The sequence below is a fragment of the Lepisma saccharinum genome, chromosome 2, assembly GCF_977018435.1.
Source record: "Lepisma saccharinum chromosome 2, izLepSacc3.1, whole genome shotgun sequence".
Lineage (NCBI taxonomy): Eukaryota > Metazoa > Arthropoda > Insecta > Zygentoma > Lepismatidae > Lepisma > Lepisma saccharinum.
Genome location: NC_139230.1, coordinates 155,617,785 through 155,689,873, shown reverse-complemented (window position 1 = coordinate 155,689,873; position 72,089 = coordinate 155,617,785).

Here is a 72,089-nt window from a genome sequence, read left to right as displayed (position 1 = left end):
TCTTATTGTCAAGATTTCAGTTTAGTAAATGTTAAACATGCCTGGACGCTCAATCAGTTCAGGTGACGAACTGGTATTATGTAGAGAACAGCTTCACTCTGAATCGAAATTAAACTGAAACTCCCATGCTCATTTACGCAAGCGAGAGAGAAATTACTTCAGAATCAGTTTTCCATTTCGGTTCAGTTTCAATCTGTGGCTTCAGCTTCAATCCCTGTCAACAGAACAAGGGAAAAACACGATTGTAGTGTTTTATCCTGGTTATCAAGCAACCCAATTTGTACAACTGAAATGTGTGTTGCAGGGTAATAGGCGATTGAACACGATTCAAACAGTAAAACCACGGACCTAGTCTGTTGCAACACTGTGCTTTAAGCACATATAAACGTATTATAAGTTTATCTGTGCTGTCACCTACCATATTACAACATTAGTGCATTGATTGTACAGTGTCTCTCAAAAGTTTTAGGACAACGACATTTTAAACTAGGCAACCCAATTTACACGAGGCGTTGGTGGGTTGCGTGTAGAGTTAGGCTCAAATTCAGGGTTGCCAAATGCACAATAGATATTTATAAAATACGCGAAAGAAATAAAAGCAAGTATTATTGTATAAAATTATTAAAAATATCACTATTATACCGCATGTTACAAAATTCTTTCTCAAAGAAAGAAAATAGGTTTTCTATACGGCGTACGCTTCTAGAAGAAACATGAATTCGGCCAATACCCAGCCAGTGCTACTGCGCTGTTGCCAAACTAACTGCTAGCGTAAGGGAAGGACAGAAGATTCGCGATGTGTCCATTATTTTGATAATGCATGCACAGTATATATGAGTACAGTGAAATAATATAGTGAATATTTCTACACAGGATTAAAATATCATATCACTGTAGCATATACGAGAAACCCATACTTGAAAGAAGCTTGAAGGTATTTATTGTAGAGGAACTGACAGGTCATTATCACCGCTCTCGTCGTCTTCCTCGGTCCCCGTGTCACTGATTTCACTCATTTCCGAGTCACTCTCCTGGAGGTTAATGATTAGATTTTGCACCCTTGGTGCCTGTAATACTGGTGCTAGGTTTCGAGAGTGAGATTTTTTAAAATAAAAAGAACACACGGAACACACACTATTGCACGAAAGGGCTGTATTTAATGTTTTCACAAACTGTTCTTCGTGGCGCATGAGTGAACGATAAGCGAATAATTTTAAACCAGCCTTGCTAGGAAAACGTTGAACTCAAACTGACCCAGACTTTCATTGTTCGAGAACGCCCAGAACAATGAAGGGTCATTGTTTATATCGAGACGAATTTAACACTCACAGTTTCCCCTAGACAAAACAACTCAGCTACGTCATCACGGTGGCAACGAAAAAAACAGGCGGAAGGAAATGAAAGGTCATGTTTCCCTTGTTTCTTCAAGTAACGATAACTCCGGCTGTAGGCGACGGAAATTCATGGGACTTGGACAGTCAGGTTCAAAATGTCTTGCCCCATCTTATGATGAACCTTAAAGTGGAGAGTTTTATGAATATTTCTTGCTCGCAAGAAAAATACAGAACACGGCTTTTAACTTCCGCGCCGCAGTCTCCTAACTATACAACGTTGCACTCCTGCCATTCGCTGATGCACACCCTCTGCGTGGCCCCACTCGATATCGCTTCTAAAAGCGTGCGTCGTATAGTATTTCATCGCTGATGAGTCTACAGAAAGGAAAAGATGTGAGAGAAAACGAGAGGAGACAAAGGGCAGGAGAAAGAGAAAGCGAAAGGAGAAGACGAAAAGTAGAGGAAAGAAGAAAGAGAGGATAGACGAGGAGAGGAGATGTAGTGAGGAGAATGGAAAAAGATTCTAGGAGAGATGAGGAAAATGGAGCAAAGAGAAAAGAAAAGGAAAACGAGATGAGAGAAGAGGAGACGAGAAGAGGGGAGTGGAGAGTAGAGTAAATGAGAGAAAAAGAGAAGAACGAAAAGAAGAGGAGAAAATGCAGTGGAGTCGGAAATCTAAGACAGGATAGGAGATACGAGGAGTGGAGATGAGTGGGATGGAGACAAGAGGTGAGAAATGGAGGGAGGGCGATATGAGATAAAGCAGAGGAGAAGGAGGGGAGAGAAGACGGAGAAGGAGAAGAGAAGAACAGAAAAGACTGGAGACGAGAGGAGGGAAGATGTAGTTGCAGAAAATATCGTCTCGGCGTCAAGAATTGATGCATTGATCAAATTATCGACATGAAACAATCAATAACATTTTAAAATGTATTGGAGAATGTATTAGATCGGTGCGAAATGCCTTTTGGCTTAGTTCAGAGCAAGAGAAAATCTTCCATGTAAGATCTTTGATTTTTACCTGCGATTATATCACTAAAAGCATGAATGTAATTTTAATATTTATAAGAATTATCCAATTTTTGTCCACTTCTCGGTTCGTTGAATTGGAGATTTTGTAATTTAATATTTCCCCTCCCCCCTCGTTAATTCCAAACTTAATTATTCCGTTTCACATGGCGTGGACAATGAACACAATGGGATAGCTCTAAAACTTACGAAAACTTTCTGCCACCGGAAGGGTTTGAAACTACGACCATCAGATTGACAGTCCTGAACGGTAAACACTACCCTACAAGCTTTCGCTCCTGAAAGTAAGTAGAAGGAGCTGACCAATGTGAAATGTAGATGAAACTCTCCTCCTACATGTAATGTGCAAACAATACTTGTTTGTAACAAAGAAAACGAAGGTAGTACGACTCGGCGAAAACATTTAATGGAGAATTGCACATGATGAGAACTTTTCATTCTATATTTGCGGATGTATCCTTGCATTGAACTCGAGTGGGAAAAGGGGTAAAATTCGTGTCTTGAATTGCACAAATATAAATAGTTATTTCATTAATATTTTTCAATGTCTCTGAAGCAGATCACAATTATCGTTAGAGTATCATAATTCACGATCTTATACATGAAAATATCCCTTTGAACGTGTGTCAATTCATTTATTTTTTTATAAATTCCATTGTGTAAATTGGGTTGTCTAGTTTAAAATGTCGTTGTCTTAAAACTTTTGAGAGACACTGTACAAACACACACACACACACAAAAGATATATATATATATATATATATATATATATATATATATATATATATATATATATATATATATATATACATACAGGGTGATTGAAAAGTCCTAGGACACCATTTTTTCTCTGAAACAGATGCCGTAATGGCATATCCAACTTCACCGGGGTAAATCAGGGTAAAGGGTCCATGCGAGAGGGTGCTTCCGGGACATGGTCGATCGAGGTCAAATTTTTCAAGTGGCAAGGGGGCCGGTCATGTGTGGTATCAAAACACATTAGAATTGTTTAAGAAATGCAATGCTGTAATTAGTTTTGTGATAACTGTAACGGTAGAAACGTTATTTCACCAAGATGAAGTTAGATCTGCCATTACCGCATCCGTTTCAGAGAAAATAGGGTGTCCTGGGACTTTTGAACCACCCTGTATATATATGTTTGAAAATAATTTTAAAAATGTTACGAAACAATCAAATAGACGTTCAATGCTTTACACACTTACGCTGCTTTTATTTCAACACCGCTCCACTCTTTCAACCTAATTGCATCTGTAATATTAAACATTTTACGTGTTTAAATATGAGAGGCACATAAAATCAGTCGATATAAATCATAACAGTGAAATGAGAAATTAGAAACTGACGTTTACCAACGAGTTTGCCCTTCAGATGCATGCAATGCTCTATTTTTAATTACGTTTATTCATTGAGCCCTAGCTCTTCTCCGTGGCGGAGTGGTCAGGGTAATAAATTACGAAGCCAGAGGTCTCAGAGTCGAACCTTGGGTAAGGAACGGGTTTATCATTCTGTGCCAATCGATGTTTCATCTGTTCACCATTCATCTTAGTCATTACAATTATCCTAAAAGGTAGGGTAAAGACCCCGAATATGAGGATAGGCACCTAAAATGAGACCCCCATGTATCTCGTAAACAAAGAACTGCACCCTAGTGGAAAGAAGCTGAAACACAAGGAGGAATCGCGCCATAGCACTGGAAGTCACGTGAGCTCCTTGTGTGTAGAGTTGGTTTCGCAGCGAATGTGAAAAAGAATGCGTGCTCGTGGAAATTTTGCTGCAGTTTGGAAATTAGCTGCTGAAAATGGATAAGGTAATTTCTTACTGATCCCCTTTTTACTGTGTTTCGTAGTGGTGAGTGTGTGTTGTACCATGTAATTAGTTGCTAGTTTTCGTCCACTTGTAAGAGAGATAGCGTTGTTCATTTGTTTACCCTGCGAAGGTCCTATTATGAGACCTGGAAGAGGTTCAATATATGAGACCGGTCTCATAATTGGACTACCATAATAATGAAGGGTCTCATATTAGGAGTCACAAAATATATATAATATTTTACGCTGATTTTCATCATTGCTTTTCCTAATTTGGGAGTTACGTTGCAATTATGTTACCAAGAACCTGTGCTTCTGGTTTTAGACGGTCAGGTCACTACTCCCACGTAAGAAATATAGCAGTGATTGACAAAGCGAAAGAACACAATGTTTCTATTATCTGTTTACCGCCACACTCGACGCATAAAATGCAACCTCTAGACGTAGGTTTCATGTTTCCCTTCAAAACATTTTTTCGCGCAAGAAGTTGAAACATGGTTCCGTCAGAATCCAGGAAAACCACTAAAAATAACTAAAATGGCCAGAATATTGTCAGGTGCATACAACAGAGCTGCTACTATGGAAACATCCGTTAATGCATTTCGAAAGACTGGTTTATTCCCTTGTAATAGATACATTTTTCGTGATGAAGATTTTGCAATACACTCTGTCAGCTCTAAAAAGAAAAGAGGAATGTGACAGGTCAGTCAGTTGAACTACCCAAAAGTTAGTTGGATCTCCAACCAAGCTGCAGCAGGTTAGGCCAACTTGAACAGGAACAGGAGCCTGAAAGCAGTACTATTCAGGCTACGCAGTCTTCAACAGTACCACCCTCTGATGACGATGCCATTGTAATGCCAGAATACATTGAGCCACTACCCACACTACACAGCCCATCTCTTACCAACTCCGAGAAATCTCGCGTAGTGAATCAACCAGTAGTTATAACAACAAGATCATACAAAAAAAAAGACTTGCAGATAATTGGAAGAAATGTAAGAAGGAAGTGAAGAAGAACCTGTTTGGTAGGGGTGTTACAGGCACTCACAGTAGGAAGCCTACTGAGGTAAAAAGAAAGCAGCAATCAGATTACTCGCGTTCTACTTCACGTAAGAAGAGGAAGGTTGTATCAAAGAAATGTGAAGAATCCACAGATGAGTCGGAAGAATATTTCTCATTAGCAGAATCGTCTGACAGTTTAGAATTAGATGAAGATGATACAGAATGTGTATTTTGTGGTTCATCGTATTCCAAAGATCAATGTGGTGAATGGTGGGTAAAGTGCACACGTTGTTACAAGTGGGATCATGCTCATTGTGGTGCAGATGACACATTTGTGTGTCCGATGTGCAAAAATCAAAAGTAAACGCATTATGAACTTCGTTTCTACCAGGTAGCTACTTCATGTGTAACACAATGAAAGTCTTTTCACAGTTTCATTTGAAGTGAACCATGGTAAAAATAGTCAGTTTCTTTTTTTAGAATAGCCTAATCTTTTTAAACATGGTGTAAAAATAATTTCGTTTCACTTATAGTTGGGTAAGAAAATAATTTTGTTCATTTATTTAAAAAATAATTTAGTTCAAAGATTCAAATGATTTATATAACCGAAACAAGGTCGGGGTCTCTTATTCGGTACCCCCTATAAAAATTGCTCAGTAGCACTTGTGTTCATTTTTTTGTTTATAATTTTTGATTGTTACTTTTTTTTATATTCCAATACCTTGTATCATGAAATAGACTCCCTACAAAATATATTTAAAAAAACATAAATCGTTTATGTTTTAATTAACAAGTAAATCGAATTCTACCAAAAGGGTCTCATATTCGGGGTCTTTACCCTACATATGTGAACTAAAATAACCAAAATTATGAGAAAGACACTGAACCTTAACATTGTGCTCCACTATATTATAATATTAATATTTGGCTTCATTTGCCAATTACAAGGAAGGGAACGTTTATACTTGATACTGATCGACTTAGTTTCATGACATAAATTTTAAATATTTACTACTATTATCAATATATAACACAGTACCTGCAGGATCAGGTAAATAAGAGCTCAATAGTAAAATACGACATTGATTTTTTAAAATAAAATCTAATTATTTCAAGGTTATCTTTGCATCAAGTACATATGAAGTACTTGTTGAGATTTGAACGTAACTGCAGTGTAATGGCGTTTAATGCAAGCTTTCAATGCTTGTTTTATGAACAGATTAAGCTTCAATGTATTAGCTAATTGGATTGAAATCAGATATTTTTTGCAACGATGGGTTCGTATTCTAGAAGCAACTAGCATGTTTTCGCGCTTCAAGTGATTCGTATTCCTTCCGGGACCAGCAAAGACGCATTTTCTCCACAGCTTGCATGGAAAGTAAGTGTTTCGACACAGCTAGAGGTTTTCTTATCCGAAGTTAATGAGGTTCAGTTGGATGGGGAAGGCAAAATGCATTTCATTTTCTTCTCACATCAAAAGCCATTCAGCACTCGCTCTTCCGCAGAATATCTATAGTGTTATCAACAAGCTGGAGCACGAGAACGAGACGCTTCTTATCTGATTACATTTTAATGGAGTTTCCTTCTCCGAACTTATGTGAGAAATGAAAGGCAGCAGCAATTTGTGTTTAATGTGTGCGGTGGTAACAGAAGGAAATGGTATTCAGTAACTCAGTTTTTAAAAAAGGTACAAAATGTATTTTCTGGAATACTGATTAAAATTTAAGTTCGTTCGGAGTCGTTTTAGCTTCATGATCTCTCCACAACCAGTTTGATGTTTCTTCCATAATGTTGGAAAAAAATGTGTGTCACACGTCTTACTTTACTGAGGTTTTGTTTCTTTGACACATTCGGGTTTTTTTATTCATTAATATAACTAGTATGTATGAGTCCATGTTTACTGAATTTCCTAAGAAGCTTTACTACCTAGCTCATTTACGTGAAGCTTATTAAGACAAACTTACCTGCACTGCCTTTTTTCACATAGAAGTTGTAATGAATAAGCTTGTTACTTTCAACTACTTTGCTGCACCTCGCAGTATGCTTTATCTATATACATAAAAATGTATGTGTGTATGTATGTAAGTTTGTTCCGGCATAACTGTCGAACGCCTGGACCGATTACAACCAAACTTGGTACACGTATCACTTGCAATCTTGAAAGAAATACTGTAGGAGTAAGACACCCCTGGCACCCCTAGGGGTGGTGTGAGAAGGGGGTGACATGTAAAAATAATCGAAAACGACCGATATTAAATTCCACACAAACAAATATCCGTGACTCTATGCAATCCCGCACAACGATAGTGTTTCTCTGGTTGTCTAACATTCAGGCTGATATGAGTTTGTGTTGCGAAAACGACTGATATTAGAGTGGAATCCATAGTTTACGGTGTCGCTAACGTGAATAGTGACACTCCCAATGCCGTTCAACTCCAAGACACTCCTGGCATTCCTAAGGGGTGGGTGGGAAGGGGTGGCATGTAAAACGACCGATATTAGTGTGGAATCCATAGTTTACGGGGTCGCTAAGATGAATAGTGACACTCTCAATGCCTTTCAACTCCAAGACACCCCTGGCATTCCTAGGGGTGGAGGTGGGAAGGGGTGGCATGTAAAACGACCGATATTAGAGTGGAATCCATGGTTTACGGGGTCGCTAAGATGAATAGTGAGACTCCCAATGCCGTTCAACACCAAGTTCATTTTAGACTATAGTTAGAATTCATTATCTTCCTGTCTAATAGAAGATTGGGATAAATAAATACCCGGGCAACGCCGGGTAATCAGCTGGTATAGCATAAAAAAAAATCTTGCAATACGTTTCACAAAATGGATTTCTGCTCATTATTTTTACATTGCATGCAAATTAGTTTGTGTTTTGATATAAAAGTGCACAATTTAATAAAATGGAAGTGCTCTATGAAAAATATTACTCTTCATGATAAAAGTAGTGGGGAAAATATCCGCAGTTCAATTCCGATGATTACATTTTTGGAATGAATTTCACATACATATTTGACTTTGCTTGAAAGTATGTGTGTACGAATTAGAAAGCAAGAGCAGTGTCCATGTCGAACGAATAAATTTGGATTAGTCTCCTGTGGATCTATATTAGTATGTAGAAGTGGAATACGAGTGGTTTAATTTAATATCATGAAGTTGGTTTATAATCAATGGCAATAAGCATAGAATTCATTCACAGTTGTAGAATTATTGTAGCTTTTGGTTTGGACAAATTAAATATGCAGTAATCTCTCCTGCAATAATTACCGGTACAATTACTAAAATAAACGAAATAGACAAGAAAAACACGTTCCAATGGAACAGTTACGTGAACTCAATCCACCTTCCCCCCAGTGATTTCACTTCATTCGACCAACCTGCGTGTTATCAACAATGTTATGTCAACTTTAAATGCACCTGTATTATCTCGAACAAGAAATTAAAAAATTAAAGAGAAAAGGAAAAAAGATGTTTCTGTTTGGAAAAACCGATCGTAAGAGACACGCAAGAAAATCAATATGAGAGTTCAAAAATGGTCAAGATTCGATAGGTCCTTCCTAGAATTAGGGCAAATGGAAATTATACGTTAATTTGCCAATAAACCTTCGGGGGTAGTAATGCCACATACGCTGTAAAAGAATGGTGTTAAAGTTCCACAGACGGTGATCCCAGAAGGTTCACACCACATTTTAGTCAACGTTTAGCTTCAGTGGTGTTAAAGTACCACAGATCAGCGGTTTATGTTGACCAGAATGCGGGTTTGGCCTCATGGGATGTTTGTGTCGCCCTGATGCCAGGTTTTCGTTCAGTGTAGTTGTTGTTTTTATGGATCACACGAAATATATAATGCAGTATAATATACTGTATACTTGTACTATGCCTTACGATTTATCAAAGAAACAAATTTAGTATCACTGTCACCAACTATTAGATACATATCCAAATTTTAGCATATCTATTTGACTGAATTATAATCTTGCAATACATATACCGAGTGGTTCACATCGCACTTAAAACTGTAAGTCCAATCCCAATTAGCCTATCTATACGTAAAAGTATACTTTAAACAAAATTCAAACAAACAAAACTCAAGAATAAATATAGTGTTTCCAAGTTTATTTTCAATAATCTTCACAGTTTCTCGTCACCATCCGAATAACAATGTTCCCTAAGTACTCAGCATTAATATTCATCTACCACCAATCAAAGGAACCAGAATATTTCTTTTTTATGTAGAATGAGAAGCAAAGAGGTTTGCAGAAAGCCTCTTACCTACAGAAATATTTCGGATTTTCGGTTCTGTGACAATGAAACGCCTGAGCTCTTTCATCTGCCGAAGGTAAAGGAAAAACTAGCTGCGTTAGAGGATTCATATGCATTTGAATTAATTTGCAAGGTAAAATGTTTAAACCAGAAAAAGGAGTTCCCTTAATTACGACGTCGCTTAGAACCTTTGTAAGCCTTAACAAGATTTCCAAAAGATTGCAAAATCAATACAACGACAAGCCTTAGCGGTTTTTCAGAAACGTTGCCGATAATTTTGCAGAAACCTGTCCGTTGATGGATGCCCGCCCAGCTCAGAGCTTGCCGACATCGATAAGCTCTGATGGAAGCCCTCCTAGATCCAGCCAATATCTCGTGCACGATCATTACTTAAAAGCATGGGAAGGTAGATGACGTAATTACAAGGCACTAACGCTACACTTATACGTAACCAAACATTTTTCCTCCCTTGAAAAGCCTTCTACAAACGCTGAGGAACATGTCAAGGGCTGGAATGTCATTAACAGAAACCGAAGGCTTCCTTCCTCTGACTACAGGTATCTTGGGTGCGTCAAGTATCTGAGCGCTCACCGAGCAACGTGATCGCTCAGCTACTTGACGGCCAAATAGGCGTTGCTCGGCGAGCGATGCTCACTTGATCGCTGAGCAAACTTGAACCTTGCTCACCACAGGTTTGACCCACAGAATATATGGTTTTTTGTGTTTCGATCCCGGAGACAAAGGGAAGAAGAGGAAAACTGTATGAGGATGGCGGGTTGGCGACCAATGAAGAAAGGAAATATCTATGACGATTCGTATGATTAACGACTTGTGTTGCGATATAGCGTAATTACAGAATAAAATCAAGAAAAAGAAGGTAATGTAATATTCCAGTTTTGTAATTGTATTCAATGAAAGTGTTGTTTTTTCCAAGGAATAATAAATATTTAAATAAACACCGTAGTTTTGAAAAGTTTTTCAAGGGTGTGAAAATGAAAATTTCCACAGTTTTGTTCACATCAACTATTCTATTTCCATAATTAACAGCTTTTCAAACACTGAAATCTTGTCCACTCGACGCAGTTATATTGATCACAGATTATTCAAAGGCACTGATATTTTGATCAATGAGCACACACCGTCAAGTAAATGATCTGTCTGCTCAGCGAGCGTCGCTCAGATACTTGACGGGCCCCTGATATCCAGTCATATCATTGAGCTTTAATTCCCACCCAACCGTAGGCTCAACAAAGTATACATAGCACTGAACAACAGTGAAAATGATTTCGTGAACGTTTTTTCAAAAAATTTATTTTATATTTGTTAATTGTAGTGTGGTTACATTAAAAGTCATGATTTTAAAGTTTACACCTCTACATAATATCAGTGGCATAGGTTTGCCGCCCCACATCAGATTTCTATAATATTCCCGCAATTGATTACGATATAAAAGTACAAGTAACAAATAATATTCAGTTTAACATTCTTTATGCAAATAACCAAAATACATGTATCAAGATAAACAATACTGAGGAGGGAGAGAACTGGAAATTAGAGAGACTTGACAAGAATTGGGGAAAGTAAACAACAGACACAAATAAGCAAACAATAATATAAATGGGAGAATGTAAGAAAAGGAAAAGTTCACAATTGATTAATATTTGGAAGACGTGAGCACGCAGAAGTCGGGAAATCGGTTACATGTTTTAATATTAGCAAATGTGTAACATTCTACTCTTTGGGAGACCAGAGGAGAGGGCGTTGCCTACCTTAGAGAGATGATACTACTTTGAAGGACCAGCGTTAATCATTAAAACGTATCAAAACTTTAATTTTTCTATTAGGAGAGCATGGTTCACTACGTCCAACTCAGGCCTCGCCGATGGCGCAGTGGTAGCGTCGTCGCCTTGTAATGAAGGGGTCCCGGGTTTGATACCCGGTGGAGGCACATAGTAGTTCGGATCCCACTTTAGACTACAGATCCAGTCCCGATTAGCCTTATGCATAAAGTGGACTTAAAACTCCAAGTCAATCAACTACGTCCCAATATTTTATTATGTTAAGGGAGATTAAGCCGATCATTTTTTTAGCCTTGCAGTCAACTGTTTCCCGTTGCTGGTTAACTAGAACCGCCAAATTATTTAAGAAGAAATTGCATAGGGATTTACTAATTTTCCATTGCATATTGTAAGAAGCAGAAAAAAATATCAATACATATTCCTAGGCAGGTATTAGATGTTCCAGCATTAATCAGGCTACCCAGTGCCATTTTAGCCTTTCTGATAAATTTATCATGTGACTTAGGCAATTCACCTCGTCTATAAGGGTTCTTTGAAGTTCCAGGATCCGCAGATCAGAAAAGCGGTTCCACTGGCATTGCTGATTCGAAAGGTTTTCGCATTTATAACTTGCGACCGTCCGCCTTCTAGGCACAGCTTCGTTCAGAAAAAAATACACGAACCTCTAAGAGGGCAATAAAAAGGCCTTTTCCGTCTCTTAGAGAGATAATTCTGTCTGTCACTTTTGTGAATGTGTTCATGTTCAATGCATCCGATTTTTGTTTGTTTGTACTGCACATGAGTATTTGTAAATAATGCGTGATTGTGTTCTCAGTTTGTTTGCGACTTGAAGTTCTAAAACAAAAATTTATTTTATTTCCTAAGATGTGCTTTATAAAAAGTTACCGAAAATTTATAAATATAATTTTGTGAGCCAATCTATTACTGAATAAACAACATAAAAAATATTGCGATTGTATGCTAAATGCTTTAAGCAATGCGCATTTTTGATTGCATTGGATTGATTTGTTGTGTTAAGTCCACTTTATGCACAGTAAGGCTAATCGGGACTGGACCTACGGTTTAAAGTGGGATCCGAACCACTATGTGCCTCCACCGGGAATCGAACCCGGGACCCCTTGATTACAAGGCGACGACGCTACCACTGCACCATCGGGGAGGCCTGCACATTTTTGAGATAGTTAACCGAATGAAAATTCACAATCTTACGTTTAATATAAAGAAACTTCTCCAACCTCATCTCAGAAAACACTTTCACTTAAATTCAAATCAAGGGTTATAAGGGTCGCCTGGGTTCCTTTGATTAAGTATATTTACACCATAAATGGTCAAAGAGCCAGAAGTCCCTGGTACGCAAGATAAGCATATGATACAAAATCCAACAATGTTAACCTCCAGTTTGCATACATTACCCGGCATAATTTAAACCAGCTAGTCACACGAACCGTTTTGCTTGGATTTTCAAAAAACCTTAGTTACATTTTAGCCTTTATAATATCATGGATGAAGCTCTTTAGATTCGCAGCCTACATGACCAAAAACAGGGAAAATTGGCTTTACAATAGTAAAAAGCATTGTATGATACCCAACTTCCCACACCCCATCTCTTACACGTTCTCAGTATCGGCCACAGTAAAGTGATGTGATCATCACCGCGCTCTGCACGCTTTTACCACCATCGGTTTTGTAAAGGTATCCCTTGATTAAAACCAGGTTAGCCCCAGAGGAGCTTGATGCATCTGAGATTACCCACCTCGAAGATCGAACTCGTGACAGTCAGACGCCCTACCGGTTGGACCACTGTATCTCCTGGAATCTCCATTGAGATTTCATCTTACAACCAGTTTCAGTTTTCAATATTTTCTAGGTGTTCTCAGTGATATTTGCAGTTTTGGATTCATGAGACAGGAGTCGTCGATTTGAAACACGGATAAGGTATGACTGTTTTATTTTCTTATCTCGTTCCAAGACTTCCTCTATGGTGTAGTGGTGACGTCGTCGCCTTGTATTCAAGGGGTCCCATGTTCAATACCCGGTGGAGGTCCATAGTGGTTTGGATCTCACATTAAACTGTAGGTCCAGTCCCGACTAGCCTTCTGTGCATAAATGTGGACTTAATAAAAGTCAAATCAAACCAAATCTTATCTCGTTCCCTGAAATATGTATACTACACCTGTTCGTTCGATAGAGTTAAAAAGTTTCTAATTTTAATATTCATATTCTTCTTATCATGTAAATATGAATATTTTGCAAGTATTGGAAATGTGTTCAGTACATATTCGAACGTCGCAAAACTGATTACGAAGATATCTTTTAGTTTATAAATAGATGTAAGGAATTTTGTCTTGGTTATTTAGACACCGGAAGTTGAATTTTACTATAATATCGCAAATTAAGTGTGGAGATAGATGATAAATATTGATCTAGGGTCACTACAACAAGAATTCGTATTAGCTTATGTAACAAATGTAATTTTTTTCGATATCTATTTCCTCAAAATATACATTTTTTATAATGATGTTTAATACATCTAGGTTATTGATATACCATTTGAAAATACAATTATTTTTTTTATTTAATATTTTTTTCCTGTCGACACTAATCTTCACGATAGAACTAAATGTTAAGGTGTCGAAATATACAAGAGGGACAATTATTGTTATTTAGCGTCTCTTTCTTTGCCACTTTTGTTAATCGCGACGATGAGCATGAGTGATGATGTGATGGAATTGATGAAGCCCAGGCCGGAATTTTTACCCAGAACCCCAGGTGTAGTAGCGGATTGTGCTAACCACTCCGCCACGGAGGTCGGCGAAAAAGATTTGAAGTAAAGGCTCTTGGTATCGCACGTTGGACTAGAAGTTCCCGTCTTGGCTGATATGCAACAAACCCTCAAATATCTGCACTTGTTGAAAACAATATTTCTTCCATGTACGACGTACGTCTGCTGATTATATTGCTGTATTCTGGTCGTCTGTCTCACATCGATGTCATTCCTGTAATTAAAGGTATCTCCTTTGATATGACATTGCTTAGTTGTGTACGAGGTTTGCCAGTAAAGATCGGAATTGCTCTGGCCCTTGTCGAGTTTCTATTTGGACGATTTGATATCCTAGCAGAGTATGTTTTCCAGTTGAGTGGGATACTTAATGGAGAGGAAGATCTCTGAGAACTCACATCGCAATTCCCCTTTCAATTGACTACTTCTGTCACCGAGAGACCAATAAAAGTGAAAATTAACTCCTTCGACAGAGCACAGGCGTCCTGCCACTACTTCACGATGATTGAAGCGACGGTTGCAGCTTACGTTCTTATTGGTCAGAAGTTGGAGTTCGTTACGACCATTGGATGGGAAGATTCCATTTTTATTTTTCCTAATGGTATTGGTTGTCTGAGCCAGCGATTGTGATGATCAATTCATGTCAAGACAATGGAGCAATTATAGTGGATGCATACGGTATAAAAAACGCAATTTAAAACTTCTTAATGGCGATTAAAATAATTGATTGATTTTTGTTGTTTAGCGTCATTTTTCTGCTACTTTTGGCTAATCGCGACGATGAAGATGAGTGATGATGTGATTAAATTGGTGAAGGGACACCCACTAAGAACACTCATGCATGTATGATTGATTGATTTGCTTTATTTCACTTCGCTTTTTGCGCCACTTTTGGCTAATTCGCGAGGACAGGGATGAGTGATGAAATGATGAAATTGATGAATAGACACTCACAAACATCCATGCCCAGTCCGGGATTCGAACCCGGTGCCCCCTGGCGTCGTAGCGCGATGTGCTAACCACTTCGCCACGAGGGGCGGCCCCATGCATGTATGAGAACAATGACAACTACTAGTAATGAACTGTAGATTCTTTTAAATTTGATTTCATTTATCTTTGTCCCTCCGCAGAAGAGTTTTTGGAACAGGGAACTTCCTTCCTTTGCCCCATTTTTGCAACTTCCATTTTACAACATTGAAATGTTCGAATTGAAAAGTTTGAACAACCCATTCTTCTTTCTCTTTTTTTTTTTGAATACCTTGAGTTCCAACTGATGCACATTGTGATGGCAAAGTTTGCTCAAACGTATTCCTCATGTTATTGCAGGAACAGTTGTTTCAACATTGTCGGCGATTTCGTCACTATCCAACTTTCTATCTCTCACAGTTAATCATTGTCATTCAAATTAATAATTGAGGTTGTATCTCTAGAGTTATTTGCAAGTACCATTAGAATATAACTGATGCAACTTTACCAAATCAAGGACTCGGGTGTAAAACATGGTAAGTTATTAGAAGCTATACTTGTTTTCGTGTTGTGTTTACCAATTTTAGAAGGCTTCACTGAGTCCAATGCAAATTGTTTGATATGGCAATGTCACTCGAAAATTGAAGGATGGCACAATTTACTTTGTAAATGTCACTTACCATGTTTTACACCCGATCCCTTCAAATAGTCATTGTCTATTTCTGTTTAGCTGTCTGTGACAAAATACACAAAAGCGAAAGTAATAATTTTCCATGTTCACGATGAGGTAATCTGGTTTGGGAATATAACGTGTAATGGTCGCTGTCTGCTACAATGTCACAAGATCGTGGCGAAGAGATCGATCCGCGGAAGATTCTAGATCACGTGCTTTAAGATCTTGCTACCATCCATTCTCGTAAAGCAACAATCAATACGACATTAAACTTTTTTTCATAAGACATCAATAGCTGCAAATGAAATTCCGCTATCGTATTGCTCTGCGATCATATTGAAGAATCAAACGTTGATTCCTGACTCATATCTGAGATAATCTTCTATTAACTATCACCAAGTTATAAAAACCCAATTTAGAGAATATCCGATAGCTATATCTCAAGAGAAAGAATGTGTACGAATGTATAGAGAAGCTGAAACTAAACTCAGTGTCGTGAGGTTTAAGAAATGCCAAGGAATTTTTCATTGGGTGTTGACTAGTTTAATATGGAGATCTATATCCGCAGTTATATAATCCTTTTTAGAGAGGAGCTTGCCGCTTCATCTTTTCAAGCAGTCCTACAATTGTCCTAAGAATGCTCTGTCATCACCGACATTCGTCACAGGACTCTGGAAAACGAAACCGATTCAAAGTCAAGAGCCCTCACTATATGGGTAAGCGGGAGCTGAGCATATGAGCAAGAACATCAAAATTTTTGCATGAATTTATTAAATATGAAATATTTTAATAACCTTAAAATCACGTGCTATTTTCCTTATCTTTCCTGCATCATTCAGTCCCTCGTTCCTGAATATAATTAACTGTTTCATACATTAGAAGAGCCTCGCCGATGGCGCAGTGGTAGCGCCATCGCCTTGTAATAGATACCCGGTGGAGGCACATAGTGGCTCGGATTCCACTTTGGACTGTAGGTCCAGTCCCAAATAGCCTTACAATGCACAAAGTGGAATTAAAATACCAAGTCAATCACTCATACATTCGAAAAAAATTTAATATAAACTGACGAATAGAAATACTACCCACACAGCAAATGGTATGCTAGAATTTCAGTGAGTAACACTGAAGTGGCAAGCAGTAAGTGACAAGACAGTAACACTGCTTGACATTTGGAAACGAACCTACAGACGTAAATAGAACGTTTCGTCCAGAAGTCACACGAAAAGCTGCGTGTGTCGCTTGTCACTTGCGTGTACACGGACTGGGCCGTTATCTCAATAGTGTTCCCTCGGTCTGTTGGACACCCGTGCGCAGTGGATACTTTTGTCCATGTCGCTTCTTGTTATCGCTTCGACGTGGAACTTTCGTGCGCGTGTGTCGCGTCACTTGTCGCTTGTCACTTCGGTCTGAAAGATCCATAACAGCTATAAGGCTTACATGGAAGTAAAGGACATTGCAGAACCTTCATTATTAATAATACCAGGAGCCTCCCCGATGGCGCAGTGGTAGCGTGGTCAAGGGGTCCCGGGTTCGATGCCGGTGGAGGCACATAGCGGTTCGGTTCTTTCTTTAAACAGTAGTCCAGTCCCAATTAGCCTTACTGTGCATACGTGGACTTAAAACACCAACTCAATCAATCAATCAGTTAATAATACCAATAGTGTTCTTTCATTCGTTTAAAAAACATGTATTTTCTCAATCATTTCGAATTTTATGAAGGTCCTTTTTGGGAGCAATGAATTAAAACTTGATGTATAGTGCAGGAGGCCTTAGAAAGATCGCTTCGCGGGCTTACAGCAGACGACAATATGGGGGTGTGTCTGCGAGAACCAATCAGGTCAAAGAATGAGCGAGACCGGTTGCCACAGCTAGCTCGCTGCACCGTTCTGGAAGGGTGAGTGACCTCTGCCTCTTGCTACCTCACCTGTTTGTTCGGCTGAGGAGCAGACGACACGAGAGTATCGGCAATAGTGTGCGAGCGACGTCTGCTGTTAGCCCGCGAAACGCTCTTTCTAAGGCCTCCTGCACTATAACAAATAATAATAATAAGCCAACGAAGAACATTAGCTCATTGAATGATCAACACACGCTCTCGCCACCGAAAGTTCTGGTATTCGAATCCTGGCCTGGATACGAGTGTCATTGTGATTCTCCCTTCATCACATTGCATCTAATCAAAATTCATCGTCGCGATTAGCCAACAGGGCAATTTCATATATCCCACACATTACAACCCACTAAAAGGCACCATGAAATAATTTTAATGTCATTATAGCTGTCTACGTCACTCTTTCTCGGTAATCTGTAAAGCAAGGCCGCGTATAACGGTAAAGAAAGGGCGAAAGCTAGTGGGAGGAGCAAAGCAATGCACACTGCTGTAAACGGCTGCTAGCAGCAGCCGTGTTTCCCCTTCTCACGCGTCCATTGGGCGTCTGAAGTCCTACTTGCGAGTAAGACTGTTTTTGTTCGCTTGTTCGCGAGTTTCCCGGGACAGAGTGTAAGTGCAAAGAGATACCCGCACAATCATACCAGTGTAAAAAAATGAACAATACTTCATTCACGTCGTATTTTACCCCTGCAACTGTGATAATTGCCCAAGAACAAGTGATCGAGGAGATCCAATGTCTCAACCAAGAGATTCCTAATTTGAAAGCAACCTATCAGAAAGTAGCTTCACCTACGTCATAGAAGAATACCAAATTTGTATCAAGTTTTCTACCCTAACAAGTACCTTATGCAATATAATTCAATGCTGTTCATAACGAAATGTCAGTTAATGTGCGAAATAAGTATTAAAAGTGAAGACCATTTGTAAACAATAGTGAGTTCGTCACGCTTGGACGGAAAAGTGCGGTCTTCAGTTCAGATTTTCATAATTAATAAGAGAGGTGCACCTTGAAGCCCTTGTGAAACCCTTAGGAAGGGTTAAGCATTTTTAATTAGGTTTTCTCAGAAACTTGTTTGCCGCTCAAGTATCCTTAATACTTTGACGAAACTCGTAACTCTCTTGTTATTCTTGGGACGTGTTGCGAAAGCGACAAATCACCTCCTTCAGAAATTCTAGTCCTGATTGAAATTGATGAGACGGATTTTACATACAGCTTCTAGAAAGCCCATCCATTTATTCCCATCACCGCAACTGCTAAGCAACAATATTACCTAAGGTGATAAATTTCCAATGAAGCAAGACAACGGATTACTCAGGGTCGCAGTGATTACGTGTTACATCCTGTGTTTAGCTGTCAAGATGTTGATGTTAAAATATTAAATTAATATGTAAGAAGAATATTCTCGTAGGTGTCTAATATTATGAAAATATGTTATTTGAAGCTCTACGTTGACGACATATTCCTTGTTATAGCTCCGTATCCAAATATCTTCTGTGTTACTTGCTTTAACTGTGCTGTACTCCATTATACTCTGTATGAAATTTGAGATGAAAGGGTAATTTCAGTATGAGCCTTTGCGGCTGTAGGCACATTTCCATACATAAATGAAGTTTTTTTCTATTTTTTTCCATATCCCCTCTTCTTATATCCTCACATGTTCAACTTTACCTTTCATATTAATTGTGGGTTCTTCCCTCACTACAATCTATCAACTTAGTTTTTTTTTTGTTTTTTTCATAATTTTATACTGATAGCAATAGTAATTATATTGTCGGCAAGAAGCTTTCTGCACACCGCTCTCGGGCACTTTTACTTACGTCCCTCATCTTATTCGCCCTATTTGTCCAGACGAAATGTAGGAAGGTTCACAGGTCCCTTATTTGAGTTTATCCCTTTCCAGCAATTTCCCTCCCCGTAATGGCCCTCATTAGCCCCTCAATTTTAGATTTGTTCTTATCCATTATGAATTTGCGTCTAGCCTCTGCTGTTTCTTTGCACTGGAGGAGAATGTGTAATATCGTCTCGTTTTCCTCACCCATTGGACATTTTGCACTCCAGTCCTCTCTCACGCACTTGAATTGGGTCTACCCCCTAGCCTGAAGCATGCCAAATCCGTCCCGTCACTCGCTCCGCACACGTCTACGTATTTCCATCTTCCTCATTGCCTATCCCCATCCACGATTTGTGCCGAAGTTAAATATATTTTCCCCGCACATTCTGCAAAATGTTTTGTTTGCTGATGTCCTCCCTGCATGCCCGCCCTCCCCTCGACTCCATCTTCCCAAATCCACCCCAGTCCTATGGTGTATCGTTCCATCTCTATCATTGTTACTCATTGGCGTTTGGGATATTGTTCTGGGCTTGTATAGCAAGTGTTTTTTTAGATTTTCATCCCCCATATTTAGCAGTCTTGTCCAATATTTGAAACCTCTCATTTTTACTTCTACTTCCTCCCTATACTTTCCCATTTTCCTAAGAACCCCTCACGTTGCCGTCCCCCTTCCCAGCCCTATAACTTGTTTTAAAAAGTTTGCTTGTACGTAGTTTACAGCTTCTCTTGCCCCCAGACCCACAGTTCGATACATATAATAATATGGCCTTGACTGTAGCCTCGTATACTCCCTCCAGTGTTCTGGTTGGTATACTTTGTACTTTAATTTTTTCGTTTTGCCCAGAGCGTATTTAGCTTTCCCTTTGCTTCTTTGAGCCTGTCTTGTCCACTTACCAGACATTGTCATGACCGTACCCAAGTAATCATACTGTTTTACCCTATCTAGTTGTGTCCCCCCATATTCCCATTGTTCGTCCCTACCGAATACGTACCCATTTTTAAACACCATGACTTTAGTTTTCTTAATATTAACTCGGAGAGCCCATTTCTCGCATTACATATGCAGCCCACCTAACCCTTCCTGTAGCCCTCTTATTGTGCTAGAAATTACCACCAGCTCGTCCCCATATAGTAATAGTGTTATTTTTGTGTCCGCGATCGACGGAGGTTGTGTGTCCTTCTTTGACAGTTCATCTACAATATCATTAATAAACGGAATCAATAGAAGTGGGGAGAGAGTAGGCAGCCTTTTTTCTACCGCAGTACCGATTCATTTCATCCCGTCACTTCCCCATTCCTACATTTAACGCAAAACCCTACCTCTTCAGAGACGGCCTGGAACGCCTTTAGCATTTTGACAGACACCCCCACCCCCACCCATAACTTGGTCCACAACATTTTCCTGTTCACTGTGCCAAACGTCTTTTCAAAATCTACGTAACAACAACATAATTTCCCTCTATTTTCCCCAGATTTTGCTGTATGAATATTTGTATAGTATCAATGGTTTGATAATTTTTCCTAAGTCCTGCTTGCATTGGTGAAAGAACATTTTTTCAGGAGATCATAATTTTGCGGTATGTACGTATGGGTAGTGGACAAAATAATATGAACACCCATATGAAAACAGGTCGCAGTACAACCACGCCACCTGGTACAAAAATCTCCTACCTAGTGATCATGAAGTGATCATCAGATTATCAGCAGCATTCGTATCGGTTGTATATGAACATTCTGCTACCCGCCAAACGCCATTATGTTCGACCTCTCAAACTTTCAGAGTGGCATGATCATTGGAGTTCACCTTGCTGGAGCCTCAGTGACGAAAACAGTGAACCTTTTGGGGGTTGCAAAGAGCACGGTGTCAACTGTGATGACAGCCTACAGTAAAGAAGGTAAGGCATAATTTTCTTAACAGAACGGCTGTTGAAATTTGAAGCTCGCCGACGGAGATAGGCGGGTGTTGAAGTGGATAGTGGCCAAAAGCACAAAACAACGGTGTCTCAGATAACCTTCTAGATGAACACCCATCTCCAGGGCCGTGAACAACCAAAACTCTCCAACGTGATCTGCATGCTGGGAACATTCATGGCAGAGTGGCTATTCCAAAACCATAGGTGTCACCGCGTAATGCTGTTCTAGCGTCGAAAATATTACCGAGGGCACAGAGGCTGGACACAACATCAGTGGGGACAGGTCGTATGGTCTGACGAATCTGCATTCACATTATTCTTGATCACCTGGCGTGTTTGATGTGCAGAACTCCTGAAGAAGCCTTTCATGTTGACTGCCTCCTTCATACTGTTAAGTATGAAGGAAGTTCGGTGATAGTGTGGGGAGCGATATTTTGGTGTGGGCTTCGACTACTTGTAGTCCTCCATTGGGAGATCGCAGCAGATGAATATCGCAGCATTCTGGACGAACATCTCCACCCTATGATCCAGACAGTTTTCCCTGGCGAACGACCTGTTCTTCAAGACGACAATGCCCCTATTCACACTCCTCGGTGCACCAAAGCATTGCTCCATGAGCACGACGATGAAGTGGAACATCTCATCTAGGCTCCTTAGTTGCCTGATCTCAACATAATTGAACATTTGTGAAGTATTTTGAAGTATTTTAGGTTTCCACCTCCAGCCACACTTTCTGAACTAGACAGTTTTGAGCGTATTCTCTTCAACATGGTGCACGATCTGCATTTGTGCACCCCCCGTCGGATACGTGCTGTAATTTCAACCAAGGGTGGGTCAACTTCCTACGAATAAAGATGTGTGTGTCATATCAGGGTGTTCATTTTTTATTTCCACCACCTATATTTGTTATTGTACCTGCTGCATGCTTTGGTGTTCGCCAGTTATCTATTTCATGGTTCATTTTTTAATTATTCATGTGCACTTCTCATTAGTAAGGAGTTAACAAAACTCACTCTCATGCCAATGCAGAGCAGGTGCTTAAAAAAAAGTATATAAGAGAAAGAATATAAAAGATGCTGCCAGACGGTGCAAGTGTCGAGTGTTAACAGCGGTGCACCTAGACTTTTCTTGATGCACATTCTGTATGTAGTCAACTGACTGAACCTATTACCATCATAACAAATTATTATGGACATGAAAGTTTTGTCAGTGACCGGTTTTTCAATGCTGTTCTACAAGTTTGTTTGTTTATTTCTCAAAATTGCATTTTTCAACCAGGCTGTGTGCCCCTGGGATGCGGTTCATCTTGTTCGTAAAATTGAAACGGTATTTCTATATTGAACATTCCCCTTAATTAATATTGCATTAAGCTGTTGCCCATATCAGATAAGCAGTTGTTTAAAAACACTTTGAAAGAAATAAGTGTTTCTCAGTTTACGTTCCCTTTTCTCTTTATGGTTACGTACCATGTGTACTTTCATTTATGCCACTGTCTATTGAATTTTATTTGAATTTTGTTTTTAAGTCCACTTTATGCACAGATCGGGACTGAACGTACAGTTTAAAGTGGGATCCGAACCACTATGTGCCTCCACCAGGTATCGAACCCGGGCCCCTCTTGATTGAAAGGCGACGACGTTATCACTACGCCATCGGGGAAACGGTGTCGCTGTTTGTTTTTTGGTATTTATTACCTTCTATTATCTTAATTTTGTTCGTATTCCAAGTCAGTGCAAAATGTGATGTAAAATGGCGTTTTGTATAAAAGCATGAAGTTCTTACGCGTCCCCTGCATATATGTGGAAAATATTTCTGAAGAGAGTACAACGCCATATTGGAATTATCAAGACGCTCACACTGAAATTTTCTCAACAAGCCATAGACAAAACTGGACCGATCTTTATTTCAACCATCGACAAGTTTCACATTACCGTCTAATAGAAGTACAGAGTGTTCCGTTCAAACCTCCCGCATTTCAATTCATCATTGCTAAAAGTTTATGAAACATAATGGAATGCGAGTGGTACTAGACGAAAGAGAAACTCAAAGAATTTTATTGCATGACCTCGAAGTTCACCGTTCTCTCACTATGCAGCGCCACAATCGCATAAAGCACAATGGCGACCCCGCAGCAGCGCGCACAATCTGTATTCTGGTATGCAGAGACCAAATAAATCATTACAGTGAAAATAAATTACCGGAGAGAATATGGAGGTGAAACACCTGATGGGGAATCCATTAAGGCATGGTGTGCGAAGTATATGGCGACTGAAAGTGTTAATAAACAATCCGGAGGTTCTTAGATTGGATATTATTCGTGCTACAAACGGTGCACACATAGAGGTGTATTAGAGTTCAGTGTAGAGGTGTATTGGTGTGTTCGTGTTTAGTGCTTCATGCAATAAAATTATATGAGCTTCTTTTTCGTCTAGTATCACTCGCATTCCATTATGTTTCATAACCTTTTAGCAATGATGAATTGAAATGTGGGAGGTTTGAACGGAACACCCTGTATATTCTTTGGAAAATGTAGCAACTGAAATAATTGTACACATTTTTAAAATGGAATTCTTAAATAAAATTAAGTTTTGCTTTAAAAAATTTCGAAGAAAATATAGCGCTAAAGAGTCACATTATTTGACTGTACAGTAATTAGGATATAACTTTAAACTATAAGTCCAGTCCTGATTGGCCTATCTTAGCATAAAATATACTAAACACGAACAAATATAATTTTGTGGATAAAATGTACCTTTATAGCCCACTCCTTGTTCTTACATATATAAAACAAACCATATATAATTTCGGTGCATCAGACAGCACAATCAAATACGTACTACTTGAAAAAATGTAAACTGAACAGAGACTGTACAATGTGCCTGCATCGGGCATCGAACCCGGGGCTCCTTGATTACAACATTAAATCTAAGGCTTCGTAGCGAGTTACGCTGACAACGTCGCCACAAAAATCAGTGGGTGTACTGCGTGAGAGATTGACCTTTCAGTGCGTTTTCAGACGGCCACATCTTTCATCCCACCTCCGTTGTGGTCAAATCCCCCTTTAGAGAGTACCGGGCACGAGACTTCCTGTACTGGTTCCTAATATCCCCATTTAAAGGTCAAAGGATTATGAAAATCTTTAATTTAAAAAAAATATGTATAATGGTCAAAATTTAGTTAGAAATGTTGTCTAATGTTATCAGCACTATTATAAGGAACCCCATTCTGCATATGAAATTGTAAATATTCTACAGGTATTCTCAAGAAATGCAATGAGTATTTAATGAAATGGGGTAAGGACTTGTCAGGAAATCGCTATTTGAGGGGAAAAGTAGGTGTGTATAGGACTAAAATAGGAAAATAGGTCACCTTTCATAACGATGGGCTGGTATATACAGGGTGTACCATAAGTGATTGTCATAAATGAAACCAGAGATACATCGCGTCAAACCCAGACGAGAGTTCCTCTTCAATTTTTCCGAGAGATGCTCAGTGTCGGAACTAGACACCACCGAAAGTGTGGGAAAGTACAGTTCACACCTCTGTAGGACGAGGACTATGGCAGTTAGAAAGGCGGTTCCAAAGAAATCATAAAGGAATATTATGCGCTCTACCATAAACGCACCATGGGAGATCTGTGGAACCTATGCGGAAGGGACTCCCCATAGGAAATGGGGTTCCCCGTAGAAAGAATACCTACGTGAAATTGGTATCTGAGGAAGCAGGTGGAAGTCAATTACATGACATCCAGATACGATTTACAATTGCGTAAATACGATAGACGAAACCGGGATAATTTTAGCATGGTTGAGTTTTCGGAGAAGCAATTGGCATAGCAACACTGACAGTAAATGCAAGCAAAATGCTCGTTGGCTGACGAATGTCATGGGAAAACAGTGTTTAGCTGTGGTTGGTAGTTTGTAAGAGATGGAAAGAGTATGATGTATGAAGGGAGTCGACGAGGGCCAACGAAAAAACTCCATCCCACCTTTGTGACGGAAGAAATACCTGTACAAAAAAGAGAATACGTAAGATTAAAGAAACAATACCGTGTCATTCTACAGAATGAAGGGATCTGAACCAGTTAATTGATGGGGTGATGTAAACTACTCATCATTCATCCTCTTGATGAGACCACTCGTCATTGACATGACGAGTTATTGCTTGGCATGCGAAAGGTACAAATAACACAAAGGAATTAAACTACTGAAAAGACAATGGCAACTCGTTGGATTTTGTGAACCGTTGAACCTGTATCATGGCTGGGTGTAGGATAATTACCTGTCTAACTGAAGTCTCTGAGCTGAATCAAAATTAGCGAAGTCCTCTGTGAGCTTCTCTCTAAGTGTTGACCAAAGCGAGCTTCCACTATCGACCTCCTGTCTTGCTGACCTCCTCTCTCTACCAACTCAATTCCCAAAGTCCAGTCACTTCCCAGCTTGTCTCACCTCTATATTCCCTGGCCATCGAGCTCTTCCTCGATGCCGAATCGCCGAATCGTGTTTATTATCATAATTGCTACCATGCAAACCGCTGACACCAAACCCAGAAGTGTTACCTATTTCCTGAATGCTCAGGAGGTTTGCATGGCACAACACAATGCATTGTAAACATGCCTAAGAGGCTTGAGACAGCTGAGAGAAAAACAAGTGAATGCCCTGGTCAACATGAAGCGTTCAGAGAGACTTAATAAAATAAACATACAATCCTATGGATTGATACGATACCAAATGTGGTAAAGTGATTTTTTTCTGATGGTCACGGGAGTTGAACCCTCAACCTACTAAATGTAAGCCGAACACTTTACCACTTTTTTTATTTTTTTATTTGAAACAATTACATATTATTGTGCATGTTATACATTTTAGGTCATTTTAAATTGAACATTACATTTAGGAAATTTGTATATAACATATCTCTTTTACAACGAGGGATCATTTGGTATTCCTGGTGCAGGTGATTGATAAATTGGGTGTGAAAATCTTGTTGCCTATATATGGATACAAAAAGGGCATATTGGCCTAAGAGCCATTTGTTCTTGGATAATATGCAAAGGAAGGATACAAAAGTATATCTACTGAAATGTTACGTTCTGATGTACGACAAATTGTATTCACAAGTTTTTTGATATATAACCATGATTTTTGGATTATTTGACATTCACTAAGCTTATGCACTAAATTATCTTGTACATTACATGTAGCACATATTGGAGTATTTAGTAATTTTATATCATAAAGTTTAACTCCAGTAATGAATGTTTGGTGTACAATTAGCTATATACCACGCTGATCTGACTCTTAACGTAAGGTGGCGGGCCTGTATATTATTCCATACTTCCCGCCAATTGACTCTTGGATTCCGATCTACAATTTTACACTGTTTTTGTGATAGTGAACACATTCTTCTATATATTTTTGACGTCTCTTGCATTGGACGGATAGGAGATTGTATTAAAGCGTAACTGATATCCACTATTGTATTCTTAAAATACCATAATCTGTCTGGAAGTCTTGTAACATCAATGGGGGCCTCCAATTGAATGTTGTCCAAGGCGTGTCTCAGAACTTTACTAGTGAGGCTGTTTGGGTGTTGAATCAGTGTCGTTACATGAGCTTGAATACGTAGAGCCTGACTTTTATATTCCACGTTTACAAGGTTCATTCCCCCTTCTTCATAGGGTAAACAAAGTGTTGTTTGATTTACACGCAAGATTTGACCGTTCCAGACAAACCAGTTCACAGCACTCTTGAGCTTAAAAATATCCAGTTGCCGCAACGGGAAAATTTTTGCTACATACCACACCTTGGAGAGAGCGTACACCTGTACAAACGTCACTCTTGACTGTATACTGAGTATTCGAAATTTATTCAGTTGTAGAACTGCTTTAACACCATTTATCACTCTGTCATAGTTTAACTGGATCATTCGTTGAAGGGAGCGCGCGAAAATTATTCCAAGTAATTTCATCGATTGAACAACATGAAATTCTCCGCTCTGAGGGTAAGTTATATCCGGGTTTAAATGCATAAGAGTTGATTTTTTCTGATTTACTGTGAGCCCTGAAAGGGGACCAAATTCCTGTAATACTTTAGACGTCGCAGCAATATCAGACTGCGTATTTATTAATACATTGACATCATCAGCATAGGCCAACACCTTTGTGTTTATAGATTGTATGGTGATGCCTTGTACTTGCTTTTCTAATGCAGAAAGGAGGGGTCTCAATGAGATACAGAAAGCTATCATCGATAATGGGTCACCTTGTCTTACTCCCTTGTGAATAGGAAGTTCTCTTGTCATAAATCCATTTATTTGTATTTTGGATGTTGCGTTACTATAAAGGCTTTTAAATGCTGACAAAAAATGTCCACGTATACCGTACTTTTGAAGCACATTAAATATGTAATCATGGTGTACCGAGTCAAATGCTCGTTCAAAATCCTATTGCTAATATAGCATTATCATGGTTATTGCTATTGACTCTATAACAGGTAAGCACTTCACGAAGCGTTTGTAAGACATTTGTAATTTTCTTGTTCATACCAAAAACATATTGTGTATCTCCAACTAGTTTTTCTACATAGGGCATCAGTCTGCCTAGCATGCAGCGAGAGAATATTTTATAATCAGTACATAATAGGGTAATGGGTCTATATTGACCAACTTCAGTGGGTTTCACAAATTTTGGTATTAAAACTATAATCCCAGTATTTCAGGATTGTCCCACTTTATACCTTCGGAACACTGCATTTATCCATTCAGTTAGTGTTTTTCCCATCAACGTCCAAAATGTTTGGTAGAGTTTGTTTGGTATCCCATCCAGACCAGGTGCAGAAAACGGCTTCCCCGACTTAACCGCACGGAATACTTCTTCGCTTGTGTAGTCGTTATTTAATTGCTCACGTTCCTCAAGGACCTCGGACAAGGATTCCAAGTTATACGTCAAATCTACATTATGTGTTATTGGTTTGGAAAATTGATTCTCAAAATAGTTGTAAAATGTGTTACGTATTTCCGGGGCTGTTTTTATTTTAATTTCAGAATTATCGTTTATTTCGCTAATAAATTGTCTTTTCGCATTGTGTCTTTCTTGCAGCACATGGCTTATAGATGCAACCTCTTCTTTATCAAAGTAGAGGAGTCTGCTGCGAATTTTTACACCTTGTCGTCTATCAGCTGTCATCCTCAGCAGTACAGCTTGTACACGTTTTACCTCTGTTTGCACTTGTTTCCCTTCAGTGGCTTCATGAATACGTTCACGCAGCACACGGTAATAAAAATTATATTTATTATTCCAGTCACTAGAACGTTCCTTACAATAACTAAGACAAAACCATTCAATGCCTGGTTTAAGAATTTCATCCCACCAGCGAATTATATCACTTTGTCTGGTACGGTATGCTTCCCATACATTCCATTGGTCCTGAAAGGCTCGTTGGAAATTTGCATCTGTAAGGATAGAAGCATTTAATTTCCAGTAGCCATACCCTCTAGGTACTATTGGTATATCCACATTTATCGCCATGATTACGGCACTATGGTCTGAAAAACAGGTGGGTGTTATACTAAGTGACTTGATTTGTTGGCGTAAATGTGGTGTTACATAAAATCGATCTAAACGGGAATCACAATTATTACGAATGTACGTGTACCCTTTCTGTCCAAAATATTTGTCATTCCATACATCTGTAAAATTAAACCCATTTACTAATTTTTGCAAAGAATTGGAGGTATTAAAGCCAGGTCTTTGGTCCTGCGGATGCAGGACACAATTGAAATCGCCCGCGCAAATTACCCTGCATTTCAGTAGCAACATCCGTTGCAAAAAACGCATCCCTCTGTTTCCTAAATTGTGTCCCTGAAGGTGCATATAAATTATATACCCAAACATTAGCTATTTTTGCTGAGATAATTCTACCATTGGGATGCCACATCACATTTGTAATCGGTACGGTGTTACGTACTAACAGGGCTGTTCCTGTCGCTTGAAAGGTCGCATTATTATAGACTAATATGTTTGGGGGAAGGTTAAATGCTGTTATTCCACATTCTTGAAGAAGTGCTATATCTAAAGATGATCTACATCTCGTTTACAAATTCCTGGGCACTCCCCTGCAAATGAACCAAGGATGACGTCATACTGCTGAGAGAACATTCGCGTTGACCATGTGAATTGTGGTTTCAGGCAGAGTGTGCGATGCTTGCAAATCGTTGAACTGCGCATGCTCAGCTTGCAGGCTTCTGTAAGTAAGACTGTTGAATCATACACGACATGGGCTATCCTGTCTGTGGTCGAATTCTAAATTCCCTCCTATTCAATATTTAGAGTTAAGAAGAAAACATAATGTTTCGTAGTTTCGAAAAACACCAGTTTAATTGTAATATTCTGTTTGAAATATTTTCTTGAATATCAGAAAAAATAGTACAATATAGTTTGAAGACATGAGTACGAGCATATAAGCTAGAAAGCAAGAATAAATCCAGTCATTACGATACCTGCCCACCACACGAAGGGTCCCCGGTTCGATTCTCCCCGTACGGCTCTATTTTTTAAAACGATAGAATGCGAATTAATGTAAGTCTGTGAAATATTTATTGCGTATTTGAGGACAAATGTTTTTAATTTTTAATACAAATTGCAAATTGTTTTGAAACTGCTCAATACAAAACTACTTTAATAAATTTGAAACCATAAAATGAGACGAATAAAATAAATGTAATAACAAAAACAATAAACAGTGTATAATTTAATACTAGTGTTTGCATGGACTTGATGGAACTATATTTTATGCTTAGTGCATCATTAGTTTACTGTGCTATTAAATATTGCCTCTAAATCCAAGCACAGACGCAAGCGTTAATGCTGGATTTGTTAGTAACCCAGTGTCAAGCTGTCATTTCAAAAAGTGACGTTTCTTTCAGTTTGCCATTTATATTCCTTCAGTTTCTATTAAAATAATAAATGATTTATATTGATTCATACATTGGAAGATTGTGTAGTTTCAGGCGTTGTATGCATGCAGTGAGCGAAGAAGATATCGACTTTGTATCACTGCACTCATCATTCCCTATCCACATACAAGTAACCCTATAGCACTAGAGCCCAATATTGGGCCCTGGCTTACCTACCGACTGCTGGCCTCCCTCCCACGCGGGCCACCAGGGGGGCGTGCAGATCTGCAGCCAGACTAGGGGGACGGGTGGTCGGCCCGACCAACCCCCAGCCGTTGTAGGACTTCGCGACCGGATTACGCTCACTCACTCGGAGCTCCCCAATTTCCTCACGATGGTGGGTTGCCACCGGCCCTATACCCAGGCCGAAAATTCTAATACTAATTTTACCCATTTTTCCACTCGAGTTCAATGCAAAAATATCTCCACAAATATCGACTGAAAAGTTTTCATCATGTGCAATTCTCCATTAAATGTTTTCGCCGATTCGTACTACGCGTACCTTCGTTTTATTTGTTACAAACAAGCATTCCTTGCACATTACATGTAGGAGGAGAGTTGCATCTACATTTCACATTGGGTACATCCTTCTACCTGTTTTCAGAAGCGAGAGCTTGTAGAGTAGTGGTTGCCGTTAAGTATTTACAAGCTGATGGTCGTAGGTTCAAACCCCTTCGGTGGCAGAAAATTTCGTAAGTGTTAGACATATTCCACTGTGTTCATTGTCCACGCCGTGTGAAACGGAATGATTCAGTTTGGAATTAACGATGGGTGGAGGGGAAATATTAAATTACAAAATCAGCATTTCAACGAACCGAGAAGTGGAGAAAAATTGGACAGCTCTTATAAATATTAAAATAACATTTATGCTTTTAGTGATATAATCGCAGGTAAAATCAAAGATCTTACGTGGGAGATGTTTTCTTGATCTGTACTCAGCCAAAAGGCATTTCGCACCGATCTAATACATTCTCCAAAACATTTCAAAATGTTAGTGAATGTTTCATGACGATAATTTGATCAGGACATCAATTCTTGACACCGAGACGATATTTTCTACAACTTCTCTCCTCTCGTCTCCAGTCCCTTCTGTTCTTATCTTCTCCTTCTCTTTCTTCTTTCTCCTCCTTCTCCTCTAATTTTATCTCATATCGTCTTCCCTACTTCTCTCGCATCTTGTCTCCATCCCACTCTTCTCCACTCCTCTTATCTTCTCTCCTGTCTTCGATTTCCTACTCCACTGCACTCTTCTCCTTTTCTCTCTTTTACTCTACTCTCCACTCCCCTCTTCTCGTCTCCTCCTCTCCTCTCCTCTTCAAACTCCTCTCATATTTTTCTCATCTCTCCCCGAATCTTTTTTCTTTCTCCTCATTACTTCTCCTATCCACTTCTGTCCTTAATTTCCTTCCCTCCTTTACTTTCCTCTTCCCTTTTCTCTCTTCTCCTTTCTTTTGTCCCTTTCCGTTTCCTCTCTCCTCTTTTCTTTGTTCAGACTCATCAGCAATGAAGTACTAGAAAATCGATTTTCTTTCTTTCAGAAAGTATTTCTCATTTGCAGAAAATGTAATACTTTTATTTTTTTCTAGTTTTATAGAATAATACTTAGATTTATTTATTTCGCGTATTTCATAAATGTCTATTGTGCATATGGCAATCCTGAAATTGAATCTAACTCACACGCAACCCACCAAAGCCTTGTGTAAATTGGGTTGCCTAGTTTAAAATGTCGTTGTCCTAAAACTTTGAGAGACACTGTACTACAGTGTCAGTCAGTGAAGTGCATGTACTTCGCAGTTCAAATGGAACGTGTGTACACTAACGAGGAATATGCGGACATGCATTTCTTCTACGGGAAAGCAGACGGCAATGCAGTGGAGGTTGCACGCCTGTACCAGGGAGCTTTTCCTCGCCGACGACACCCTGATCGCCGCTTGTTCATAAGATTACACCAACGCCTCCGAGTTCACGGGAGTTTTGAATATGGAGAGAGAAGCGGTAAGCCAACACGTATCACAGTGGAAGAAGAGGAAAGCATTTTACAACGCGTTGAAGAAGCACCAGGGACGTCAACTAGGAGGATCGCGCCACAGGAGCGAGGTGTTTCTCACAGCAGTGTGTGGCGCATTTTACCCCGCCAGTTTCTCTACCCGTACCATCTCCAACGCGCAGAAGGTCTCCAAGCAACGGATTGCGAGGCCAGGGTTAGGTTTTGTGAGTGGATGCTGCAAAAACTTGCATTACACCCACGCTTTTTAGGTGACATTTTGTTCCCAGACGAAGCTGGATTCACTCGTGACGGAATTGTGAACTTTCATAATACTAACGTGTGGTGTGACGAAAATCCCCATGAAATGTTTGAGTCACGACCTCAGCAACGTTTCACCTTGAATGTTTGGATCGGTATACTAGGTGATTTTATATTGGGACCTCACAGCCTGCCACCCAAACTCAATGGTCGTGGGTACCTTTAGTTCCTACGTAATCATCTTCCACGCCTCCTGGAAGATGTTTCCCCCAGGGAACATGTGGTGTATATGGTTCATGCACGATGAGGCACCAGCACATTTTGCTTTGCCTGTGCGGCGGCACCTTACGCGACGCTATGGTTGGCACTTGTGACATTCTGCTTAGGCGTCATTAATAGGGACCAGAAGCTACCGTGGATGTTAAATAAGTAAATCGCAGAACGCACAAAAATTTTGGTGCGCTTCAGGGTTTGTTGAGAACCTCCCTGTGTAAACGTATCCAATGAGTCACGTTACAACAATTTGTTAGCAAACAAACATATTGTACGGTCTCGCCGTTTTAAGTTTCATCAATGCAAAAATAATCAGAATAATCAAAATTGTAAGTTTCCTCCAAAAATTAGCTCTAAGCAAGAATAATCTCATGTGCTACTCAACAATCAAAACACAACCATCATAATAAGTTTATTTAGTGATCAACAAACTAGAACTATTACCATTTTTTAACGTATCAAAAGTGCATTACACCTATGCAACTGCAGATATCATCTTATACCATTCTCTGGAAAGCAATCTCGGGTGGAATGACGTATGTCAAGAATATGTAACTTCTTATGGCTTTATTATAGCTCAAAATTAGTAACAACAAACGATTTATAACAATCGAGCATTTTATTATCAAAGTACTCATTCATATCGTGTCAAACATGGGACGATAGAAAAAATTGCATACCATTTAATATTTACAAGTTAATAAGAAGTGATTGTATCTTACGCATCCTTTATAAAGATTATGGTTACGTACTTAGTCACAATTAAGTTTATTTTAACAGTCATACGCATACGCATTCACAAGACAAGTTAATTACATCCACTCGGTTGATACTTTATGTAACTTTCAATAATTCATCCATTTATATCAACCTTTCGACCAACGAAAATGTTAGCACTTTTATTTATCCTTCAAAAATTAATTTATACTAACTCTACTAGGTATATTAACCCTTTAACCTGATCAAGTCGACTTTCAAGCTTTTATGCCTAATACTGCAATTAAATTTCGACAGGGATTTTGACTAGAACAAATGGGGAGAAGTTTGGATATTGTCTTCAGTCGCGCATTTTTGCATTCAGCGTTACAGATAAGTTCTCGATAATTAATTAATTCTCGCGACGAGTTTTTTATAAGAGTTCCTTCTCTCAAACTATTTCACGATATCACTTTTCACGTTACGTGCCGATATTTTTCTACTGGCGATTTTAAGGTTTAAACTAAGTCAGAAACACATGCACTTTTTTGATATGTCATAATTTCCACTGAATAAGCGAACACGTCACCTACCTTACAAGTTTGTCAGGCGATGCATGGTTGCCATAACTTCTCGAGATTGGCATGGTCCTTGAAATACAAAGGACAGTAGACTTCGGCATCCTTCCAGTACACTAAATCCAGCCTCCATTGGACATCATTAAGTAAAGAATCCACCTATAAAACTTCACTCTTCCCTCAATCAAATGTGGACCTCCTGGAAGAACTTTGGCAACATCGCTTCTTCCGAACGTTTCACGAATGGGTCGTTCAACACCACATGACATAGGAGAAAGCCGTAACGTTCCGAATCTTGGGTAGAATATTCTCGTACGTATCACTTCTCCAAAATGCAGTAACGTGTTCTTATTTCCTCGTTCAAGTTCGTAAAATATATGCTTCCTTTTCTCTTCTTGTCAATAAGTCTGTTCGGCTACACACGCAATTGCTCCAGCACAGCAAACACGTTCAAAGGCATGGTCAGCACACTTCATACAAAATTTGACAATAGCCCCATTTACGTCGTAAAATACACCTTGTAGTTGATCGTTGATAATTTCCTTGTTTCCTCGTGGTTGGCCAAACTCTAGAAGAAACATCATCGTCGTATTTTTTGTCCATAATCGCACTCACGCAACTTGCAAGCAACTTAAGCTTGTACGACGATGAAGGAAATTCTCCGCTCAAAACTAGGTCATCGTATTGGTTGCCGATAGAAGATCCATTTGCCGGAAAGGCAGAGAAAGAACGACTGTTCGCGTAATCGCCGTGAACACAAGACTTGGACTGAATTTGCCGTTGCTTCACAAAACAACCAAAGCAGACACAGTGCTGCTCTCTATCGAGTTCCAGTGGAATCAATCACTAACAAATGCGAATCGAAAGAGGCAAAGCGAGAACAGTGGCGTAGCGACTGATATATGGAAGGAAGACGCGTAAATATAATTTAAATATAATCCACGTCGCGTGTTCTGTCACACACTGGATAGGTCGTGCGGGGCCTGTATTGTGGTCACCACGGTTACCTGATTTAAATCCATTGGATTTTTGTATTTGGGGTCACATGAAGAGTATGGTGTACAGCTCTCCTGTCGATAATGTTTGCCGAGTTAGAGGAACGTGTGATTGATGCATGTGCACAAATATTAAATACACCGGGAATATTGGAAAAAGTGCGGAATTCACTACACCGACGGTTGTGGTGATGTGTGGAAATGAACGCAAGTCATTTTGAGCACTTGCTGTTGATTCTTGTACAGTGCTCTACCTGTGAAATAAAGTGTATCACACGTGTTCATGGTATTTTTTTTAATATCTTCCTTGAAACTGTTTCCCATGTGAGGTCACATTCAACCACAATGTTTTCCCATGACATTCGTCAGCCAACGAGCATTTTGCTTGCATTTACTATCGGTATTGCTATGCCCATTGCTCCTCCGCCAACGCAACCATGCTAAAATTATCCCGGTTTCATCCATCGTGTTTCCGTAATTGTGAATGGTATCTGGATGTCATGTAATTGACGTCCAACTGCTTCCTCAGATACCCCTTTCACGTAGGTGTTCGTTCTACGGGGAACCCCATTTCCTATGGGGAGTCCCTTCCGCATAAGTCCCACAGATCTCCCATGGTGAGTTTCTGGAAGAGAGCATAAGATTCCATTATGATTTCTTTGGAACCGCCTTTCTAACTGCCATAGTACTCGTCCTACAGAGGTATGAACTGTACTTTCCCACACTTTCGGTGGTGTCTAGGTCCGACACTGAGCATCTCTCGGAAAAGTGGAAGAGGAACTTTCGTCTGGGTTTGACGCGATGTATCTCTGGTTTCATTTATGACCATCACTTATGCTACACCCTGAATATATATGTGTGTGTGTGTGTGTGTGTGTGTGTGTGTGTATATATATATATATATATGAGTGTGTGTGTGTGTATGTATGTAAACAATAGAGATTAAAAGACAATGGCAATATGATATTTATATGTGTGTGTGTGTGTGTATTTTCGGCCCATTTTAGTCTGTAAGTATGTTTATTGGGTTATTTTTGTTGCCATTCTACATCTTGAGTTAATCACGTCAATGAGAATGAATAGTGATCTGGTAAAATATTGATTGATTGATTTAGTTTATTTTACTTCGCGTTTTGTGCCTCTTGGCTAATTTGCGAAGATGGGGATGAGTGATGAAATGATGAAATTGATGAATGGACATTCACAAACAACCAAGCCCGAGCGGGATTCGAACCCGGGACCCTTGACGTCGCAGCGCTATGTGATTTGGTAAAATAGATGGTAATGAAACACACTTACCTTAACAAAGGTTTGAACCTGGGACTTTTAGCTTAATACGTACCACGCTACGCTGACTAGTTTGGCACGGTTAACAGCCAATGTATGTTACAATTAGTCATCATTCTAATCTAAGAAATAAATAAATATTTGTTTTTCCGGAATTCAAAACGAGGAAACTAATTCATTTTGCGAGGTATGCTATGTGATTATGAGGCTCAACTCAAATCGCAGTGGTATTAAAGAAGTGTCTTGAAACATAAAAGAAATAACGCCAATAAAATTAATAATCACAAAAATTAATAAAAATAACTATGAAATGAAAATCTAACGATAACGTGTGTCAAAGTAACAACCACAGAGTCTGACATGTGTCTGTTGATAACTGGACACCCACGCTTGCATTCTACAAACTCATATTATAACCCGCAAGCTTCAACATCAGATTCAAGCAGTCATGGGTCAATAGCAATGTGACAACCTAGAATTCGCGTATTGCGATGGCTCAAAACAACTAGTCTAGCGCGAAGTCATGTCATAGAATTTGCGGAGCGGAAGTTGAAGACTTCAGTATTTGTGCGATATGATTCAATACATCTGACATGTATCACGGAAGGACGTCACTTGTAGAAGCTGAATCTCCACTGCTCTCTTGTGTGGCCTAAGCGTCACCGAGTTTAGCGAAGGCTGATGTTAGCAGACAACAGAACCAAGCAATTCAACACAAAATAACAACTTTATTTGAACAACAGTAGTTGTTGATTTAAACAAATCAAATAAAAAGCAACAACAAGGACTAAAAGTGGTAAACGTTGTAAGTGCCAAATGCAAAAGTGTTGGGAAATCACATCGTTCCGCACATCAGCCCGTAAGAACGTGCACACTAGTGACCTCTTTACACGCCCTTTGAACTACTTAGAGGGTTACCAGCCACATTTCACGTTTACCACATTATATAGCATGGCACATTTCACAGTTTAACATGGAAAATGGTGTTTGAATTATTGTGGCACTTACAGCGTTTACCAATTTTAGTCTTCAATTTCCGTCTAAAATGAACTCATTTACAAGTACAGCGAAAAATGCAAAATGTGGAAAAGATACAGGGTGTGTCATTCATAAGTAATGGCGCAAACTGACACAGTTGAGAGTACACGATAATAGAAGCAAAAAAGTCTTAGTATACATGGTCTGCAAACGAGCAGTTTTCGAGATAATTGAGAATGTGGGGTTACAATCCGCCACTGACTTCATTGTTTGTAAACGTCGTCCTAGTTGGTAAAATGCTAATTATGTGTGCAAATGTGTGGTAAAAGCCGTCACTGGTTGTATTTTGTAAACACCCAGTGCTTTACTCCTTGCGCGTTCCGAGGTTTGCTCTTTGTTGCCAAAACAGAACATTTCCGAGAGGTGGCGTTGTAATCAAACAGGATGGATACATGCTTGTGACCAATTCCGAAATGAACCGGGGGTGTTCGAAGATGCAAGGACGACACTTTGAACACCTCCTTTAAGAGGTACGAGTGTACAGTCTTAGAAAAAATTACCTGGGCCACGGGACGTAGAATTTCGTAACGTCTTAAAGCCTGTTGTTTATGCAACCCAAATAACAAGATATTCGCTTAAGTGTGCCTGGTGATTCTGAGTTCTCGGGAAGGATTGAGCTTTGATAGCATGAGTCACATGACTCGTGCCCCAGACACAACAAACAGCTGGGTGCTACGATGCCTCCAGAAGAAAATTTCAGGAACTGGTTTCTTGACAAGAGCTACTCGTAAGGAAATACTATTCTTTCAAGTGATATTAGAGTCATTGTCAAGAAGGTTTGCTGAAATTATGGTTCTCATCACAGACCACATGCCACACGTTAATTGTTTAAGACCAGTTCATGCACTGGACCTACAGATTAAAATGAGATCCGAACCAAATGCCTCTCTATTTGGTATTGAATTCGGAAGCCTTTCATTACATGGCGAAGACGTTACCACTACGACATCAGAGAGGCAATGGAACCCCTTCAGAAAGAGATAAGCGAAAATTGCTACGTGACAAACCATATTTGACCGTAAATTTTAAAAATAAGACAATATTTTGTACTGACAGTTTCGAACCGTGGGAGAGGCATATATTTTTTTTGTACAGTCGTCCATTTCACGAGTTTATAATTCTTCCTCACCGACACGAGTAACGCGAGTGGTAGAAGAAAAGCGAAGTAAAATAACTGAAACAGAAATAAAAGGAAAAAGCGAAATAAATTTTATTCATAATATTCTGCAGTCACTTGAGTTGCATTCACGGGATGCTATCTTTAAAGAAAGTCTCTTGCTTGTCTTTTTCGCTTCCTTTGTGCTCTTGCTTTCCCCTGTCACGATTGGTCTAAAACTAATTAATGCGACGTTAATTAAACAATCCAAACAACGAAACAATGCACAATCAACTGCACAAAACAACATTCCAAATATTTTCGAATCGGAAAACAATTGAGATGCTGTAAAATGACTTAAGATGCAGTAATAAAGTGGGAATTCGGTACCGTATAGAATTAAATCGGTAGAGATGTTCGATTTGATTGGATGTTTGTTATTTAGATTTGCTATTCTTTCACTTTTGGCAAATAGCGACGAAGAAGATGAGTGATGCTATGATGAAATTGATGAACGGACACTTACCAAGGACACCCACGCCCAAGTCGAGATTCTAACCAGGAACCCATGGCATCGTAGCGCTCTGTGCTAACCACTCCTCCATGGAGTGGACATTATACCATATTTTGTGTGCTCAATTGGGATCAATCAATGGAATGACTAGGCATATTATATGATTAATAAATTCATATCATAATACCACGTCATATTATTCGGCACGAAGTAACATCAGAGACATTCAATCGTGCATTTTTGCCTTTCAACTAATTCTTTGAATTCAGGTTAATCACAACAATAAGATAAGTTATGAAGCAAATGATAGTAAATGTGGGATATTATTACGAATTACCTGACAGAAACAACATTAAGCAGGCTCGGTGGTCAAGCTCATTAAGTGATTGACATTCGATATCGTCGCCAAAGTTCCCGGGTTTGAGTACCGTCCTTGTCGGGGGTGTTTGACTATTTCGTCATCAATTTCATGTAATGGTCACTCGTCCTTATCGTCGCGATCATCGAAAAGGGAATAAAAATTATAAAAATAAATACGATGGTTTTTGAGTTGGTGTTTTTTAAGTCCACTTTATGCACAGCAAGGCTAATCGGGACTGGACCTACAGTTTCAAGTGGGATCCGAACCACATGTGCCTCCACCAGGTATCGAACCTGGGAGCCCTTGATTACAAGGCGACGACGCTACCACTGCGCCATCGGGGAGGCCTTAATAAATACGATGGAAGAGTACGTATTTCATCTCTCACGAAATCTCCTACAAAACCGGAATATATGAAATACTTGTATATTCATTCACATACATTTTCGATTTCTATATTTAACTAATCGAGACAGAGAACGGAAGAGCAATTTTCAATTCGACAAACCGAGAGACGGAGAAACTGTCAAGTCTTGTTTCTTCTTGGCACCTCCGTAATCGAGTTGTTCTGTTTGTCATTGGCTTTGTATTGGCAATTATTGCCAGTATTCTTCCCCTGCAGGTAAACCATAACGATGAATTATGATGAAATGAAGCAGATAAAAGGGCAAGAACAAGAAAGTCATGCCTGTTCGGGACTCCAACCCAGAACCTTATGTAACGAGATTTGAAATTCTGGAGAAGGCGTCCGTCTTTCGCTTGGTTTTCTCTTTCCTCTACTTCTCTTATATTATCATACATGTATAATAAAAATAGATCTGATACGATATGTTGCGATTCATAATTGTGCTGGTTAGATGCTACAGATGTGAACTCCAACCTGCAATATATTATTCCCTTTTGTTTCGTATCTGGTTGAACATGACATTTTCTTACACTGCGACAATTTCTTTCTTAGTTTTGGTTTGGTGCACAGATATGCTAATCTGGACTCGACCTTCAGTTTAAAGTGGTATACTAACCACTATGTGCATCCACCGTGTATCAAACCCGGGATCCACTGATTACAAGGCGACGACGTTATCACTACGCCATCGAGGAGGCTCCATGACAAAATGTTATTCACTTGATCTCTACCATAATTTATTTCAGCATTTACATTTTCGTTTTCTTCTTCTTTTTTCCTTTTGTTAACTACTCTTATACAACTCTTTTTGCGTCTTCGAATTTCTTCTTGTTTCAGGAAAAAATAATACATGCAGGCTGTATAAAAATCCCCCGTTCAAATAGATAAAACGTTCACTCTCGAGAACTAATTTACATGTTTATCACTAACGTAACCATTAGGAAGGAAACTATTGAAATGTTAACTGATATAACTGCAGATGAAACAATACTTACAGCCACTAACGAAATATCTATTCTTGTGTAGCCTCACAGACAACAATTATATGGTGAGTCATTCACTCTTGCTGACTACGGGCGAAGGTCACTGAACTAAAGGGTGGTGGCAAGCAAGCAGGCTTCTGCTCTACCAAAGACGAGGTCACGTGTTCCAGTTATCAATGGCGTACGAAATAAGGAGGAACACAGCTATCTGACGTATGTTTTGGTCCCGTCATTGCACGTAGAACACTTTATCGTCGTGGCCTTGAAGTTCCCTCAGGGCACTCCTACGTAAAGGCTTCTCAGCTAGAAGGATATCTTCCCCATTGAGTGGAGGAAAAGTGGGTGCGTATAGAGGTCCTTCAACTTTCGTATTCTTTTTCATTTCAGAACCCGTGCTGTATCGTCGACTTAATTCAATCTATCCGATGTAGGTTTTAGGTTCTGTTTCTGTTCGGTTATTTCACGTTGTCTTCCTGCTTATGTTATTCGCGACGAAGGTTCTGGATTCGATAATCTGGACAATAACGGGATTGTGTTGGTTGGTTGATTGGTGTCTTAAGTTCACTTTATGTCCTGTTAGGCTAATCGTGAATGGACCTATAGTTTAAAGGGGGATCCGAACCACTATGTTCCTCCACCGAGTATCGAACCCGGGATCCCTTAATTACAAGGCGCCCACGATCCCACTGCGCCATCGGGGATTGTGTTCGAAACGAATGAATCAAATTTGAGTGATATGATATGCAACCATTGGAAGACTATTGAAAGAAAACTATGGGAACCTGCCAGTTTTTCTACTGCAGACAGGAAACCATAAACATGGAAGAGAAGCTTATATTCTATGAAACCTGACGCTATGTGCTCGAATACTGGCTAAATATAATCCATAGAGGCATAGCAACGTTAAACAACCTCTTATATGATACATATAGGTTTAAAAAGGTCGAAATACAAATATTGTGTGCGCCTCACTGATGGCGTAGTGGTAAGGCCTTGTAATCAAGGAGTCTGGGGTACGATACCAGGTGATCGCACATAGTGGTTCGGATCCCACTTTAAACTGTATGCACTTCAGATTAGTCTATCTGTGCCGGTGACTCAGTCGGTAACGCGTCTGACTACCATGTTATAGGCCCCGGGTTCGATTCCCGGCCGGTTCAAGCCCGGGAACTTTTCTAACGTTGGAAGCGACCCCAGCGCCCACCCAGCGTCGAATGACACGGGTACCTGGGGGAAACCCTGGGGGTGAAGGCGGTCAGGGGCGTGATACTGATCACATCACCCCCACTCACGAACGAATCAAGAGAGTGTGGGGCGGTGTGATGCTGATCACATCACCCCCACTCACGAACGAATCAAGAAAGTGTGGGGCGTTACCCCCACACCCTCTATACGCCTTCATGCCGTAGCGCCAAGCACAGGTGAGAACTTTACCTTTCTTTTTTGCATACAGTGGACTTACAACAAAATTTAAACTTGCGATAAAGATTATGATAAGGTATTAAAGAATTGGGTCTAACACATTTTTTTATTGTTTACCAATGACATTGTTAACTAATATTCTTAATTTCAGTTTCAAGATGAAATCGGCTACGAAATAAAAGGAGTGGGTTCATATTTCTGTTACGAAGTTCCACTTTTGTAGTAGACCTGTGCCACACTAAGTTGTGACAATAAACAAATCTGAGACACTTTGAAAGTATTAAATTGCTATCTACGTATTTGGGAAAAATCTTTCAATATAATACTTTTTTTGGATACGTCAAATCATAGTATTTAATTCCTGTTTTAGCAGCTTTAAGAAACCTGATTTTTTTGGGGGGGGTTACAAATGCCCTTTCTGCTCCCGTCAAGTTACGCCTATGACAAACAGGAATTCAAAGTAAAAGACTGTCCCGACTAAATCGGGAGACACGTCTGATAGATTTACAATTGGGAAAATCATAATTAAGCGTGTAGTTGAAAACAACCTATTTTCGTATATTGCATGCAGCTCTACTTTTTCTGCTATGTGGATCAAGAACTGGGGACGTGGAGAAGCACAACACTCCACGTAACCAATAGTCACGTGACCCTCTTTGCTTTCCTGTCATGTTGACCTTCGCGTGGAACACATTTCTCGGTGTTAAGACAGGCAAAATCACCCGATCATCGAAGGGTGCAATATGTGTTGCCTACCCTCCTGCATTACTTGCTCCTATTAAAGCCTTATTGGGAAGAACTTTTTTCCATGACTGTACAGTAATTGTAACATGTAACATACTAACGTTTGTTAAAGTAAGTAGAATGTTCAATTGAGATCTCCAATGACTTTTCTTACTGTATTATTAGCATTTTACCAAGTAGGACGACGTTTATAAACAATGTAGTCAGTGGCGGCATGTAATCACACATTCGCAATTATCTCAAAAACGGCTTGTTTGCAGACCCATGTTTACTGAGACTTTTTTGCTTCTATTATCGTGCACTTTCATCTGTGTCAGTTTGTGCCATTATTTATGATACACCCTGTATATGTTCAAAGAAAAACTTTTAAAATAATGTAATTGTAATATAATCAACAAAGTAATAAATAGCAGTCAGAAGTAGCACTGCTTGACCCGTAAGTTCAACATATGGAAGTGTTTTGGAAGTAGGAGGCATTTCTTTAGCAACGTAAAAAAAATGTATAGAGTGCAGTATATATGTAGTATATACAAGGCCTCCGAGAGATAGTAGTTGGATTTGGCGAAGTTATTGTGAGCGATACGTTGCATGGTATGAAGTGAAAGTGATTTTATTACATGCATCAACTCAAACATTATTTACGGTGAGATAAGAGATGCGTTAGCAACAGAAATAAATTTTACATGAACGTGCACACAGTCTTTTAAAAAGATGGAGGTGCCTCATCTTATTAAGAGATGGTCTTAAATCTGTCGTTCGCGAAGTTTCCTTATCCGCCACTCAGCTTTTAACGGAAGTCAGAATATTTTAAGATTTTAGTTATACAACGTTAGAGTTGTTATTTGTAACGGTAAGGGACTGGACCCCGTACAATGTGACGGATTCAAAATAGCCTAAGTGCTGACGCACCCAAAATTTTAAAATCAAATTCAAAATTCAAAAAGTTCCTAGTAATTTGAAATTGTAGAATTTATTAAATAATAAATTTGTCTAAATAGTTCAATACTGTATATGACTATAATTTTATTGGCCTCTTAAAATTTTTATAAATGCACTTATAAAACTTATTATCTAAGAGAACCAAAGGCCATTGAGCTTGTTTCTGTAGAACATCCGTGCCAAGTACGATTGCATCCTCTCTCTCACGATGTGCTTAAATTTCACGCAGTGGAAAAGAAGATAAACAAGCTATTAGTTCCTTTCCGCAAACTTAGTTCAATACAGTAATAAAAGAATCCGAGATTTCTAATGGTCGATACTGATTAGTTATGCACATGTATGATACAAATCAAAACCTGGTGTTACGTCTGTCATATGCTCAAGAAAATAAATACATCTATATTTCGTTCCAAATACTAAAATGTCTCCAGTAATTTGAAAGAACTCCAGCATCGTACGAGTGCCAACGATTGCGCATTTTCGTTTCCAGTTTATTGTCTTCTTTCGAAACTCGGAAATTATCAGCCAAGATGCAATGAAAAAGAAAATCAAAATGAATTGCAAGGGGAGATTTATTTTACTGTTCAGAAACAGCTATCTCTATTCCTCTAGGCTACTTTTGTTTGGAATGCTTCAGCACACAGAGCACTTTTATAGATAATATGATACCATTTCTGGAGTCGAGTTTCAATTGAATATTCGAGGCAGTTTTGCCGAAATGTAAGATTGTTTCCGATACGTTAGAATGAATTTCAACCGAATTTCAAGGAATATTTTTAAAAATGAACAGTAACACGAAAGTCGCATATAATTTTCCATGTCCCTAAAATATTATATGGTAGCACTGTTTGTTGCACAAAACGTTCTGTCATGCATGAATCACATTGCTATAACTAGACCTCGGATTTTAGATTTTTAACCTATTTTTTCCTTTGCAGGTAAATAAGAAATAACAAGTTATATCGGCGTCTCATAAAAAAACGAAACAACTGACTAAGTTTTATAGCGCCTAAAATAACCTATTTTGCTTGTTTGAACCTATTTTAGGTTTATATGCCTAAATTAAACCGTTTTTTAGGTTTTTATATTTTTTTTTAGGTTTTACAGGATTTGTATATCTCACAGCGGTATTTACTAGGTTTGGTGGCGAAATAATTCAATGACTGGCGTGTTTGAAACATGTTTTCTGTCGATTTCCCTCCCTCTCAGTACATAATGTTTATCAATGCTTTAAACAAAACAAAAGTGTCTGACGTCATTGTTACCTGCAGACAGTGGCGGCGAAAGGGGACAGTTTCCCCCTACATTTTACCCCTGCACTAGAGACTCTTAATGCTAAGCCTTGCCTAATAAGATAAAGTAAACTGTCCTTGCCCCCATCCCCTCCTTCCCATTCTCAGTTTTGGCACTCAATCGTCTCTACTGCGTGCACAGTCCCAAGGGCAAACTTCTGATCTGTGTGGTCTTGCTCACTTTCGCGTCAGTTTGGTCCTTTTTGGCATTCACGCCTTGCGAAGTAATATTTCAGCATTCAAATTAGCACTACTGACTATGTTTCTGTTGAAAGATAATTTTCAGCATATGAAATGATCCTAACAGGCAAAAGGTGTAGTTTGAGTGTGGATAACGCAAAAAGATTCATGGTGGACACTAGGACCATGATAAATTTCAAGTATAATTCAAGGTAACGTTTCCAAAAATTCAAGCATACAAGCAGATGTTTTCTCTATTCCAACCTTACGTATTACCGACTCTCACCCTCCCTTCCATACACAAAAATATTGACAATATAAAGGGTTTGTATGATTCCAATGTAACAAAATATTTACCTAATCAACTTCAAGATATATTATTTTGTATTAATCTTCCGTTTGTCGGATAGATTGTTCTGGAAAATACACTAACAAAGTAAACGGATTGAGAAAATTTTGTCTTATTTTCTGTGTAGCTTTCTTTTTCATTCGCAAAAAAATGAATGAAATAAAAGATAAACTGAGAGCAACTTGCCTCAGGCCATTTATAAACATGCAAAAATTTAATGGGATATGGATTAATAAAAGTTGCAATTTTTCACGTCTACGGAGAAAAAAATGGAATAGAGAAAACATCCGCTTGTACCTTATTTCATGTCTTGCCAAAATTCATGAATAATTTCCAGACCCAATAATAATTCACGTGTAATTCCCGGAATTCAAGGAATTCCAAGTGAGTAGCCACCCTGATATTGGGCAGCAAATTATACACACGTAATTCATTTTTCATATCAACAAGTAACTTTTTCTAACAGCTCAAGTACAGTATTTTAATAATTTGTTGATAATTTTGAAAATGATATAAAGAAATGAAAATTTGTTTAGAAAATTAATATTTGGTTATTACGGTTCTTGTGAAATTTTATTTTTAACGATTGTATCAAATCAGAATTTTTCAGGAATTTTGTACCAAATTAAGTCTTTTTGCAACCTATGTCTGGATTTTTCGAGCCTAATTCAAGGTTTTTAGAACCTAATTTAAGGTTTTTAGAACCTAATTTAAGGTTTTTAGAACCTATTTTAGGATTTTTAGAACCAATTTTGGGATTTTTAGAGCCTATTTTAGGAACCTAAAAGCACATTTTTTAGAACCTAATAATCCGAGGTCTAGTTATAACAGAGAACACCTTAATTTTTGGAATATGATTATGCAATTTCCCATGCTTTTAAAATATATCTACAGGATTTTTGTAAAATTTTGTAATACACTAAATGGATAATAACTTGCACAAACTATCCACATTAACTTTACGAAAACACATGGGGAGAATCAAAGGTTGGTGACATTTTGAACTTCAATAGTGTCCCACGATACATTCAAATGATAAAGTGGGTCAAGAGGCATCTCATTTGACGGAACAAATTTCAAACAAACTTTGTAGGAAACATTTCATTTTTTGTTTAGTCAACGGTTTTTGAATGGGGGCCCAATAACTATCTTACGTTCAACGAGTCTGTGACTTCGTAACTGTCTAATATTTAAAACGAAGATAACTTGCTACGTCATCGCATGACAGGGGGGGGGGGGTAGACTCAAGTCACTTATACTGTGACTACAATAACTACAGTAATTTCAGAGCTTTTGAGCTTGTTTTTTCTACTATCTAGATACAGTAAATCAGATGACTGGTCGTCTTATATTGCATTTGAATTAAATTTGTCAACGAGTTTCCAGATGGTAGACTTTGGAAAATATACATAATACTGTTCATGTTTGGCAAATAATGTCTTTCATTATATGAATCCCATCGGTGCATCGTATGAAATGCTCGAGACAGCTCCCAATTAGATTTAATTACCTTCAATGCCGGAACGCGACAATAACAGTTTTCGCATTAACTGTTGTTACATTCTTCAAGAAAAGTAGCTTCTCTCTTCTGACAGAGAGAATAGTATTTCTTCAGAAAATTTGCATCGAGGTTATTTAAGCAGAACTGAAATGCACCCCGTTTCAAACCAGGAGTTTTGTATACAGCCATTTTCAGCAATCTTGTGTTTGTTCTACGCACACATGATATCTTGAGGAAGTGAAATATCGTTTGAAGTATGAGCAATGAAATTGAAATGAGTTAACTATGGGTAATAACAGGTAAGGTTTGTTATTTGGCGTCGCTTTTCTTCCAATTTTGCTTAATCGCAACGATGACGATAAGTGATGATGTGATGAAATTGATGAAGGAACACTTACAAGGAACACTCATGCTCAGTCCGGGATTCAAATCCGGGACCGCTGGCGTCTTTGTACGTTTTGATAACCACACCTCCACGGAGGTCGGCTACAGGAAAGACAAATCTCACACTTACCCAATTTAATGTCCGCTAAGTATGCCAATGCATAGCTTGAGCGCTCAATACACCAACGTTTGAGTTTCAAGCTCATCACTTCATGAGACGTTATGACAAAATTTGAGGTTCTTCCCCGATGGCGTAGCCTGTCGCCTTGTAATCAAGGAATCTTGGGCTCGATTTCGGTGGAGGTACATTGCATAGTGGTTCGAATCCCACTTTAAACTCTAGGCTACTAACAGCAGCGCAGCGCGGGTGAATGATCAATCCACACGTATAATAGAGGTAAATCCGGTGCTCTCAGAAATGATGAAATACAATTTTCCACCTCTGTGTATATAATTTACTCTCGGTAGAGTTTAATTTTATTTCTTCTATTACCAACATTTTATTGAAAACCACCTGTTCAATTTCGTTTAACTGTAATATTCTCATGTTTTACAAGCACACTAAAACACTGGAATCATTAGAGGGAAATCGAGCCATTAAGTAAGTTCAAGTATATATCGCAACAATTCAGTTTTTAAAGTTATCGTACGGTAATTATTATTTCTATAAGCGAATAACTACGTATATCGAAAATTTTGCCAACCATATGTTAATGCTGTTTATTTTCCAGATGCCACAAAAGTGTCATAGTTCTTTGACAATCACTACTATGAAAGAACTCTGCCTCACGAGAATTTGCATGATGTACTCAATCTTGCCAGCCTCTGAAAACAGCATGGCACCTTTCACAATCAGTGCTTGAGTACAAGTTCAAATTTTAATTTCCGCTCCCAGAAAGGTCACTCTTTCAAGGAGGAATCAACCAAGAAAAGCCAGGAAAGTTCCATCCAGACGAAATCGAGTGAACAATGCCAAAGACAATGAACAGAAATACAACATGGGAGTAGAAACACACACTTTGTGAAACTGGGTGAAAATAGTATCAAAGATGGAGACTAGATACAATGCCATACATGTTCAAAAAGCAGTGTCGTGGACGCTGCGTCAGTATAGTTTTGTGCAAAAGCAATTTACTTTGGGAAATGTATTTATAGTACACTATAAGTTACTAACCATGTCTATCCCATTGGTCTGAGCAACAGTTCCTTAATTGAAAGCCGTTTGCAATCACATATTGTTGTATTCCTCGTTTGTATAACCAAAAAGAATGAGAAAAACTCTCTTGTACACTTTATTGAAATACTGACAAACTTTTATCTCTGTTACTGTTTGGTATGGTGATTTTGTTAAGAAAGTGAATGCAGTCTTAAGTTAAGTGGCATTTGTCAATATCTTTATTTAATACCAAGTAATTATTCAACCAACTGTCCAGAATCGCGACAATTGCTCTTGGTATCTGGACAATTGGGATGGCGGCAAATTATGACCACAAACAATTGCGTTCACAATGCCGACAAACCAGTTTTAGTTTAGTCTCTGAATTTCGTCGTTTAGTTTGTTCAACTCCATTTCTGGACATGGGCTACAGCTGACCAAAATCACTTGATTCTTCGTAATTTTATTAAGGAATTTGCAACAATTTACAACTGTCTTGCCGATTTTGATATCTCTTTCTTCCTTTTACGCCCATCTACTTACGCGTATTCTTATAATTATATTTATTACTATAATTACTTATAGTTATACAGAGTGTTTCAAAAGTCGCGCAAACCAAACTTTGGAAATTTATATCATGAAAACCGTAAGAGATATTTACACCGGGTTTTCTGCATTATAATGCCTCGCTTATCATTATCAGTTTAATCCTTACAGAAAATTATATATATATATTAATAATTGGCGAAAGGCAGCGTTAAATTTTTTCCAGAAATGGAGTTTTGAGTTAGAAAAATATAAAATAAATGGTCAAAGGGTCATAATTATCTGTTATTTACGACCAATATTGATCATGTGCGGTATTTGATGGATTTATGACTGGCGAGTGTATGGGTTAAGTGAAAAAGTTCCATTTTCGGGACATATCTCCGTAGGTGGCAACACTAGCAGGTCGAAAATTTGTCAACAGACTCACGCAACATGTGCTTAAATATTGGCCGTACATTTGCATGAAAAATCAAAATCATAATTTTGCACCGAAATTTAACTTTTGAGTGTAAATTTCTATGCAACTGGCAACCCTGCCAACTCAACCCAGCTGGCAAGAGTTGATTACGAAATGGTAAGGGTGAGTCATAAATGCAGCGACTACACGTCTCGATTTCGTCGACGCATTGTGTTCCTTTTAAGCCTCATGTCTACGTTTCTTATTATGATTACAATTTTGACATTACATGTTCCGATTCAATCACTAAACTAACCAATTAGGCTATCACTGGGTTAATAAGTTTATGTTATCATTTATCCAAATAAAAGCAATTACATTATTTTGTAAACATTGCTAAATTGATGAAAATAACAGAACTGATTTTCAACAGTAAATTCCAACTCTTATCAATGTGTGGGATCATTTGTTGGTGTTTGATATTGTTGATAAGTCGGAAATCAGAAACAGTCTGAGAACAATAGCAAACGTGTCACGTTTACAGATGTTCAAAGTGGGTGCCTTCCTCATGAATACATGCTCGCACTCTTCTAAGCATGTTGGTTCAAACTCGGTGAAGTGTTTCCTCCTTAATGTTCAAAATTGCAGTTTCAATGTTTGTCTTTAATTCTTGCAGGGTGGTTGGATGTGTCTTGTAAACTACTCCATTGAGGTAACCCCCAAGATAGAAATCTGGGGATGATAAACCTCTTGATCTTGGGGGGCCACACATTTTCGGAAATAATTTTTTCATGAAATAACTCACGCAAAAATGACGTAGTTTCATTGGAGGTGTGGCAGGTAGCGCCATCTTGCTGAAACCAGCAATCGCGTTCATCCTCTTGAAGTAGGGTGATAAATTGAGTGATGATGTCTGTTGAAGATTGTATATAGTATTGCTTTCCGGATCTCATTTTTTATTTTACTGCCGCTGGGAGCTTCTTGTAAGAATGCGGAATGCTGGAAGTGTTATATTCTAACACAGCGGCATGGTGCATGTCGGCTCGCGACAGCGGGAAGAACGTTTTTCAGCTAGCCCATCGGATGTGGGCTCTTGTGTATCTTATCATTGTTCAAACGTATTTAATTATTGTATAATGCCAAGTGAATTAAAGTACCGGTATGATGTACAAATTTGTTGCTGTATCAGTTGTTCCAGCCCTATGGTAAGGTATTCAATATGGCGTCATCCCCAGGGATGCTAGTTTCTTTCATGGTGCTACCTGGAATGAATCTACAAGCAATATCTCTGTATACAACACCATCCACTGTTCGGTCGAAGGAAATGAGACCCACAACACGTCGTCGGGATACGGCACACCACACTCCAAGTTTTTGTGGATGAAGCGGTACCTTGTGGAACGCATGAGGATTTTCAGCGGACCATATTCTGCTGTTTTGGCTGTTTACGTAACCATTCTAATGAAACCAAGCTTCATCATTGAAGAAACAACAAATCCAGAATTCGGATGCCATTTTCTTCGATGAGAGATCGAAACAACCTGCAGTACTTCAAGCGTTTATCCTTATCAAGGTTTCGCAGTTCTTGAACAGTGCGAACACGATATGGTTTAGGGTAGTTTTCTTCACAGCTCTATGAGCAGTGGAAAGTGAAAAATCCGTTTGGGATGCAAGTTTTCTGAGGCTTTATGTTGGAGATTGTTCCAGTCGTATACGCACATCCTCCACTGCGGCAGGGTTTATAGTCGATGGGCGACCACTTCGTGTTTTGTCACATACACTTCCAGTTTCTCGAAATCGACGCACTAGTCGTAAAACAGTTGCATTGTAAGGTGCAGTAGAAGCAGGGTATTTATCTTGAAAAACCTCTTGCACATGAGTGTAAAAATGAGTAGTAAAATACTCTTCAACAATGAACACGCGCTGCTCCAATGAAAACGCCATGCTGAATCAACCAGGTACAGCAGCGGCGAAGCGTGAGCATAGAAATTTCAGGGTAGCCAGGGGCAGCCTAGGATTCTTTCAACAGTCAAATTTCGGAACAAAACCATGATTTATGATTTTTCGAGTAAATGTACGGCTAATATTCAAGCATGTATTGCGTGCGTCTGTTGACAAAATTTCTACCTGCTAGTGTACGGAGATATATCCCGAAAGTGGCACTTTTTCACTTAACCCATAAAATCGCCAGTCATAAATCCATCAAATGCTGCACATGATCAATATTGGTCGTAAATGACAGATTGATATGGCGTAAGTAATCAAACGTCTAATTATGACCCTTCGATAATTTCTTTTAGATTTTTCTCACTCAAAACTGCATTTCTGGAAAACTTTTAACGCTGCCTTCCGCCAATTACTAGCTTATCTAATTTTCTGTAAGGATTAAACTGATAACGTTAAGCATTAAAAAATATTTCAATAAATGAGGCTTTATAATGCAGAAAACCCGGTGTACATATCTCTTAATGTTTTCATGATATAAATTTTAAAAGTTTGGGTTGAGCGACTTTTGAAACACTGTGTAGTTAAATTACTAATAGTACATTCTCTTCGCGTTCTTGCGGGAGTTCCACGTTTTGAACATTCATCCACAGACACACAGAAAATGGTTCTCTTTCTGTGTTCTTGGAGTGGCAATTATTCTATAGCTTTCTCCTCCAAAGGCCAGTCATCCTTATGGCAACTGCCTCATCTGCATATTCTATAGTCATTATTTCTTCAAGTGATCGCAGGTATCCATAATTTTGTGTTGAAATTGCTCAAGATTGGTTGGCTTCTGAGAAAATCAGTTATCATACAAATCAAACATGTTTCAAATTAATGGAAAACTTTATTTTAAAGCTCAAGTTTTCTTCTATCTCATATACTGTTCTCAATTTTAAGGCGCTATAAAAGTAATGCAATTTCTTCCTACATACTCAACATAGAATATATTAAAAGAAACATTCACATAGTGGTTCGGATCCCACTTTAAACTGTAAGTCCAGTCCCAATTAACCTATCTGTGCATAACAGTGGACTTAAAACAGAACTCAAATTCAAATACCTTCTCATCACATGTTCTACACACGAGTTCGATTTCACTCAAATGTTCATGTCCCTGTACAATATACAGGGTTAGTCCCTAAAATTACCATCGGAAATATTTCGTGAAAAACAATAAATGAAGACTAAAATTGGTAAAAGCTGAAAGTGCCACAATAATTCAAACACCGTTTTCCAAGTTAAACTGTGAAATGTGCCATGCGTTATAATGTGGTAAACGTGGAAAGTGGCTGGTAGCTCTCTCAGTAGTTTAAAGGGCGTGTAAAGTAAAGTAGTGTGAACGTTCTTACGTGCTGATGTGCTGAACGATGCGATTTCCCAACACTTTCGCTTTTGGCACTTACAACGTTAACCACTTTTAGTCCTCAAATATTGAAAAACTGCTTTCGCAGATATATAGGTATGAGAGGGGCTCATGAATTTAGTGGACACAATAAGTTCAACTACGTAAGGAAATGTGCTTTTCAACACAAAATTATTTTTTTAAAAAATGTAAATCCCATTTTATTTTAGCTCATTTGAAAGTACGGAAAAATTCATTAAGAATGGCGTTTGGTACATTGTAATACGTCGAATAGTTCTCAAGTAATTGTAACGTGAAGTTGACGCTTCAAACAAAAATTCTCACAAGTTGATTCGTGTGTCGTAACATACATATCCCCCTTTTGACGCCATTCGTGTGTCGAAACAAACATGTTACTCTTCTGCATACTATGCGTTGTGCTTAAGAAAGTTGTTACGTTCCAACAACTGCGGGTTACAATAAAATGTTTAGTTTGTACATAAGTAAGCTTTGACAAATTATCTTAAAGGTTCGGATACATCTTTCTGTGTTAACAAATATTTGTTAGTTAAAAAGTATAAATTTTAAACATTCCGCCATCAGTTACATACATAAATGTTAGTACATTAACATCTTTCTAATTTTTAATTGGCGTTCATTCATTTACGTCATAATTTTTAGTACATCGGAACATTCAACTCCTCTCGTTTGGTCATGTCAAATCTTTAAGTTTTCAAGTTTTAAACTTTGCACTTTATACATTTTTCTTTCAAATTGATTTATCAAATTTATCAAATAAAGCAAGGGCGTAACAAAGTACACTAATTAACAAGACGTTTGTGATAGTGTACGTACGACAGAACTGTTGCTGAGAAATAGTATTTTCAAACTCTGAAAAGGCCGGGATGATACTTATCTGTGGCAAGTGTAGGAAAAATGCAGCCCAAGCGTGCAGGCTGTATGCGCGACGGTATTTGCGTTCGACTCTGCCGACAGGCATAGTGGTGATGCGCCTTCACCCTCAACTTCACGTTACAATTACTTGAAAACTACTTGACGTATTACAATGTAACAAACGCCATTCTTAATGATTTTTTCCGTACTTTCAAATAAGCTGAAAATAAAATGGAGTTTCCATTGAAAAAACTAAGTTTATGTTGAAAATCATACTTCCTTGCGTAGTTGAACGTATTGTGTCCACTAATTTCATGAGCTCCTCTCATACCTATATATCTGCGAAAACAGTTTTTCAATATTTATTGTTGTTCACGAAATATTTCCGGTTGTAATTTTAAGTGACTCACCCGGAATATGTTCATATATATTAAAATAATTTACATAGAACCCGGTATTATATTGGCACCCAAGTAGCCAAATAGTAGTTAGCACTTTGACCTTTGGTGTGAACGGTATCGGGTTCGATCCATATTCAAGGTTCAAAATTTAAAAGCTGACCCAACATGGTGACGACAGTTTGTGCGCTATTTGAAAGAAAGGAATAGCGGTTCGCAAGAAAAAGAACGGCGATGGGATTCGATGCGCTGACCACACAGCACCCAATTGAAAGCCGCTTGGCAGGTCTTCTCTCTCACTTTTGGGCCAAATAATTTTGTTCAGTTTTACACCCTATTTTGTGAGAAATGGAGACAGCGATTGGATTGGATTGATTTGGTGTTTTAAGTCCACTTTATGCACAGTAAGGCTAATCGAGACTGGACCTACAGTTTAAAGTGAGATCCGAACCACTATGTGCCTCCACCGGGAATCGAACCCGGGACCCCTTGATTACAAGGCGACGACGCTACCACTGCGCCATCGGGGAAGCTAGAGACAGTGAGTTAGTTTTTTTTCAGATGCATAGAACAGCTTACTAAATACTCTGCTTCATATACCTGTAGAAATAATCTTGTTCTCTTGCACTGCAAAAATTTTAAAATTAACTTTGTCGATGAGAATATTGATTGCTTTGCTTTATTCATCTTAACTGGAAGTATGCCTTTCTGTAAGATGTACTTTCTCCAGCCCATAAAGCAGTCCTGTGAAGATCTGGAATGAAAGAAAGAGCCAGATTTGACAACCCTTTTCATTTGTTTATGACTGTAGCCTGGAGTGGTGGAATTTGTACGGAACTAGTTTAGTTGCAATACAGATTTGTTCTTTATGTTATGTGCTCATTTAGAGCATCCACGATTTAATGTGCTTCCTTATTGCAAAAGTTGTTCGACCTGTTTGTTGGAAAATAGGGAACTTTATATGCTCATCCAAGTTGCTTTTTGCTCGCAACAGACACAAGTAAGGAAGCGTTACTGGTATTAAGTAGTTCCTTAAGAAAGTTACTACAAAAGAAACGGAAATTACAAGAGTCGTTCAAGGTTGAAAGAGACTTTTATTTCTAGGGGAAAAAAATGGAAAGTCTTACAAGTACCAAACTATGTCGGTTTTTCGAAGTATTTATTCCCCCTGAACATCGAGGCACCGTAGTCAGTTCCCTGGTTCCTTTGGTGTAGAAGGAATTGACTACTGTCCTTGTACCTGCAGTTTATCTTTTGTCAGTGATTCACCTGTCTTCAATATCTTCCCTTTCAGATGCTATTTAAGGAGCTCTAAAAATCTGATAATCACTGAGGACTAAGTCAAGACTAAGGGAATGGGATAAAACCTCCCAGAGTATTTCGGCGAGAGTTGTTGCTATCAAATTGACCGTGTGGGGTCGGGTATTGTCATGGTAAAGAATGACATTTTCAGACAACATCCTCGGCCTTTTCTCGCGAATAGCATTTCTTACAGCACCCTGTATAAATGTACAGTAATTCCTGAGATTAATGCTGACCCTTTCTCCAAGAAATCTTCATGATTAAAATCTTACATATTACAGTCTGACGAACGTGTTCATGCGGTTCAATCGTCAGCAACTACGAGTATCGTTCTTCGGCAAAGTGTAGATATCATTCGTACACTCTTGCCCGTGACAGAGTTCACCTCCTATACTGTGCTTGCAATCATCTCAGCTGGGTTCACATTCTCCTTCAGATGTACTTTAAGGGCCTCCCCGATGATTGGTAGTGTCGTTGCCTTGTAATCAATGGGTCCCGGGTTCGATACCTGGTAGAGGCACATAGTGGTGGTTTGGATCCCACTTTAAACTGTAGGTCCAATCTGTGCATAAAGTGTGCTTAAAACACCAAGTCAAGTCAAGATGGAATTTGATTATCCAGCGCTACTCCACACATATACTCTATCCCCGGAATCTGTGAAGCAAGGCCGCGAATAACGGCAGAGTAGAGGAGGAAGCGAGTGGGCAGAACACGCTGCTGGAAAGGCTGGTAACAGCAATCGCTTCTCTCCCTCCACTCAATCCAGTTCCCTCGCACGTGTCCATTAGTCGAGCCCTCTGGAGTCACTACTTGCGCAGAAACTTGCTTTCGTTCCCTCACTCCACAGATTCCCGGAACAAAGTATAGAACGTACTACTTGACACTATTTTCGCTGGTACTACTGCGCATGAGCAAAATACACCAGGACGAACGCGCAATACTCACGAGAATGAGTTATCGATCGGTGGTTATCGATCTGAAGAAATTCACCACCTTTTTATGCCCATGTGTCTCGCTCAACGTTGAACGACCCTTGTAATTTTGAACTAATTGAATTAGATCTTAATTATGTAACAGTAAATATTAATTAAAATATAACTTTCTGTACACTGGTATGCAAAGACAATACAAACCGTTTGCAGCAATTCTGTTCCACTCTGGTTACAAAGAACAAGTTTGCAAGCGTTAGGACGCGTCATTACATTTCAAAAGATTTAAAGTGATTTTAATGAGTCGGGAAGAAGGTCCTCTGCTGAAAATGAGACGTATCATCAACTCATGAAATTAGCTTGCTAGTCCAAAGTTGACGGATACGATGTGAAAGGAATAAGGAGGGGTTGGGTCTCTTTCCTGGGAATTGTTCCTATCAACGGACAGCAGACACCAAGCAGACCCGTCAGTTGTAACAATTCGCTCCAAAAATTCTGAGGACGTCTTTTTTGTCCTGGGAATAAATCTTCTGTAAAATTTGTGAACTTACCCGGAGAATAAGAGAGAAGCGCTGTTTCAGCAATACAGAACAAGCAATTTAGGAAGTGTCCCTGTCTAGCATTTTTAGCAGTACTGGGTGGAGAATATCTATCAAGAAATGGGCAACGTTATCCCAGGGAGAATTCTGCTGTGACCTGCATTGTTTTCGCTGACGTTGAAACACCACACACGGCTTTGGTTAAACTTTAGAGTGCAAAGAAAACCTCCCTGATAGCGCACTGGTTAACGCTGTCTCTTCGTAATCAGGGAGTTCCTAGATCGACTCACTGTAGAGGATCATATAACCGTGGTTCAAAAGTCACTTGAAACTATAGACTTCCCGAACAGCCTATTTGAGCGTATGAATGAAGGTTAATGCAAGCTCAGATGAGCACTTTGGGTTTTATATGGATCTGAAATGGATTATTTCCACCTGAAATAATCCATTCCGGTCATAGAACCCTTATGTCTCCTGTGTGGCAGTCAGGCGACCCTACTCACTGGACACAGGTATATACAGGGTGTGCGGATTGTAACTGACAGTTTTTAAATAGTAATTACATTAAAACAAACCAAGCTTATTGTTAACAATTTATTGCAAAAGCAATAGTACATTTGTGAGTTTGGTTCAGCACATTTTTACACATGTACAACTAGCGGTGGCGGCGCTAGTGTCGCTCAAACAAAAATGGCTTCGGTACAGCAAAAATCACGCGTAACCCACGGAAGGCAATACTGGAGGTGAGCAGGAATCTAGGAATTCCAAGGTCCGCTGTTCACGAAGCTGTGCAAAAAAGCTTACGTTTCTAAACAAAATTAAGACAGATGACAAGCCGAAAAGACATTCATTTGCCATCAATCTTCTGCAGAAGATTGATGTGTGTTTGTGTGTGTGTGCGTTTTATAGCTTGTCCTGCAAATTGCAATATACCGTGAAGGCATATGAAGAGGATGTGGAGGTAAGGTTCCACATATTCACAATTGTCGTTATTTGTTGAGGTGACGAAAATACGACAGGAATAGATTCCTCATGTTTAAAAACGTTTATATGAACTTGGGTCCGGAAATGAGTAATTTCTGAGTATAAGATCTGAAAGTACAGAGTGGTTATTATTAAAGTTCCCCAAATAATGATGAAAAAACAATAGTTCAAATTTTCACCACCAGGTGGAAATGTGGCGCTGAAATAACAACCAGGAGTCGGACATGTAAGACTTAATTTAACTTTATGTCTGTGAACAGTGTTCATTATGAGCGCCGTCAACGTGAATGACCCATTGGAAGCGTAAGACAGCGTGATCAATGATTCAGCAGCAGGATGCTTGGGAATGAGCCAATCAGCAGCGACGTTTCACACCGTAGTGGCATGGCAGGCTGCACAAGCAGCGCCTCGGTATATTGTTTGCGCATGCGCGATGAATGTTTTGCTTTAGACTGAAGGGGTCCGTGTCGCCAATCTCTTCGGTGTGAATTCTCCGTGTCGATTGCCGCCTGTCACGTCGGTCTGAAATCCCCCTTAGATTTCGGACGAAAGTATTTTGAGTACGACTCCAACGCAAAGAAATCAAGATGCTTACAAACTGTCTCAGTTATCTCTGGAGCAGGTGATCAAAAGCAAGTCTCTGCGCAAGTAGTGATGCGAGATGGGTCCACCAATGAACACGTGAGTGTAACTGATTGCGTGGAGAGGGCAAAGCGACTGCAGTTACCAGTCATCCCAGCAGCGCGTACTGCTTCGCTCTGCCCACTCAACCCGCCCCCTCCTCCTTCTCTACCGCTATGCGCGGCTTTGCTCCAGAGATAAAGGGGACAGGGTATAGGCCGTGGCTGCAATACTGTACTTCAGGTAAGCGGATTTGTGTAAATGGGAATTTCTATGCAAATCGAACCGAAGATACTGATGGTGTGTGCATTAAACTCCGTACCAGCTAACTGTAGACCAGGCGAACGAGAACAAGTCTTTACGCTAGTCACCAATGAACAATGAGAGAAACGAGATTGTGTAATGAACGACGGGAGTTACCAGATTTCCTCCTTATCTCTGTAAGCGTTGCAAACTTTTGAAAAGGATAATACCGAACGGACTGTATTTTTGTCTCTAGATCCGTACGATTGGTTTAAGAATTTCTTAGGAAAATATTAGGGATGAAACTGCAAGAGCAAATTTTGACATGCCATGCATTTAGCGTATGGACTAAGGTATGGACCGTAAGTCCGTACATGCCATGAAATGTCCGTACATGTACGGTCAGGACCGTACGGTTGGCAACGCTGCGCGCTCACCACTCGATTTTCCTCCTCCTTCTCTGCCGATATGCGCGGTCCTGCTCTACAGTTAGCTGGGTATAGTTCATGCTTGTGCTTCATGGAGATTAACAGCCATTTTTCTCATGCAATCTTTCATCAGGTTTAGTCATTAGTCAGGTTTAGTCAATTTAATACTTCGTATATGAATGTGGCCCACGAGGGAACAACAACATATTTAGAGTAGTAACTGTGAATGTTTTCATTGTTCACTATTAATTCATTATTATTTACTGACCCCTGAGCGTTTAAAATTTAAAATAATGAAAATTAAAAAAAAAAATCACAACAGTCATTCTTGTTTTCTTGTGTTCTGAGATAGTGCTTACAAACCATAATAATGATGATAATAATAATAATTCAGATTAACTCAAAGGAATGTATATCTGCTTTGAACAGCTTAAGTGTTACGTTCAATTCATTTTTGTGGTGATTGAATGCATATCCTGCGTAAAAGTTAAAATAATGTAAGCAAAGTCATGTGTTTAGATATTGACAACACCTTTAGATTAACACTGAAATGATCAGTATTTCATTCACATACACTACACTCTGTTCCGGATATCTCTGGAGCAGGGACGCGCATAGCGGCAGAGAGAGGGGGGTCGAGTGGGCAGAGCGAAGCAGTACTCGCATTCGCGAAAGCTGGTAATGCCAGATGCTTTGCCTCCTCCATACAATCCCATTCCGTCCCACGTGTTCATTGGTGGAGCCGACTTGCGTCATTACTTGCGCAGAGACTTGTTTTCGTTCGCTTGCTCCAGAGATATCCGGGACAGAGTATACGGGTATCAAGTGTATAGAATCTGTGTGCCAGGATTTGATAAATAATGCATTTTAGTAGTGCACGCCAAACTGTCGCAAATGCTACTCATGCACACAAAATTACATACGTTGATGTACAAATTTGCGCAACATTAAACAATATTTGAGGGTGTGGTGTTGCATTGATATATTTTGTTTTTACTTTGTTACTTTACACTGCATTTCTTGCAGTTGGATAGGAACACTTTCGTAATGTTTCTATTCTGTGAATTTTTCTCATTTTACATCGTGGCTTTGCCTCTTTAGGCTAATTAAAACAATCTGGATGAATGAATAATGATTACATAAAATTGGCGAATGGGCAAGCTTGTACACAAATGTCCAGGCTGAAACTCGAACCTGGGACCGAAAGTGATGAAACCGTGAATCCAGTCCTACACAACACCCTTGGTAACAGAAGTGGCGTAGAGAAAGAGAAAGAAGATCAGAGAGAGAGAGAACGCGTAAGGGAGAAAGGGAGAGGTGGAGAGAGAACAAGAAAAAGAGAGACAGGAAGAGAGTTTGAGAGATAGAAGGAGAACGAGAGAGCAACAGAAAGAGAGAGACGGAGGGAGAGAGAGAGACACACACAGAGAGACCGGGGAAGTATTTCACTAAAGAGTATTAATGTAGAAGAAAATCATGACACTGCCTCTTAAACAGCGTAGTAAACCGTCATCATAAAACATATCATCATCGCGATGAGACCGAATAGAGACCAATGAGTAAGTAAAAGGGATCCGAGATTGTCCTACTTCTTATGATAATGTACTTAATTACAGTGTATGAACCGTTACAAATATTGTAATGTATTGTGGGTATCTTTTAAAACTAACAACGAGCCAGAATGTGGTAAACGTCCCTAAGGCATTGATGTTAACCATTCTAATGGAATCAAGAAATGCTTCAATCAGAAACGCATTTCCAATTTTCCATTTCCCCGAGTCGAACAATTTCATGGACAATTTCTTCGCTCTCTCACACTTCCCCGTGAATACTGTCAACGATTTCTTCTGCCTCGCATTTCCTCCTCACGGACCAGCGAAATCAAAAAAATAGCGCCAGCTGACAGAGAACTCCGCATCTAATCTTCAACCAAAGGCACCAGCTGACTGGGGAAATATCTTCGCTGCTTTATGATTACGGGACGAAATTTTAAACCTCGCCGATGGCGTAATGGTATTGCCGTCATGTTGCAATCAAGCCGTCCCTGGTTCGACGCCCGATGGAGACACAATTGGTGGCCGCTGCCTGCACAATGGTTTTTCGATAAGTCCGACCTCCATGGCGGAGTGGTTAGCATAGCACGCTGAGACGCCAGTGGTGCCGGGTTCGAATTCCGGCTTGCGCATGGGTGTTTCTTGCGAGTGTCCTTTCATTAAATTCATCACATCATCGCTAATTCTCATCTTCGCGAAAGTTCTTTTTTCTTCCAAAGTGTAAGAAACCATTGCTTTTCACTGGTGCAAATCTATGGAGGAGGCGCCATCTTTAAAAGAACAAATGGCATTTCGAAATCACTTGATCAGTGAGGTCGTGTTGTAAGGAACACTTGATACCTCATGATCATTTGAGCTGTACACAATCTGTCAAAGTTTTTGTCAAACTTTTAAGTGCTTGTGTATGTGTGTTTGTGCATATATATATTCATTCATTGATTTGTTGTTTTAAGTCCACTTCATGCACTGGAAAGCTAATCGGGACTGGGCCTACAGTTTAAAGTGGGATCTGAAGAACCACTGTGCCATGTGCCTCCACCGGGTATCGAACCTTGATTACAAGGCGACGACACTGTGCCATCGGGGAGACCTACACAGGTGACAATTATGGTATATTGCAGATGCACATTTTTTTTATAGCACAAAAGCATTTTACTAGTCCTAATATGAAACGATAGAATAAATTTAAAAAATAAAATGGTCTTCAATAAAATGACTGAGGAAATCTAGCACGCAACTCTGAATGTATATCAGTATTAGTTGCTGCAAAGCGTTGATGTTTTATTCACTCCAGTTCGATCCAATTTATCAATTCAAACGTAGTGGGCTATTTTTTGGAGTTTTCACGTCCAAGCTTAGTCATCGGTATCTAACACTGAACTATCATCTTGGTGACCTTGCAATATTTTGACGGCCACACAACATTCTTGCTTTTATAATCGGACGTAGTTTTTACTGGATCTCCTGAGTTTGCTACTATCAGAGCACATCTGGTGCCAATATCTGGTCGATAGAAAGTTTTTTTTTTTTTTTTTTTTTAAACCTCAGTTCGTCCCATCGACTCGTTGTAATATACTAAGACAATAACAGTGTTTTCTATACCCACGAACAAGGCATAAACCTTACACAAAAGCGTTTGGGGTGAAAAGAAAAGCTATGGAAATGTCTCGAAACGAAACAAAGGTTATGATTATCTTTCATCTTGACGTCTACATTTTTGGTGAATGGATGAAAGGTAATCGTAATCTCTGTTTCCTTTACAGTGATGTATTATAATTCCTCATCTTCTAGGTTGAACTGATGTTGCCCCTATATAAATATTTCTCAGAGGGGCGTCCCCGACACACTCCCCCTGAATTTATCCTGACGTGATAAAAATATAGATGCCTTTTCGAATTAGAACGCAACATTAATTAAAAAATCTCTTAAATGTTGCATTTAGTATATCAGCAGGATGTGAAAACTTGTTAAAAACTACAGCACAGGAAACAGATATTCTTACACACTATAGGGACAAGATGTCATTACATTATAGCAATAATTCCAACAGATCATTCTTATTCTCCGATATTTTCAATGATTCATCAGGAATTTATGTATGATACTTGACTTCGTACACTCTCACAGCTCTTGCAATACATCTATGGTCCAGAGAGATCCTTCTGTATAACCACTTGTGGCAAAGCTACAAACCCGTGGATAGAAAGGTCTTGGACTATCCATCAAAGCTGTGTAAGAGGTTGTCAATTTCTACGGACCAATGAGACCAATATGAGAGAGGGTGTAGCTGATTTATGAATCAAACAAAATCTTGTAGAGATCATCGCTCTAGATTTAGCACATTTATGAATCAAGTGTGAATAATTATTGGCTCCTCCCCTGTAATTGTCATTTTACCACAGTGAAGATAGATCTACTTGGATGTAATGGTGTCAGAACATGCATTTGGCATATTCCAAAGAATTCCCCGATGGCGCAGTGGTAGCATCGTCGCCTTGTAATCAAGGGTTCCCGGTTTCGATACACGGTGAAGGCACATAGTGGTTCGGATTCCACTTTAAACTGTAGGTCCAGTCCCGATTAGCCTAAATGTGCATATAGTGGACTTAAAACACGAAATCAAGACACCACATTCCAAATTCAAATTAATAATTGGAACGGAGTAGGAAAAGCCAGCTTGACTTGTTTTCTCGTCAGCACATTGACTACTTATATCTCGAACACGTTTCAGTGAAATTTCAAAACAACAATTACCTGGTTTGGATATACTCTGCCGGGAAATTCCTCATAAACATTATCAAATACTAAATATGAAACTGTAACATCTACTATGATATAAAAGGAATGCCCGTGCACGAAATAAAATTTTAAAACGTATAGTTACTGCAGTTTTCAGGTGGTGATAAAGGCTCACTGTTAGTTTACATTTATCATTTTAACCTAGTTATTATAATAGGATAAGTTATATTCCTTGTAGAGGTTGTGATGCAAATCCATTGGGTTAATCAGCATCTGCTCATATATTAAGAAAAATTTCTTCTAAAATGAAAAATTACATATTTTAAATTCAAAAGTAAATTATATGGAACAAGGTCTTGCTCCAAAAAAAATGTCTGACAATAACTTACTGCATATAAATATACCGTTCCCAATAATAATAATATACTATTATCTCATGCCCGTAGGCAATATTCTAAAATTATTGGATCTGCTAGCCATTGTATCATGAGATGAAATGCATTGTTATTAACAGTTTGGTCTAGATGGAATCCAGTGGTCAGCCACGTTCACAGCTTTTCCATGTACGCCGTTCAGACCAAGAGGTCAATTTGCCGTTATAGAGCAAAGCAGAACTGACGGTACAATGGTCTGTGTTTCGATATTACGGCCACGGTATCATCTAACATTAGGGCGCAAATGAGCTACCGATCGCTAGATGAGAATATCCCAGCGACTAAAATCGTTACATTAAGCAAAGAGCGCGAGGAAGACATTTCAATCGAGAGTCCTATATGGCTTACATATTCAGATTTCCCCAAAACATTTAAGTACCCAATCTGCAACTTTGTCCGATACAGGCAATATGAGTCTATATAATAGAACAAATTATCGAACTGAAACTTGGAGAATGCTTTAAACTAAAAAAAACAACTAAATATGATATATTTTCTTCGAATTTAAATATGTACAGTCATGGAAAAAAGTTCTTCCCCATAAGGCTTTAATAGGAGCAAGTAATGCAGGAGGGTAGGCAACACATATTGCACCCTTCGATGATCGGGTGATTTTGCCTGTCTTAACACCGAGAAATGTGTTCCACGCGAAGGTCGACATGACAGGAAAGCAAAGAGGGTCACGTGACTATTGGTTACGTGGAGTGTTGTGCTTCTCCACGTCCCCAGTTCTTGATCCACATTGCAGAAAAAGTAGAGCTGCATGCAATATATGAAAATAGGTTGTTTTCAACTACACGCTTAATTATGATTTTCCCAATTGTAAATCTATCAGACGTGTCTCCCGATTTAGTCGGGACAGTCTTTTACTTTGAATTCCTGTTTGTCATAGGCGTAACTTGACGGGAGCAGAAAGGGCATTTGTAACCCCCCCCAAAAAAATCAGGTTTCTTAAAGCTGCTAAAACAGGAATTAAATACTATGATTTGACGTATCCAAAAAAAGTATTATATTGAAAGATTTTTCCCAAATACGTAGATAGAAATTTAATACTTTGAAAGTGGCTCAGATTTGTTTATTGTCACAACTTAGTGTGGCACAGGTCTACTACAAAAGTGGAATTTCGTAACAGAAATATGAACCCACTCCTTTTATTTCGTAGCCGATTTCATCTTGAAACTGAAATTAAGAATATTAGTTAATAATATCATTGGTAAACAATAAAAAAAATGTGTTAGACCCAATTCTTTAATACCTTATTATAATCTTTATCGCAAGTTGAAATTTTGTTGTAAGTCCACTGTATGCAAAAAAAAAAAAAAGGTAAAGTTCTCACCTGTGCTTGGCGCTACGCCATGAAGGCGTATAGGGGGTGTGGGGGTAACGCCCCACACTTTCTTGATTCGTTCGTGAGTGGGGGTGATGTGATCAGCATCACGCCCCTGACCGCCTTTACCACCCGGGTTTCCCCCAGGTACCCATGTCATTCGACGCTGGGTGGGCGCTGGGGCCGCTTCCAACGTTAGAAAAGTTCCCGGGCTTGAACCGGCCGGGAATCGAACCCGGGACCTATAGCATGGTAGTCAGACGCGTTACCGACTGAGTCACCGGCACAGATAGACTAATCTGAAGTGCATACAGTTTAAAGTGGGATCCAAACCACTATGTGCGATCACCTGGTATCGTACCCCAGACCCCTTGATTACAAGGCCTTACCACTACGCCATCAGTGAGGCGCACACAATCTTTGTATTTTGACCTTTTTAAACCTATATGTATCATATAAGAGGTTGTTTAACGTTGCTATGCCTCTATGGATTATATTTAGCAAGTATTCGAGCACATAGCGTCAGGTTTCATAGAATATAAGCATCTCTTCCATGTTTATGGTTTCCTGTCTGCAGTAGAAAAACTGGCAGGTTCCCATAGCTTTTCTTTCAATAGTTTTCCAATGGTTGCATATCATATCACTCAAATTTGATTCTTTCGTTTCGAACACAATCCCCGATGGCGCAGTGGGATCGTGGGCGCCTTGTAATTAAGGGATCCCGGGTTCGATACTCGGTGGAGGAACATAGTGGTTCGGATCCCCCTTTAAATTATAGGTCCATTCACGATTAGCGTAACAGGACATAAAGTGGACTTAAGACACCAAATCAAGCAACTAACACAATCCCGTTATTGTCCAGATTATCGAATCCAGAACCTTCGTCGCGAATAACATAAGCAGGAAGACAACGTGAAATAACCGAACAGAAACAGAACCTAAAACCTACATCGGATAGATTGAATTAAGTCGACGATACAGCAAGGGTTCTGAAATGAAAAAGAATACGAAAGTTGAAGGACCTCTATACGCACCCACTTTTCCTCCACTCAATGGGGAAGATATCCTTCTAGCTGAGAAGCCTTTACGTAGGAGTGCCCTGAGGGAACTTCAAGGCCACGACGATAAAGTGTTCTACGTGCAATGACGGGACCAAAACATACGTCAGATAGCTGTGTTCCTCCTTATTTCGTACGCCATTGATAACTGGAACACGTGACCTCGTCTTTGGTAGAGCAGAAGCCTTCTTGCTTGCCACCACCCTTTAGTTCAGTGACCTTCGCCCGTAGTCAGCAAGAGTGAATGACTCACCATATACTTGTTGTCTGTGAGGCTACACAAGAATAGATATTTCGTTAGTGGCTGTAAGTATTGTTTCATCTGCAGTTATATCAGTTAACATTTCAATAGTTTCCTTCCTAATGGTTACGTTAGTGATAAACATGTAGATTAGTTCTCGAGAGTGAACGTCTTATCTATTTGAACGGGGGATTTTTATACAGCCTGCATGTATTATTTTTTCCTGAAACAAGAAGAAATTCGAAGACGCAAAAAGAGTTGTATAAGAGTAGTTAACAAAAGGAAAAAAGAAGAAGAAAACGAAAATGTAAATGCTGAAATAAATTATGGTAGAGATCAAGTGAATAAAATTTTGTCATGGAGCCTCCTCGATGGCGTAGTGATAACGTCGTCGCCTTGTAATCAGTGGATCCCGGGTTTGATACACGGTGGATGCACATAGTGGTTAGTATCCCACTTTAAACTGAAGGTCGAGTCCAGATTAGCATATCTGTGCACCAAACCAAAACTAAGAAAGAAATTGTCGCAGTGTAAGAAAATTTCATGTTCAACCACATACGAAACACAAGGGAATAATATATTGGAGTTTGGAGTTCACATCTGTAGCATCTAACCAGCACAATTATGAATCGCAACATATCGTATCAGATCCATTTTTATTATACATGAATGATAATATAAGAGAAGTAGAGGAAAGAGAAAACCAAGAGAACCACGGACGCCTTCTCCAGAATTTCAAATCTCGTTACATAAGGTTCTGGGTTGGAGTCCCGAACAGGCATGACTTTCTTGTTCTTGCCCTTTTATCTGCTTCATTTCATCATAATTCATCGTTATGGTTTACCTGCAGGGGAAGAATACTGGCAATAATTGCCAATACAAAGCCAATGACAAACAGAACAACTCGATTACGGAGGTGCCAAGAAGAAACGAGACTTGACAGTTTCTCCGTCTCTCGGTTTGTCGAATTGAAATTGCTCTCCCGTTCTCGGTCTCGATTAGTTAAATATAGAAATCGAAAATGTATGTGAATGAATATACAAGTATTTCATATATTCCGGTTTTGTAGGAGATTTCGTGAGAGATGAAATAAGTACTCTTCCATCGTATTTATTTTTATAATTTTTATTCCCTGTTCGATGATCGCGACGATAAGGACGAGTGACCATTACATGAAATTGATGACGAAATAGTCAAACACCCCCGACAAGGACGGTACTCAAACCCGGGAACTTTGGCGACGATATCGAATGTCAATCACTTAATGAGCTTGACCACCGAGCCTGCTTAATGTTGTTTCTGTCAGGTAATTCGTAATAATATCCCACATTCACTATCATTTGCTTCATAATTTATCTTATTGTTGTGATTAATCTGAAATCAAAGAATTAGTTGAAAGGCAAAAATGCAAGATTGAATGTCTCTGATGTTACTTCGTGCCGAATAATATGACGTGATATTATGATATGAATTTATTAATCATATAATATGCCTATTCATTCCATTGATTGATCCCAATTGAGCACACAAAATATGCTATAATGTCCACTCCATGGAGGAGTGGTTAGCACAGCGCGCTACGATGCCATGGGTCCCTGGTTAGAATATCGACTTGGGCGTGGGTGTCCTTGGTAAGTGTCCCTTCATCAATTTCATCATAGCATCACTCATCTTCATCGTCGCTATTTGCCAAAAGTGAAAGAATAGCAAATCTAAATAACAAACATCCAATCAAATCGAACATCTCTACCGATTTAATTCTATACGGTACCGAATTCCCACTTTATTACTGCATCTTAAGTCATTTTACAGCATCTCAATTGTTTTCCGATTCGAAAACATTTGGAATGTTGTTTTGTGCAGTTGATTGTGCATTGTTTCGTTGTTTGGATTGTTTAATTAACGTCGCATTAATTAGTTTTAGACCAATCGTGACGGGGGAAGCAAGAGCACAAAGAAAGCAAAAAAGACAAGGAAGAGACCACGGCTTTCTTTAAAGATAGCATCCCGTGAATACAACTCAAGTGACTGCAGAATATTATGAATAAAATTTATGTCGCTTTTTCCTTTTATTTCTGTTTCAGTTATTTTACTTCGCTTTTCTTCTACCACTCGCGTTACTCGTGTCGGTGAGGAAGAATTATAAACTCGTGAAATGGACGATGGTACAAAAAAATATATGCCTCTCCCACGGTTCGAAACTGTCAGTACAAAATATTGTCTTATTTTTAAAATTTACGGTCAAATATGGTTTGTCACGTAGCAATTTTGGCTTATCTCTTTCTCAAGGGGTTCCATTGCCTCTCTGATGTCGTAGTGGTAACGTCTTCGCCATGTAATGAAAGGCTTCCGAATTCAATACCAAATAGAGAGGTATTTGGTTCGGATCCCATTTTAATCTGTAGGTCCAGTGCATGAACTGGACTTAAACAATTAACGTGTGGCATGTGGTCTGTGATGAGAACCATCATTTCACCGAACCTCTTGACAATGACTCTAATATCACTTGAAAGAATAGTATTTCTTTACGAGTAGGTCTTGTCAAGAAACCAGTTCCTGAAATTTTCTTCTGGAGGCATCGTAGCACCCAGCTGTTTGTTGTGGCTGGGGCACGAGTCATGTGACTCATGCTATCAAAGCTCAAGCCTTCCCGAGAACTCGGAATCACCAGGCAAACTTAAGCGAATATTTTGTTATTTGGGTTGCATAAACAACAGGCTTTAAGACGTTACGAAATTCTACGTCCCGTGGCCCAGGTATTTTTTTCTAAGACTGTACACTCTATCCCGGGAATCTCTGGAGCAAGGTCGCACATAACTGTATAGAACAGGAGAAAGCAATTGAGCGGAGCGAAGCAGTACACGCTTCTCCAAACGCTGGTAACTGCAATCGCTTTTTCTCCTCTACGCAATCCCGTTCCCTCACACTTGTTTATTAGTCGAGCCCTCTCGAGTCACTACTTGCATAGAGACTTGCATTCGTTTGCTTCCTCCGGATATTACGGGACAGAGTACAGAAGTATCTTTATTTATGGACCGCTCTGTTACCGACCGCGTTAAATGATCAACTTTCGTATTCGAACAAGCCCTTCAAATTCTCGCATTCGAATCCCTGCCTGGGCATGAGTGTCCGTTAACCAATTTCATCTATGCATTACTCGTCTTCATTGTCGCGATTAGCGCCGACATCCGTAACGGAGATGTTAGCCCAGCGCGCAACGACGCCATGGGTTCGAATCCCGGTCGGGACATGGATGTTTTACGAATATTCCTTCAATTGCATCACATCGTCAATTGTCTATATCGTCGCGATTAGCCAAAACGTGAATAAATGCGACGTAAAGTAATGAAAAACATAGTTATTTACGAAAGCGTAAAGCACACAAAAACAATCAATTTTTGTCCACTGCAACAAATAATACAATCATCCAATAAGATGTTTGTGGTAAAATTATGCAAATACGTATATGTGTAGGGAACTCCGATGCAGTGACTTAATTCGCACTCCACTCGTCCTAGGACAATTTGACAAAATACAACAAACACTTCGGTTTTTCCTCAGTAGCATTTTAGGTTTAAAATTAATACATAAAAGTCCCTTAAATTGTGTAAGGAGAAAATAGATTATGCACGCAGTGATGATGCATGTGAATACAGGTTACAGTCCACAACTTCATGAAAATTCTGCATGCCAAATTCTCAAATGTTGCTTGAGACCCATTTTATGTTCAGATAGGCTAATCGGGACTGGGCCTATATTATAAAGCGCGATTCGAACCACTGCACTGTGACTCCCTACAATATTAATGAGGAAGCATTTATGTCAAAAACGATGCAGTTAGTTTTTTCTTGTGTTGTGATTCACTATTAATGAATTACTAGTACTAACGATACCTTAGAAGATCCAAATGTTTGGATACAGATGATGTGACAGTGAAGGGTTACGACTGAAAAATGATCTATTTGATTTTACCTGGAGTTTAACTAGTCACAAAAGAAAAGAAAATCCCTATACCCAGTTATAACATGTTGATAATATCGAACTAACCCCTTCCCTGTGGCGGCCTTGAAGGGAAGTGCGATAAAAAAGAAATAGTTTATGTATAGTGTCATGGGAAGGCGAACGGCATCAAAAGCTCAAAGTGAAAAACAAGTCTAACTCCAGCACACTGATCCAATCAAGGCGGCGACAATAAAAAAAATCCTCTGGCTAGACAGAATGCAGCTTGCAACTACCGGGCCGCTCTTCCTGATCGAAAGAGGGAAGTAGTGGCACGGTAGCTTGCAAGCTCATCAGAAACACGGCACTGGCGAGTGGGATAAGTACCCCGGACTTTTGGGAAACATCAGGAGTGTAAAAACGTTATCATGATCGCGTAGTCGATGCACGCCACCGTTCAGGTGCTAACAGCTAACACCTGCTATCCAGGGTGACTACCTCTCTCGTGCCGTGGTCGCCACCAGAGCCCAACATGCCAGAGATCGCTGCCTGATTAGGTGAGTGTGGTTTGCTCGTCCGCCTTCCTTACCTTTTCACCGAGTCAAGGAGGGTTATCCTCAACCTGTAAAACCCAGTTGAACATTGTTTTTCTGCTACATTCCTAACTGAATTCTCTCGTACAACGTCAACACCCTTGTCACATTACATGGCGTAAATGCATGGCAACTTTCACTATTTCTTTTTTACCTTCGACTCTAGACCCTCTCACCGCACCCCTGGTGAAGATACTAGCATTCTATGCTAAATTTTAGCCCCTCCACTACCATATTACACGGTAGATTTGGGGGTTTGTTGTAGCTTTTGTACCCGACCGTACTTGCTACTCAAATTGTTACGTCCCTCACTACAACTTTCCACTCTTTTAATTAACAATGACCCCCTCATTCATACTAACTAAGCGCTAGCATTTAATTATCAAATGCAAGTGATACACAAGATATAGCTACGAGCTTTTCCTCACTAATCCAAAAACCCCAGTATCGCAACATATTTGAGATCCCCCCATCACCAGTATTTTTGGTTCTTTAGCTTCCCAACCTTACCCTACTATTTTTAATTGCCCGAAAGTTCTAACTTCCCCCATTTACTAAGCATTAACATGAACAGATATACTCCACTACCCACTAACGCCCCTCACCAACTACATTTCTATCACCCCCTCGTCCAAGAAGCATAACCAGTCACCCTCAAACATTTTCCTAACATTCGCCTCCGCCCTAACAGTAACAGGTCCCGATAGCGTTACGTCCTAGCATACAAATAACTAACCCCGTAGACACTTTGACTTCTGACTTACGAAACATACAGACTAATGACCCTTTACCCTCTCTGTGTCATAGTGACATACCCAAGTACATACTAACAAACAAACCAAGGCAATACACCCCGTTTTCACTTTAAAAATCAGGGGAACGAAAGTGA